The sequence below is a fragment of the Puma concolor genome, chromosome B3, assembly GCF_028749965.1.
Source record: "Puma concolor isolate L17-30 chromosome B3, mPumCon1.1.hap2, whole genome shotgun sequence".
NCBI lineage: Eukaryota > Metazoa > Chordata > Mammalia > Carnivora > Felidae > Puma > Puma concolor.
In genome coordinates, this window is record NC_141672.1 from 261,191 (window position 1) to 333,279 (window position 72,089).

Below are 72,089 nucleotides of genomic sequence, written 5' to 3' on the forward strand. Positions count from 1 at the left end.
TCTTGGAATAGCTTGAGAAGGATAGGTATTATCTCTGCTTTAAACGTCTGGTAGAACTCCCCTGGGAAGCCATCTGGTCCTGGACTCTTATTTGTTGGGAGATTTTTGATAACCTATTCAATTTCTTCGCTGGTTATGGGTCTGTTCAAACTTTCTATTTCCTCCTGATTGAGTTTTGGAAGAGTGTGGGTGTTCAGGAATTTGTCCATTTCTTCCAGGTTGTCCAATTTGTTGGCATATAATTTTTCATAGTATTCCCTGATATTTGTTTGTATCTCTGAGGGATTGGTTGTAATAATTCCATTTTCATTTATGATTTTATCTATTTGGGTCATCTCCCATTTCTTTTTGAGAAGCCAGGCTAGAGGTTTGTCAATTTTGTTTATTTTTTCAAAAAACGAGCTCTTGGTTTCGTTTATCTGCTCTACAGTTTTTTAGATTCTATATTGTTTATTTCTGCTCTGATCTTTATTATTTCTCTTCTTCTGCTGGGTTTAGGCTGCCTTTGCTGTTCTGCTTCTATTTCCTTTAGGTGTGCTGTTAGATTTTGTATTTGGGATTTTTCTTGTTTCTTGAGATAGGCCTGGATTGCAATGTATTTTCCTCTCAGGACTGCCTTCGCTGTGTCCCAAAGCGTTTGGATTGTTGTATTTTCATTTTTGTTTGTTTCCATATATTTTTTAATTTCTTCTCTAATTGCCTGGTTGACCCACTCATTCGTTAGTAGGGTGTTCTTTAACCTCCATGCTTTGGGAGGTTTTCCAGACTTTTTTCTGTGGTTGATTTCAAGCTTCATAGCATTGTGGTCTGAAAGTATGCATGGTATGATTTCAATTCTTGTAAACTTATGAAGGGCTGTTTTGTGACCCAGTATATGATCTATCTTGGAGAATGTTCCATGTGCACTCGAGAAGAAAGTATATTCTGTTGCTTTGGGATGCAGAGTTCTAAATATATCTGTCAAGTCCATCTGATCCAATGTCTCATTCAGGGCCCTTGTTTCTTTATTGACCGTGTGTCTAGATGATCTATCCATTTCTGTAAGTGGGGTGTTAAAGTCCCCTGCAATTACCACATTCTTATCAATAAGGTTGCTTATGTTTATGAGTAATTGTTTTATATATTTGGGCGCTCCGGTATTCGGCGCATAGACATTTATAATTGTTAGCTCTTCCTGATGGATAGACCCTGTCACTATTATATAATGTCCTTCTTCATCTCTTGTTACAGCCTTTAATTTAAAGTCTAGTTTGTCTGATAGAAGTATGGCTACTCCAGCTTTCTTTTGGCTTCCAGTAGCATGATAAAGAGTTCTCCATCCCCTCACTCTCAATCTGAAGGTGTCCTCAGGTCTAAAATGAGTCTCTTTTAGACAGCAAATAGATGGGTCTTGTTTTTTTATCCATTCTGATACCCTATGTCTTTTGGTTGGCGCATTTAATCCATTTACATTCAGTGTTATTATAGAAAGATACGGGTTTAGCGTCATTGTGATGTCTGTATGTTTTATGCTTGTAGTGATGTCTCTGGTACTATGTCTCACAGGGTCCCCCTTAGGATCTCTTGTAGGGCAGGTTTAGTGGTGACAAATTCCTTCAGTTTTTGTTTGGGAAGACCTTTATCTCTCCTTCTATTCTAAATGACAGACTTGCTGGATAGAGGATTCTCTGCTGCATATTTTTTCTGTCTAGCACACTGAAAATCTCGTGCCAATACTTTCTGGCCTGCCAAGTTTCAAAAGAGAGATCAGTCACGAGTCTTATAGGTCTCCCTTTATATGTGAGGGCACGTTTATCCCTTGCTGCTTTCAGAATTTTCTCTTTATCCTTGTATTTTGCCAGTTTCACTATGATATGTCATGCAGAAGATTGATTCAAGTTACTTCTGAAGGGAGTTCTCTGTGCCTCTTGGATTTCAATGCCTTTTTCCTTCCCCAGTTCAGGGAAGTTCTCAGCTATAATTTCTTCAAGTACCCCTTCAGCACCTTTCGCTCTCTCTTCCTCCTCTGGGATACCAATTATGCGTATATTATTTCTTTTTAGTGTATCACTTAGTTCTCTAATTTTCCCCTCATACTCCTGGATTTTTTTATCTCTCTTTTTCTCAGCTTCCTCTTTTTCCATAACTTTATCTTCTAGTTCACCTATTCTCTCCTCTGCCTCTTCAATCCGAGCCGTGGTGGTTTCCATTTTGTTATGCATTTCGTTTAAAGCGTTTTTCAGCTCCTCGTGACTGTTCCTTAGTCCCTTATCTCTGTAGCAAGAGATTCTCTGCTGTCAGCTATACTGTTTTCAAGCCCAGCGATTAATTTTATGACTATTATTCTAAATTCACTTTCTGTTATATTATTTAAATCCTTTTTGGTCAGCTCATTAGCTGTTGTTATTTCCTGGAGATTCTTCTGAGGGGAATTCTTCCGCTTGGTCATTTTGGATAGTCCCTGGCGTGTGTGAGGACCTGCAGGGCACTTCCCCTGTGCTGTGGTGTATAACTGGAGTTGGTGGGCGGAGCCACAGTAAGACCTGATGTCTGCCTCCAGCCCACCGCTGTGTCCACAGTCAAATTGGTGTGTGCCTTCTCTTCCCCTCTCCTAGGGGCGGGATTCACTGTGGGGTGGGGTGGCCTGTCTGGGCTACTTGCACACTGCCAGGCTTGTGATGCTGGGGATCTGGCATCTTAGCTGGGGTGGGTAGGCAAGGTGCACGGGGGCAGGAGTGCAGGCTTAGCTTGCTTCTCCTTAGGTGATCCACTTCAGGAGGGGCCCTGTGGCAGCAGGAGGGAGTCAGATCCGCTGCCAGAGGTTTGGCTCCGCAGAAGCGCAGAGTTGGGTGTTTGCGTGGAGCGAGCAAGTTCCCTGAGAGGAACTGGTTCCCTTTGGGATTTTGGCTGGGGGATGGGCGGGGGAGATGGCGCTGGCGAGCGCCTTTGTTCCCCACCAAACTGAGCTCTGTCGTCAGGGGGCTCAGCAGCTCTCCTTCCCTTTGTCCTCCAGCCTTCCCGCTTTCTGAGCAGAGCTGTTAACTTATGACCTCCCAGACGCTAAGTCGCGCTTGCTGTCGGAACAAAGTCTGTCAGGCCCCTCCGCTTTTTTGCAAGCCAGACTCGGGGGCTCTGCTTGGCCGGCGAGCCGCCCCTCCACTCCGGCTCCCTCCCGCCAGTCCGTGGAGCGCGCACTGCCTCGCTGCCCTTCCTACCCTCTTCCGTGGGCCTCTCGTCTGCGCTTGGCTCCGGCGACTCCGTTCTGCTAATCCTCTGGCGGTTTTCTGGGTTATTTAGGCAGGTGTAGGTGGAATCTAAGTGATCAGCAGGACGCGCGGTGAGCCCAGCGTCCTCCTATGCCGCCATCTTATCCGGTATCTGTATTCACTTTCTTGAATTTTCAAACGATTTCCTTTTTCTCCTTTTTTTAAATCTTTTTTCTCTTTTTCATTTCCTTTCTTTTTTCTTGAAGACAGAAAAAGAAAAAAATGACATTTATTTTTAATTTTTATTAAAATATTTTTCTTTCCTTTTTTCTACTATATTTTTTAATTTTGTGTAAATTTTTTCAAACTCTATTTTACTCCCATCATCTCATTTTAGTCTACTTCAGTGTATTCATTGTTTCAAATTATCAAATGATGTCCTTTTTTTTCTCCCCTCCCTTTTTCTCTCCTATCTGTGAAAACACTTTCAACACCAAAACCAAAAAACAAATAGGATCTAGCAATCTAGCATCATCTATTCGATTTGTGTGTGTGTATGTATATGTGTGTGTGTGTTTAATTTTTAATTTTAATATTTTTGTAATTTTATCTTTTTTTTCAATTTTGCGACCTCAATAATTCCTTTTCTCCCTTCAAAATGACAAAACGAAGGAATTCACCCCCCAAAAAAAGATCACGAACAAACGACGGACAGGGATTTAACCAACAGAGATACAAGCAAGATGTCAGAACCACAATTTAGCATCAAAATAATAAGAATACTAGTTGGAGTAAAAAAATAGATTAGAACCACTTTCTATAGAGATACAAGAAGTAAAAAATAGCGAGAATGAAATTTAAAATGCTATAACTGAGCTGCAATCACAGATGGATGCAGCGGTGGCACGGATGGATGAGGCAGAATAGGCAATCAGTGATATAGAGGACAAAGTTATAGAGAATAATGAAGCAGAAAAAAAGAGGGAGATTTAGGCAAAAGAGCACGATTTAAGAATTAGAGAAATCAGTGACTCCTTAAAAAGGAAAAACATGAGAATCATAGGGGTCCCAGAAGTGGAATAGAGAAATACGGGTGGAAGGGTTAGGTGAGTAAATCATAGAGGAAAAATTTCCTAACTTGGGCAAAGACACAGACATCAAAATCCATGAAGCACAGAGGACTCCATTAGATTCAACAAAAACTGACCATCAACAAGGTACATCATAATCAAATTGACAAAGTACTCAGGCAAAGAGAATCATAAAACCAACAGGGAAACAAAGTCCCTAACCGGCAAGGGAAGACAGATCAGGTTTGCGGCAGACCTATCCACAGAAAGTTGGCAGGCCAGAAAGGACTGGTGGGATATATCCAATGTGCTGAATCAGAAAAATATGCAGCCACGAATTCTGTATCTAGCAAGGCTGTCATTCAAAATAGAAGGAGAGATAAAAAGATCCCCATACAAACAAAAATTAAAGGAGATTGTGAGCACTAAACCAGCTCTTCAGGAAATTTTAAGGGTGACTCTCTGAGAGGAGATAAGATGAAAATATATCTATATAAATAAATAAATACCAAAAGTAACAAAGATTAGAAAGACCAGAGAACACCATCAGAAACTCCAACTCTACAAGCGTCATAATGGCAATAGACTCATATCTTTCAGTATTCACTCTAAGTGTCATTGGACTCAATTCTCCAATCAAAATACATAGGGTAATGGAATGGATAAGAAAACAAGATCCATCTATATGCTTTTCATAAGAGACACATTTTAGACCTAAGACACCTCCAGATTTAAATAAGGGGAATGAGAACCATCTATCATGCTAATGGTCAACAAAAGAAAACCGGAGTAGCCATCCTGATACCACACAATCTAGACTTTAACATACAGACTGTATCAAAAAATGCAGAAGGGCATTATATCGTTCATAATCAAGGGGTCTATCCACCAAGAAGACCTAACAACTGTAAACATTTATGAGCCAAATGTGAGAGCACCCAAATATATAAATCAATTAATCACAAACATAAAGAAACTCATTGATAAGAATACCATAATAGTAGGAGACTTCAACACCCCACTCACAGCAATGGACAGATGATCTAATCAAAAAATCAACAAGAAAACAATAGCATTGAATGACACACTCGACCAGATGGACTTAACAGATATATTCAGAACATTTCATCCTAAAGCAACAGAATATGCATTCTTCTCCAGTGCCCATGGAACGTTCTCCAGAATAGACCATATACTGGGGCACAAATCAGCCCTAAGTAAGCACAAAAAGATTGAGATCCTACCATACATAATTTCAGACCACAATTGCCATGAACTCGAAATCAACCACAAGAAAAAATTTGGAAAGGTAACAAAGACTTGGAGACTGAAGAACATCCTACTAAAGAATGAAAGGGCTAACCAAACAGTTAAAGAGGAAATTGAAAAGTATATGGAAGTCAATGAAAAACATAACACCACAACGCAAATCTCTAGGATGCAGCAAAGGCGGCCATTAGAAGAAAGTATATAGCAATCCGGGCCTTCCTAAAGAAAGAAGAAAGATCTCAGATACACAACCTAACCTTATGCCTTAAGAAGCTGGAAAAGAACAGCAAATAAAACCCAAAACCAGCAGAAGACAGGGAATAATAAAGATTAGAGCAGAAATTAATGTTATCGAAACCAAAGAAAAAAACAGTACAACAGATCAATGAAACTAAAAGCTGGTTCTTTGAAAGAATTAACAAAATTGATCAACCACTATCCAGATTGATCAAAAAGAGAAATAAAAGGACCCAAATAAATAAAATCAAGAATGACAGAGGAGACATCACAACAAACACAACAGAAATAAAAACAGTAATAAGAAAATATTATGAACAGTTATATGCCAATAGAATGGGCAATCTGGAAGAAAGGGACAAATTCCTAGAAACATATACACTACCAAAACTGAAACAGGAAGAAATAGAAAATTTGAACAGACCCATAACCAGTAAGGAAATCGAATTAGTAACCAAAAATCTGCCAAAAGACAACAGCCCAGGACCAGATAGCTTTCCAGGGGAATTCTACCAAACATTTAAGGAAGAGTTAACACCTATTCTCTTGAAACTGTTCCAAAAAATAGAAATGGAAAGAAAACTTCCAAACTTTTTCTATGAAGCCAGCATTACCTTGATTCCAAAACCAGACAGAGACCTCACTTAAAAGGAGAACTATAGACCAATTTCCCTGATGAACATGGATGCAAAAATCCTCAACAAGAATTATCCAACCAGAAACAATAATACATTTTAAAAAATTAATCACCACGACCAAGTGGGATTTATACCTGGGATGCAGGGCTGGCTCAATATCTGTAAAACAATAAACGTGATTCATCACAATGATAAAAGAAAGAACAGGAACCATATGATCCTCTCCACAGATGCAGAGAAAGCATTTGACAAAATACAACATCCTTTCTTGATAAAAACCCTCAAGAAAGTAGGGATAGAAGGACTATACCTCGAGATCCTAAAAGCCATCTATGAAAGACCCAATGCTAATATCATCCTCAATGGGGAAAAACTGAGAGCTGTCTCCCTAAGGTCAGGAACAAGACAGGGATGTCCACTCTTGCCACTGTTATTCAACAGATTATTGGAAGTCTTAGCCTCTGCAAGCAGACAACACAAAGAAACAAAAGGCATACAAATCAGCCAGGAAGGGGTCAAACTTTCACTCTTCACAGATGACATGATACTCTATATGGAAAACCCAAAAGACTCCACCAAAAAACTGCTAGGATTCATAACTTCAGCAAAGTGGCAGGATACAAAATCAACGCAGAGAAATCAGTTGAATTCCTATATACCCACAATGAAGTGACAGAAAAGAAAACAAGGAATCTATCCCATTTACAGTAGCACCAAAAACCATAAAAACCTAGGAATAAGTCTAACCAAAGAGACGAAACTCTATACACTAAAAATGATAGAAACCTTATGAAAGAAATTGAAGATGACAAAATATGGAAAAAGATTCCACGCTCCTGGATAGGAAGAACAAATATTGTTAAAACGCTGATAGTACCCAAAACAATCTACATAATCAATGCAAGCCTGATCGAAGTGACACCAGCATTCTTCACAGAGCTAGACAAATAATCCTAAAATTTATATGGAACAGAAAAGACCCAGAATAGTCAAAGTGATCTTGAAAAACAAAACCAAAGCAGGAGACATCATAATCCCAGAGTTCAAGCTATACTACAAAGCTGTAATGATCAAGACAGTATGGTACTGGCACAAGAACAGACACTCAGGGGCATCTGGGTGGATCAGTCAGTTAAGCGTCTGACTTTGTCTCAGGTCAAAATCTTGTGGCCCATGAGTTTGAGTCCCGCAACGGGCTACGTGCTGACAGCTCAGAGCCTGGAGCCTACTTGGAATTCTCTGCCTCCCTCTCTCTCTCCCCTCCCCCGCTCATGCTCTGTCTTTGTCTCTCAAAAGTCATAAATAAACGCCAAAAAATTTAAAAACAAAAACAAGAACAGACACTCAGATCAATGGAACAGATTAAAAAACCCAGAAGTGGACCCACAAACATATGGCCAAGTAATCTTTGACAAAGCAGGAAAGAATACCAATGGAATAAAGAAAGTTTCTTCAGCAACTGTTGTTGGAAAAACTGGACAGTGACATGCAGAAGAATGAACCTGAACCACTTTCCTACACCATTCACAAAAAATACAAAATGGATGAAAGACCTCAATTAAATCAGGAAACCATCAAAATCCTCGAGGAGAAAACAGGCAAAAACATCTTTGATCTTGGCCACAGCAACTTGCTACTCAACACGTCCCCAGAAGCAAGGGAAACAAAAGCAAAAATGAACGACTGGGACCTCATCAAAATAAAAAGCTTCTGCACAGTGAAGGCAAACAATCAGCAAAATTAAAATTCAACTGACAGAATGGGAGAAGATATTTTCAAATGACATCTCAGATAACGGGTTAGTATCCAAAATCTATAAAATCCAAAGGGCTGGTATCCAATACCCAAAACACAAATAATCCAGTGAAGAAACGGGCAAAATACATGAATAGACACATCTCCAAAGAAGACATCCAGATGGCCAACCAACACATGAAAAAATTCTCCACATCACTCATCATCACGGAAATGCAAATCAAAACCCTAATGAGATACCACCTGACACCTGTCAAAATGGCTAACATTAACAACTCAGGCAACAACAGATGTTGGCAAGGATGCAGAGAGAGGATCTCTTTTGCATTGTTGGTGGGAATGCAAGCTGGTGCAGCCACTCTGGAAAGCTGTATGGAGGTTTGTCAAAAAACTAAAATATAACTACCTTATGACCCAGCAATTGCACTACTAGGCATTTATACATGGGACACAGGTGATCTGTTTCGAAGGGACACATGCACCCCCATGTTTATAGCAGCACTATCAACAATAGTCAAAATATGAAAAGAGCCCAAATGTCCATCGATGGATGAATGGATAAAGAAGATATGGTATATATATACATACAATGGAGTCTTACTAGGCAATCAAAAAGAATGAAATCTTTCCATTTGCAACTATGTGGATGGAACTGGAGGGTATTATGCTAAGTGAAATTAGTCAGAGAAAGACAAAAATCATATGACATCACTCATATGAGGATTTTAAGAGACAAAACAGATAAACATAATGGATGGGAAACAAAAATAATATAAAAGCATGGAGGGGACAGAGCATAAGAGACTCATATATGGAGAACAAACAGAGGGTTGCTGGAAGGATTTTGGGAGGGGGATGGGCTAAACTGGTAAGGGGGAACTAATGAATCTAATCCTGAAATCATTGTTGCACTATATGCTAATTTAGATATAAATTTTAATTAATAAAACTAAATAAATAAATAATAAAAAATAATATATATAAAAAAAGAAAATACTGAATGATCATGACATTGAGGTAAAAATTTCTTAAACATTATGCCAAAAACTCCATTAATAAAGGTAAAACTCCAAAAGTGAAAAAAAGAAAAAGAATTCTTCATATTGTCACACCACCATTCACACAAACTAATGTAGAAGTGCGTCCTTAACCCTGTCGTTCACTTTTAAAGAATCAAGTCTAAATGTGGAGTTTGATATATATGTCAGAGGACATGCAAATAGGGCCCTCTCCGTGATGATAAAACCAGCCCAGCCCCGACCCTGCAGCTGGGAGAGGAGCCCCAGTCCCAGGAGTCCCCATTCTGTGATCAGGACAGAACACAGACACCTAACCATGGAGTTTGTTCTGGGCTGGGTTTTCCTGGTTGCTCTTTTAAAAGGTAATTTATGGTGACCGGGAGACACTGAGTATGTGAGTGGATATGAGTGAGAACCAGTGAATGTGTGACAGTTTCCTGACCAAGATGTCTTGTGTCTGTAGGTGTCCAGTGTGACGTGCAGCTGGTGGAGTCTGGGGGAGACCTTGTGAAGCCTGGAGGGTCCCTGAGACTCACCTGTGTAGCCTCTGGATTCACCTTCAATGGCTATTGGATGAGCTGGGTCCGCCAGGCTCCAGGGAAGGGGCTGCAGTGGGTCGCAGAAATTAGTGGTAGTGGAGGTAGCACAAACTATGCAGACTCCATGAAGGGCCAATTCACCATCTCCAGAGACAACTCCAAGAACACGCTGTATCTGCAGATGAACAACCTCAAGACCGAGGACACGGCCACATATTACTGTGCGAGAGACACCGTGAGGGGACCTCACTAGGAGCCCAGACACAAACCTCCCTGCAGGACGGGATCAGCACCACCAGGGGGATGCACACTATGCACAATTCTGCTTTGAGTGCCCAAGAGCAGGTGCAGATGGAGGTTACAGGCAGGTTTCCTGTCAGGGTCTGGGGCTTCCTCTCCACACAGCAGTTTCCCCAGGGAGCCTCCCTGGTTTTATGATTCTGTGTTTACCTATTAACGTCTGAATTAGCAACTGTGTTGTCATAGGAAAACTACACTAGCATGCACAAAGACACAGTTGTTTGCCCTTGCTTACTCTGGTCCAACAACATGAGTGAATTACACATTTCCTGAGGCACAACAGCTGAACCGTTACACGAGTCCCAGATGCACTCCCTGTGCGGCCAGGACCACAGGATCCCACAGCTCCTCCTTATCCTCACCCAGCCCTGGACCCAGTCAAACAACGTGACACTTCCCTCCTGGCACTTGAAACTCAGTTCTTTAAGTGAGCTGCAGCTTTATTCAATTCCTCTAAACGAGAGATAAATCATCTCCATGTATTAGTCAGGATTCCCTTGAGCAAAAGAACCCAAAGCACATTAGTTTCCATGACAAAAGAGGTTAAGAAGTCCCATGATCTACTGTCACAAGCTGAAGACCCAGGAAAACCAGTGATGTAATTCTTGTCTGATTCTGAACTAGTGTCTAATCTCAGAACGTGGAAAGCTGATGATGTAACTCTCAGAAAAAGGGCCAGAGGAGATCAATATTCCAGTTCAAACAAGCACATGGGAAGTAAAAATGAGGGAATTCTTCCTCCATCTGCATCCGATTCTATTCACAACCTTAATGGAATGGGTGGTGCCCAGGCAGACAGAAACCATGGAAGGAAATCCCATTCTCTTCTGGAACACATCACAGACATCCACAGAAACAGTGGTGAATCTGGGCACCCATGATGCAGTCAAGATAACCTATAAAGTTAATCATGAAAAGCCAACCCCCTGTAAACGTGGAGCTCAAAGACTGAAGATTTAAGTCGATTCCATCATTGGGGTGGAGCCTGGTGGGCATAGCAGTGCTCCTGTGAAAGAGGGGAGAGGCCCATAAGGGGAACTGTAGTCTGAGTATCCCCTGGGTCGCATCGGGAGAGACAATTCCCTTCTTGGAATGCGTTTGGGAGATGGCGCATTGCCTCTCATAGGACAGGAGAGCTGACAGGCACCATTAAAATTCCCTGATCATTAGCATAGGATCCTCTTCTGAGAGCAGCTAACTGGACACTGCCTTCTTGTTGTTCTTCACCATGAACTCCAAGCCCCTAGTGTTCATGCAACTGATCTTCTGGGGTAAACCAGCTCTGGGGTAAACCAGGCAGAGCACATCAATGTCCTCTCCCAGAGGATCAGTGGGGTCCCTGACATATTGAGTTCACATAATTTGGAGTTTTCAAACCCAGCTAGAGCTCTTGAGATAAAATGTGAGAGCCCTGTGCCACGAGGGCTGTGCCACCCTGTGCCACCAGATGGGCCAATTGCTTGGACACAGACAGCGTGAAAGTAATTCTGACAGAAGCCTGGGACCCACAAGTGTTCTCTCTGTGTGAGGGCTTCCTGAACAGAGGAGACTGGGAACTCCAATTCCAGGGACTAGAGAGGGAGCTGACGCCAATATTTCCTCCCACCAATCAACATTGACAGATTTCACTCAGCAGCACAGCATCCCTAGTGGAAGCTGAGCCACTAACACCAAGCTCCACCTACTCCTGCTCCCATCAAGTGCTTGCTTACCAGGAAAGAGTGCCTGGCAACCAGACCACCACTGCACCCCTCCCTCCAAAGACCACCGTATACACCCACAGGCACCAAGTCAACTGACCGTATAGGGAGGAATAGCTTCACCTCTAGGGGAGATAGGAATTAGCCTCTTTTAACAAGCAGACCAAACTCACCTAGTGAAAACTCACAACACTGGGGACAAGGTCCAACATTCCCCACTGGAGGCAAGGAGAAACTCTGCAGAGGACTGTCCTGAGGGACAGAGCAGCCAAAACACGACAGCACAGTGCCATGGAACATAAAACAAATGCTTCATGAAGTGTCAGGCCCTGGACAGTATGTGAACACTTCTCAATAAAGATACTACCCTAGAAGCAGAAAAAATAACAGGATTTTCTAAAACATTTAAGAAGGCAGAGACATAGACAACAACATGATTGAGGAATTCATCCTAGAAGAAAAAACGATAAAAGGTCATTGTGAGGGATATACTTAAAACACATATAAATAATATGTTTCAAACAGAATTTCTAAAAACTCTTATAATGAAACAGGATTTTAAAAAGTATCATAAGGATACCAGCTGTGCTTGAGGAAAATATATGAGACATGAGGGATACCCTTACTGCAAACATAAAAGACCTAAAACCTAGTCAGGATGAAATTTTAAATGTTGTAACCGAGATGTGAAACTGATTGGATATAATGACCTCAAGGCTGAAAAAAGCAGATGAATGAGGAAGGCACATAGAAGATAAAATTATGGGGGAAATGAAGCTGGAAGGAAGAGGAAAATTAAAATATTGCATCACAAACTTAGGGAAATCAGCAACCCCATAAACTGTAATAACATTCTTTTGAAAGGAGTCCCAAAAGAAGTGGAGAAAAAGAGGGATACGTTTTATCTGAGTGAATTATAGAGAAAATTTCCACAAGCTTGGGAAGGAAACAGACGTCCACATCTAGGACGCAGAGAGAACACCCATTAAAATAAAAAAAAAAAAATTAAAAAAAAAAGCAGGCCAACTCTGAGACATATCATAAGAAGAATGGCAAAACATTCAGATAAAGAAAAACCCTAAAAGCAGCAACACAAAAGAAGTCGCTAATTAACAAGGGAAGATTAAAAACACAATGGCAGTTGTCTCCACAGACACCTTCATGCAAGTAGGGAGTGGCATCATATCCTCAACATGTGCAATTGAAAATTACACAGCCAAGAATAGTTTCTCCAGTAAGGCAGTCATTCAGATACAAGGAGTGATAGAATTTCCCAGACCAACAAAAACCAAAGAAGTTCATGGCCTCTAAATCAGCACTGCGAGAAATTAAAGGGGAACCTTTGAGTGGGAAGGAAGACTAAAAGTAACAAAGACTAGAAATAAACAGAGAAAATCTCCGGAAACAATCACTTTAGAGGTAATACAATGGCACTAAGTTTATATGTATCAATAAACACTGTGAATGTAAAAGGGCAACATGCTCCAAACAAAAGACATAGGATATCAGAATGGATAAAAACAAATACAAGATCCTCCTATACGCTGCATGCAATTGATTCATTTTCAACTTAAAATACCTATAGATTGAAAATGAGGGGAGGTAGAACAATTTATCATGCTAATGGACGTCAAAAGAAAGTTCCAGTACCATACTCATATCACACTACCTAGATTTCAAACCAAAGTTCATTACAAGAGATCAGGAAGGCAGTATATCATCATAAAGAGATCTATCCAACAAGAAGATGCAAAGCTTTAAATATTTATACCCGAAAAATGTAAGCACTGAAATATATAAATCAGTTAATAAGAAACATAAACTCATTGATAATAGACAATATTAATAATAGAGAACGTTAACACTCCATTTACAGCAATGGAAAGACAATCTGAGCTGAAAATCAATAAGGAAACAATGGCTTTCAAAGACACACAGACTGAATGGACTTAACAGATATATTCAGAACATTCCATCCTAAAGCACCAGAATACACATTCTTTTTGAGTGTGCATGGAACATTCTCCAGAACAGATCACATAATCTGCCACAAATCAGCCCTCTGCAAGTACAAAAAGATTGAGATCATTCCATGCGCATTTTCAAACCACAACACTATGAAACTTGAAGTCAACCACAAAAAAATTTGGGCAACACCACCAATACATTAGGTTCCAGAACATTGTGTAAAAGCTGAATGAGATTTTCAGGAAATTACAGAAGCAACACAAAATACATAGAAGCAAGTGAAAATGAAAACATGCCAGTTCCAAACCATCTGGATGCAGCAAACTTGATGGAAGGGTGAAATGTGTAGCAGTACAGGCCAAGCTCAAGAAAGAAGAAAGGTCTCAAACACACAACCACTTTACAACTAAAGGAGCTAGAAAAAGGCCAGCTAATGAACCCTAAAGCCAGCAGGAGTAGGTAAACAAAAAGATTAGACCAGAAATAAATGGTATAGAAACAAAGAAAAACAGTAGAACAGATGAATGAAACTATAAGTTGGTTTTTGTAAGAATAAATAAAAATAATAAACCCAAGAGCAGACTTAGCAAAAACAAAAGAGAAAGGACAAAATAAATACAATTAGAATTTGAGAGGAGACATTGCGACTGACACCACAGAAATACAACTATGAGAAAATAGTTTGGAAATTTATATGCCAACAAATTGGGCAATCTGGAAGAAAGGGATAAATTCCCAGAATAATGTAAACTACCTAATCTGAAATAGGAAGAAATTGAAAACGTGAACAGGCTGATAATGAGCAAAGAAATTGAATCATTAATCAAAAATCTACTGACACACAAAATTCCAGGACCAGATAAGTTCACAGGTGAATTCTACCAGATATTTAAGAAGAGTGTCAAATATTCTATTTAAGTAGAATAGAATATTCCCGTCTTCCCAAACTGTTCCAAATAATAGAAATGGAAAGAAGACTTCCAAATTCATTCTATAAGATCAGTATGACCATGGTTCCAAACCAGATTAAACCCCACTAAAAATGAGACTTAAGGCCACTAGCCCTACTGAGCATGGATGCAACAATTGTCAAGAAAATACTTGCAAATGAATCCAACAATACATTAAAAGGATCCTTTAACATGACCAGGTGGGATTTATTCCTTGGCTGGAAGGGTGGTTCAATAGTCACAAATAAATCAATGTAATACATACCATCAATCAGAGAAAGAATATGAACGATACGACCCTCTCAATAGATGCAAAAAAAAAAAAAATTTGACAAAGTACAGCATCCTTTCTTGATAAAACCCTCAACAAGGGATACAGAAAACATACCTCAACATCATAAAGTCCATACATGAAAACCCCACAGCTAATATCCTCAGTGGGTAGAAAAAAAAGAAAAAAAAAACTTTTCCACTACTGTCAGGAACATAAGAGGGATATCCACTCCCATAAGTCTACTTAACATAGCACTGGAAGTCTTATCCTTAAAAACAGACAACAAAAAAATAAAGGTATTCAAGTTGGAAAGGAAGAAGTCAAACTTGCCCTCTTCACAGGTGACATAACACTCTATATAGAAAACTCAAGACTCCACCAAAATATTGCAAGAACTCATACACAAATTCAGCAAAGTCACAAGATACAATATCAACATACTGAAATCTAGTGCATTTATACACAGCAATAATGAAGAAACAGAAAGATAAATCAAAAAACAATCCATCCCGTTTACAATTGCACCAAAAATAATAGGATATCTAAAGAGTTAAAATATATATACTCTGAAAACTATAAACACAGTGAAAGAAACTGAGGATGACACAAAGAGATGTAAACACCTTCAATGTTCATGGATTTAAGGAGCAAGGAGTGTTGAAATGTCTTTGCTACACAAAGAAATGGGAGACTTCATGATTGTGGGTTTCATGCTATATTACAAAGCTGTACCTATCAATACAGTAAGCTACAAGCACAAAAGAGACACATAGATCAAAAGAACAGAATAGTAAACCCAGATATGGACTCACAAATGCATGGCCACCTCATCTTGGATGAAGTAGGAAAGACTATGTAATGGGAAAAAAAGACAGTCTTGTCAACAAAGGGTGTCGGGAAAACTGGACCAGAACATGCAGAAGAATGAAACTGAACCACTTTCTTACTCTATACACAAAAATAAATCTAAATGGGTTAAAGACCTAAATGTGAGACAGGAGACCATCAAATCCTAGAGAAGAACATAGGCAGCAACCTCCTGGACATCGGACATAGCTACTTCTTACTAGACGTGTCTCGAGAGGCAAGGGAAATAAAAGCAAACTTGAACTACTGGGACCTCATCAAAATAAAAAGCTTCTGGACAGCTAAAGAAACAATTAATCTAAAAGGCATTCTACAGAATTTAAAATGGTAATTGCAAACCACATATCTGATAAATGCTTACTATCCAAACTCTATAAAAAAACTTCTCATACTCAACACCCAAAATAAAAAAAAATCCAGGGAAGAAATGGTCAGAAGACATGAGGAGACACATTTCCAAACAAAGCATTCGGATGGCTAACCAACACATGAACATATGCTCAACATCACTCATCATCAGGGAATTACAAATCAAAACTAGAATGAGAGACAATCGCACACCTGTCAGAATGGCCACAATTAACAACTCAGGAAACAACAGGTATTGATGAGGAAGAGGACAAACGGGAACCCTTTTATACTCTTGGTGGGAATGCAAAGTGCCAGATCATTCCAGAAACAGTTTAAAATCTAAACATGAAACTACCTTCCACTCCAGCAATTGCTCTACTAGGAATTCACCCAAAGGATACAAAAATTCTGATTTGAGGACACACGTGCACCGCAATGTTTACAGCAGCATTAACTATGACAGCCAAACTCAGGAAAGAGACCAAAAGTCCCCCAAGTGATGAATCTGCTATATGTGTAGAATGGAATATTACACAGTCAGAAAAAAATGAAATCTTGCCATTTGCAATGATGTTGATGCAGCTGGAGGGTATCATGCTAAGTGAAGTAAGTCAGTCAAAGAAATACAAACACCATATGATTTCCTCATATGGGGAATTTAAGAAACACAACAGATGATCATAGGGGAAGGGAAAAAAGCGCAAGAAATCATAAAAAACTCTAAGGTTAGAGAACAAACAGGGTTGCTGAAGGGCAGGTGTGTGGGGGATGGAATAATGGGTGATGGGGATTAACTAAGCCATACGTTGTGATGAGTACTGGGTGTCAATGTAAGTGATGAATCAATAAATTCTACTACTGAAATTAATATCACACAATATTTTAACTAACAAAAATTTAAACACAAACTTAAAAATTAAAAATGTGGGAAAAAAAGAAGGGAGAATTATTGTCACAAATTCTCATGAACATGGAATTTAAGATAGTGAGTCTAACGTCTTGCATTTACCCATTTTATCCCTAAGGTAGTGGACATTAATTAATGTATGCATGAAGTTTCACAGCGGTGCCAGGTGGGCTGGAATTCAAACCACAGCTGACCTTCTCAACTCCACTGTGCCCACACATCAGGGGAAGCTTGTCCAGACACCTGCACAAGAACCCAGTTTGGGCCTCAGCAGGGACCCACATCTGCAGAACTAGAAAGAGTGGAGACTTAACACTTCCTGAGAAGCTCTGGGTTTCCTACCCTGACTTGCTATCTCAGCTCCCTTGTCTTCTTTCCTGTATCTTTTCAAAGAACCATGTACCCTGTTAGTGGTGCATGAAAGTGAGGGGCTACATGTTCTATAAACATTCAATATGATAGATCACATACAAGGGGACAAAATAAAGCCCATATGGTGCAGCCTGTCTTGCAGCTCCTATCACCCAATGTGGCAGAGTACAAGTAAACCTAAGTATTCGTTTGGTAACAAACAGCACAGCACGTTGGAAAAGCATTAAGAGATGAGAAGCAAGCCTGGAAGAATTCCACAAATGCAGATATGAGCTCCCCTTGGAAGGAAGAAGAAAAATTATAGTCCCAAACATGCAAGAGTAAAATAATTTTAGGAAATGATACAAGAGTTTCAATGTGTTCTATTCATGAAGTGTCTGCAAAGTGTCTGAAAGTGACAATGCAAAAAATGGATTTTCAGGGTTTCACATAGAATTTCAAAGGAAAAATCCTGTGTCAAGGACTTGGTTGTTTGCACAGAGCTCAATGGCTCCTGAGACATATAGAAAGCCCACCACCTGAAAAGGTAAACGTGTTTTTTGACCCAGGAGCACATCTATCAAATCTGATGAGCAGTCTGGCCAAAGAGACATAGCATAGCAACTCTTGTGAAATTTGAACTTCAATTTCAGCATGAGAACATAATTTCCATATATTATGAAAAAAACATGCCATGAAAATGAGTTGCTAGAGTGTATAAATTGAAAAACAAACAACAAAACACTAAGTCACCAGAGACCAATTAGGGAACAAGTCAACGTTGAGAGAAACCAGAAAAAAACAAGACTTTTAGTTACATTCTAAGTTAAGAAATAAGTGGGGTGCCTGGGTGGTTCAGTCGGTTAAGTGTCTCACTTCAGCTCAGGTCTTGATGTCACGGTTTGTGGGTTTGAGCCCTGTTGTCAGGGTCTATGCTGACAGCTCAGAACCTGGAGCCTGCTTCAGATTCTGTGTCTCCTCTCTCTCTCTCTCTGCTTTTCTCCGCTCACATTCTGTCTCTCTCTCTCAATCAAGAATAAACATTTATAAAAATATGTTAGTCACAAGCAATCAATCATCAAAAAATGAAAATTATAGCTAAGAACACAAGACCCATAAAAAGAAATGGTATAAATAGACTTTGTGAAAATCAAATGTTTATCTGCCCAGGTGACAATCAATAGTAAGATAGGTTACAGAGTAAGAGACAATATTCACAAATTGCATAACCACCAAGGGACCTGCATCTTGAATATACTAAGAACCATCAACAGTCAATAGGAAGAAAGGAAACAAACCTCGATAAAACAAGCACAGCCTTGTGTAGTAGACCTCCTATCCTTGAGGTTATAGTCACGTTAGGTACGGACTGGAGAAGACTCTTCACACCATCGACTGTCAGGGAAATTCAAATCAAGAATGCAATAGATGCCCTATACACACATCCTGATGGCTCAGGTATGAACAACTCTAACAACAACATCCAGGTGAGCATCCAGCATACGTGGGCCCTCAAACAATGCAGGTAGGGTTGAAAAATAAACACCAGCTCTGGAAAACCCGTTGGCTGTTGCTTATGAAATTATACATGGATGACATAAAAAGGATCCTGGAAATACCACTCCCGAGTATTTGTCCCTGAAGAATGAAATCCCATGCTCAGAAAATAAATGGTGTGTAAATATTTATAGCATCTTTATTAGTGTTAGAAGCTAATAATATGGCAAAAGTCTTTCTAAATATAAAGGAATAAACCAACTACGAAACTTCCATCAATGGGATGCTTTGCCAGAGAACTGTGACACTACTGATGCACACCTGAAACCAGGTGCAACTCAAAGACATGATGTGGAGGGAAGGGCGGTAGTCTCTTAATTACAGAGGTGGTGTGACCTGGGACATTCACACAGCCAGACCATGGTGACAGTGGTTTGGTTGGGCATTCCTTATCTCTTTCTTTCCCAAACCACATGATGAGATACTCTGCTTAATTTGAGTGCACTCCTATGTTCAACCATCCTCTGATGTATGGAGTCTCCACAGACTGAACTCTACAACCTCGGACTCTTCTGAATTGAGACTTGTTGAGGCCATAATCTGATATGTGTTGTGACAGGAGCTGTTACCTTCACTGTCCATGTCTCTGGCTCTCTCCTGAAGGTAAGCAGGAGTAGGTTAGGAATCCTCCACTGAAACCATCTGTCTCCTGCACCTGACTCTCCCACAACATGAGGCCCAGACCTTCCTCACACTCAGCTGCAAATGAAGTCAGTTGCACAGGAACAGATTTGCACCTTGCTTTAGTGGATTACTCCAGCTCCCCCTTTACCTGGGCAAAACTCTTGGCAAAGATCTGCAGTGTCTGGGACAAACAGGATTCCAAACAGTTTGGAAACTGAGGGCTCAGCTTATGGGTGGGTGACAACTTCAATTCTTTGAGGCTTGCTTGTCCTTGTGGCATGAGACCTCTGCCATACAAGTCAGGTCTGGGGTAACCAGGCTCCCAGCATCCCTAGTGGACTGTTCCCAGGGAAGAGTTTCCATTTTGGCAGTGGGGCTGCAAACAATGAGTGAGGTGCAGCATTCAAAGTCAACATAAAGAAATTTGTTACATTTTGATACAACAATAATGTAGCAGGAGAAATAGAAATCAAGGAATTGTTCCCATGTACAATTACACCAAAAACCACAAGATACCTTGAAATAAACCTAACCAAAGAGTTAAAAGATTTTCACTCTGAAAAATCTGGGACATTTATGGAAGAAATTGAAGAAGACACAAAGAAATGGAAAAATATTCCAAGCACATGGATTAAAAGAAAAAACATTGTTAAAAAGTTGATACTACCCAAAGCAATCTAGACATTCAACGCAAGTAATTCAATGCAAATATCCGTGTCTAATAATGCCAGCATTATTCACAGAGCTAGAACCAGTAATTCTAAAATTATCATGGTATGGGAGCCTGGGTGGTTCAGTTGGTTAAGCGTCTGACTTCAGCTCAGGTCATGATCTCACAGTCCGTGAGTTCGAGCCCCACATTGGACTCTGTGCTGACAGCTCAGAGCCTGAAGCCTGCTTCAGATTCTGTGTCTCCCTCTCTCTCTCTCTGCCCCTCCCCTGCTCATGCTCTCTCTCTCTGTCTCAAAAATAAATAAAAAACATTTCAATAATAAAATTATCATGAAACCACAAAAGACCCTGAATCCACAAAGCAATCCTGAAAAAGAAAAACACCTGGAGGCATCACAATTTAGATTTCAGGCTATATTACAATGCTATAGTCATCAAGACAGTATAGTACCTGCATAAAAATACACACATAGATTAACATAGCAGATTGGAAAACCCAGAAATCGACCCATAACTATATGGTTAACTAATCTTCGACAAAGCAGGAAACAGTATCAAATGGAAAAATGAGAGTCCTTTCAACAAATGGTGTTGAGAAAACTGGACAGCAACATGGAACTGTAATGAAACTGCACCACTTTCTTACAATATGCACAAAAATAAATTCAAAATGGATGAAAGACCTGAATGTGAAAAGGGAAACCATCAAAATCCTAGAGGAGAAGAAAGGCACAAACTTCTTTGACCTTGGCAGAGCAATTTCTTACTAGACTTGTCCCCAGAGGCACGGGAAACAATAGTGAAAATGAACTCTTGGGATATCATCAAGATAAACAGGTTCTACACAGCAATGAATCCATCAACAAAACTAAAAGGCAACTGACAAATGGGAGCAGATATTTGAAAATGACATATCAGATAAAGAGTATTCAAAATCTATGAAGAACTTATCAAACTCAACACTCAAAAAAACAAATAATCCATCATGGATAAAGAAAATGTGGTATATGGGGCGCCTGGGTGGCGCAGTCGGTTGAGCGTCCGACTTCAGCCAGGTCACGATCTCGCGGTCCGTGAGTTCGAGCCCCGCATCAGGCTCTGGGCTGATGGCTCAGAGCCTGGAGCCTGTTTCCGATTCTGTGTCTCCCTCTCTCTCTGCTCCCCCCCCCCCCCGTTCATGCTCTGTCTCTCTCTGTCCCAAAAATAAAAAAAAAAAATAAATAAAAACGTTGAAAGAAAATGTGGTATATATACACAATGGAGTATGACTCGGCAAACAAAAAGAATGAAATCTTGCCATTTGCAACTCTGTGGATGGAACGGGAGGGTATTATGCTAAGTGAAATGAGTCAGTCAGAGAAAGACAAAAATCATATGACTTTACTCATTTAAGGTCTTTAAGAGACAAAACAGATGAACATAAGGGAAGGAAAACAAAAATAATATAAAAACAGGGAGGGGGACAAAACAGAAGAGACTCATAAATATGGAGAAAAAATTGAGGGTTACTGGAGGGGTTGTGGGAGGGAATGGGCTAAATGGGAAAGGGGCACTAAGGAATCTACTCCTGAAATCCTTGTTGCACTATATTCTAACTAATTTGGATATAAATTTTTAAAAATAAAAAACAAACATGTTAATGACAAAAAAGGAGAAGAAAATTACCTCCACATGAATAGGGCCCCTATGAAAGCCCACCTCTGACAGCATATTGAACAGTAAAATACGAAAACCATTCCTGCCACATCAGGAGCCAGGCAATGATGATCACCCCCAACATATGTATTCCACATGATAATGTGAAGAATAAACATGCTGCCTCAAACCATATAATCGTGTCACATTGCTGATTTGGATGAAAGCCACGTGAGAAACAGCCAGTCCAAGGACACTCAAGACCGTCCTTTGTCCCTTGACATCAGGAAATAAATCTCCCTTGGGAAAACTCCCTTCCCTGTGCCAGGAGGGGAGAAACATCCTTAGCACCAGAATAAGGAACACAAGGACAAGAAGGATGTGCAAACAAACCTAGTTACTTGTTGACAAATTAAATAGCCCAAACCCACACCTTTGCCTTAACTCTTGCCAAATCCAAAGTTTTGTTGTCTGAAAGTCACAAGTGCCACCTGCTTTGTTCATTCTCTGGGTATCATATCATTAGGAAGGCCATGCACTTGCAAAATGAAATTTAACATCCCCTTTAGATCAGTCTTATTTCAATTGAATCCTTACATGGGAGTCTAGGATAGACTTATCCTACAACTGGAAGAAGTACCCACAAACTTTGGCAATAAAAAGAAATAAAGACATTTAAATCAGTAAGGAGGAAGGAAAATTACTTGTTTGCAGATGACATGATCTTAAACATAACAAAAGCCTAGAGATACCACAAAAAATGTTAGAACTAATTTTTAAAAATGAGGAAAAGGGCAGGATACAAAAAGAAAAAAAATAAATGAATAAAAAATAAACCACCTGTGATTCCACACACCAGCATTGAAATATATGCAAAACAAATAACAAAATAATACAATTGAAAATGGCACAGAATAAAGTATTTTGTATTAAACTTCAAAAAGTATGTAAAACACTTGTAGAGTGAAAATGATCTATGTTGATGAAAGGCCTGTAAAAATGCACAAGGGCCTGCAAATATACCTGTGCTCACTGATTAGAATTCTTCATACTGTCACAGCACCATCTACACAACCTAAACTACAAGTGCATCCCTAACCCTGTCGTTCACTTTTAAAGATTCAAGTTTAAGTCTGGAGTGTGATATATATGTCAGAGCACATGCAAATGGGGCCCTCTCTGTGCTGATAAAACCAGCCCAGCCCTGACACTGCAGCTGGGAGAGAAGCCCCAACCCCGGGTGTCCCAGGTGTTCTCATTCTGTGATCAGCACAGAACACAGACACCTAACCATGGAGTTTGTGCTTGGCTGGGTTTTCCTTGTTGCTCTTTTAAAAGGTAATTCATGGTGAACGAGAGACACAGAGTATGTGAGTGGGTATGAGTGAGAACCAGTGGATGTGTGACAGTTTGCTGACCACGATGTCTTGTGTCTTCAGGTGTCCAGTGTGATGTGCAGCTGGTGGAATCTGGGGGAGACCTGGTGAAGCCTGGGGGGTCCCTGAGACTCACCTGTGTAGCCTCTGGATTCACCTTCAGTAGCAACAGCATGAACTGGGTCCGCCAGGCTCCAGGGAAGGGGCTGCAGTGGGTTGCATATATTAGATATGATGGAAGTAGCACAAGCTACGCAGACTCCGTGAAGGGCCGATTCACCATCTCCAGAGACAACGCCAAGAACACGCTGTATCTGCAGATGAACAGCCTGAAGACCGAGGACACGGCCACATATTACTGTGCAAGAGACACAGTGAGGGGACTTCACTGGGAGCCCAGACACAAACCTTCCTGCAGGAGGGGAACAGCACCACCAGGGGGCGCACACTATGCACAATTCTACTTTGTGTTCCCAGGAGCAGGTGCAGTTGGAGGACACAGACAGGTTTCCTGTCAGGGTCTTGGGGCTTCCTCTACACACAGCAGTTTCCCCAGGGAGCCTCTCTTGACACAGGATTCTGTGATTACCTATTAACTCTGAATTAGCAACTGTGTTGTCATAGGAAAACTACCCTAACATGCACAAAAGACGCAGTTCTTTGCATTGCTTACTCCTGTCTCTCTCTATGAGTGAATTGCAGATTTCCTGACGCACAACAGCTGAACCTTTACAGGAGTCTAAGATGCACTCACTGTGCAGCCAGGACCACAGGATCCCACAGCTCCCCATCATCTTCACCCAGTGCTTTCCCCAATCAAACAACGTGACACTTCCCTCCTGGCACTTGCTACTCAGGACTTTAAATGAGCTACAGCTTTATTCAATTCCTCTAAAGAAGAGATAATTCATCTCCGTGTATTAGTCAGGATTCTCCCGAGGCACAGAAACCAAAGCACATCAGTTTATATGACTAAATACATTGATAAGACCCACGTTCCACTCTCACATGCTGGAGACCCAGGAAAACCAGTGGTGTAATTCTCATCTGATTCTGAACTAGTGTCTAGTCTCAGAACGTGAAGAGCTGATGATGTAACTCTCAGAACAAGGGCCAGAGGAGACCAATGTTCCAATTCAAACAGGCACATGGGAAGTAAAACTGAGGGAATTCCTCCACCCTCTGCATCAGTTTCTACTCAGAACCTTAATGGAATGGGTGATGCCCAGGCAGACAGAAACCATGGATAGAAATTCCAGTCTCTTCTGTAACACATCACAGACATCCACAGAAACAGTGGGGAATCTGGGTACCCATGATGCAGTCAAAATGACACATAAAAGTAATCATGAGAAGTCAACCTCCTGTAAACGCGGAGTTCAAGGACTGAAGATTTAGAAGTCCATGCCATGACTGGCATGGAGCCTGGTGGGCATAGCTGTGCTTCTGTGGAGAAGGAGGGCTGGGTCCCATAGGGGGCATTGTGGTCTGAGAATCCCCTGGGCGACTTGGGAAGAGACAGTTCCCTTCTCAGGGTGCATTTCGTAAAGGGTGCATTTCCTCTCATGGGGCAGGAGAGCTGACAGGCACCATTGCACTGCTCTGGTCATTAGCATAGGAGCCTCTGCTGAGAGCAGCTAACTGGAATCTGCCTTCTTGTTGTTCTTCACCATGAACTCCAAGCCCCTAGTGTTCATGCAACTGCCCTTCTGGGGTAACTAGCTCCAGGCACAGCACAGAGAGACCCTCTCCCAGAGGATCAGTGATGTCCCTGTCATATTGAGTTCATATAATCTAGAGTTTTCAAACCCAGCTAGAGCTCCTGAGAAAAAAACATAAGAGCCCTGTGCCGCCAGGTGGGCCAATGGCTTGGACATGACAGGGTGAATGCAGGGTTCTGATGGAAGCCTGGGACCCATGAGTACAGATTGTTCTCCCTGTGTGAAGGCTTCCTGAACAGGGGTAGCTGGGAACTCCAACTCCAGGGAATAGATAGGGAGCTGATGGCAATATTTCCTCCCACCATTCAGGATGGACAGAATTCAGTGAGCAGCACAGCACCTCCTAGTAGAAGCTGAGCCACTGACACCAAGCTATACCCCCCGTTGCCTTCCTCAGATGCTTCCTTACTAGGGAAAGAGTGCCTGGAACCCAGACCAGCAGTGCTCCCCTCCCTCAAAAGACGACATATACCCCCACAGGCACCAAGTCTACTGACCATATAGTGAGGCATAACTTCACCTCTAGGGGAAATAGGAATTAGTCTCTTTTAACAGTCAGAACAAACTCACCTAGTTAAAATTCACAACATTGTGGACAATGTCTAAACACTCATCACTGGAGACAAGGAGAAACTCTGCAGAGGACTTAGCTGAAGGACAGAGCAGCCAATACACGACAGCACAGTGCACACAGAACACACAACAAATGCTTCCTAATGTGTCAAGCCCTCAACAGTAATTGAACACTTCTCAATAAAGACACTACTCTAGAAGCAGAAAACAAAACGGGATTTTCTAAAACACTTAAGAAAGCGGAGACATAGAAATACACCATGATGGAGGAATTCATCCCAAAATAAAAAATGATAAAAGGACATTGCCAGGGATATTATTAAAACACATACGTCTAATATGCCTCAAACAGAATTTCTAAAAACTCTCACAAGGAAATAGAATTTTTAAAAACTATCATAAGGATACTTGGTGTGCTTGAGGAAAGCATAGGAGACATTTGATAAACCATTACTGGATATAGAAAAGACCTAAAACCTAGTCATGCTGAAGTTTTAAATGTTGTAACTGAGATGTGAAACTGATTGTATATAATGACCTCAAGGTGGAAAGAAGCAGATGAATAAGAGACATAGAAGATAAAATTATGGAGGAAATGAAGCAGAAAGGAAGAGGCAAATTAAAATATTGCATCACAAACATAAGTTTATGGATCTCAGCAACTCCATAATGTGTAATAAAATGCTTCTCAAAGGAGTCTCAGAAGAAGGAGAGGGATAAAACAAGGGAAGAAGAGTTATCTGAGTGAATTACCATGGGAAATTCCCAAACTGGGGAAGGAAACAGACATGCACATCTTAGAGGCACGTAGAACGCCATTAATTCAAAAATGCAGGCCAACCCTGAGACATATCATAGTAAAATTGGCAAAACACACAGAAAAAGGAAAACCCTAAAAGCACCAAGACAAAAGAGGTCGCGAACTAAACAGGGAAGACAAAAGAAAAGATTATGGCAGATGTATCCACAGAAACCTTCAGGCAAGAAGGGAGTGACATGATATCCACAACATGCTCAGTTGAAAACTATTCAGCCAAGAATACTTTATCAGAAAGGCTGTCATTCGGATACAAGAAGAGATAGAATTTCCCAGAAATGCAAAAATTAAAGGAGTTCATGGCCTCTAAACCGGCCCTGCAAGAAATATTAAAGGTGATTCTTTGAGTGGCAAAGGAAGACTAAAAGAAACAAAGACTAGAAATAAGCAGAGAAAATCTCCAGAAACAGTGACTTCAGAGGTAACACAATGCCACTAAGTTTATATCTATCAATAATCACTGTGAATGTAAAAGGGAAAAATGGTCCAATCAAAAGGCATAGGATATCAGAATGGATTAAAAATACAAGACCTTCTATACACGACATACAATAGACTCATTTTCAACCTAAAGCAACTGTAGATGGAAAGTGAGGGGAGGGAGAACAATTTATCAGGCTAATGGATGTCAAAAGAAAGGTTTAGTACAATATTCATATCACACTAACTAGATTTTACCTAAGTGTGTTACAAGAGATGAGGAAGTCAGTACATTATCATGAAGGGGTCTACTCAGCAAGAAGATATAAAGCTTTAAATATTTATACACCAAAATTGTAAACACTGATATATATAAATCAGTTAATAAGAAACATAAAAAACTTATTGATAATAATACAAGAATAATAGAGAACTTTAACACACCACTTACCGAAATGGACACATCACCTAAGCCAACATTAATAAGGAAACAGTGGCTTAGAAAGACACACCTGACCAAATGGACTTAACAGATATATTCAGAACATTCCATCCTAAAGCAACAGAATGCTCATTCTTTTTGACTGCACATGGAATATTCTCCACAACAGATCACATACTATGTCATAAATCAGCTCACTACAAGTTCAAAAAAACTCAGATCATACAGGCATATTTTCATACCAAACACTATGAAACATGAAGTCAACCACAAGAAAAACTTTGGCAACACCACTAATACATAAGGTTAAAGAACACTGTGGTAAAGAATGAATGAGATTTTCAGGAAATTAAAGAAGCAATAAAAAATACATAGATGCAAATTAAAATGAAAACATGCCAGTGCCCCATCTGGATGCAGCAAAAGTGGTTGGAAGAGGGAAATATATAGCAATACAAGCCAAACTCAAGAAAGAGGAAAAATCCCAAACACACAACCACTTCACAACTAAAGAAGCTAGAAAATGAACAGCAAATGAACCCTAAAGCCAGCAGGAGAAGGTAAATTAAAAACATTAGAGCACACAAATGATAAAGAAACAAACAAAACATTAGACACATCAATGAAAATATAAGTTGGTTTTTGGAGGCATAAATAAAAATGATAAACCCAAGGCCAGATTTACCAAAAACAAAAGAGAAAGGACTAAGTTAATATAACCACAAATTTAAGAGGAAAGATCACAACTAATGGCACAGAAATACAATAGGAAGAAAGTATTTTGGAAATTTATATGCCAACAAACTGGTCAATTTGGAAGAACTGGATAAATTCCTACAGTAATGGAAACTACATTAACTGAAATAGGAAGAAATAGAAAACCTGAACTGACTGATAATGAACAAAGCAATTTATCCATAATAAAAACTCTACTGAAACACAAAAGACCAGGACCTGATGGCTTCACAGGTGAATTCTACCTGATATTTAAAGAAGAGTGTAAATAATCTATTTAAGTAGGATGGAAGATCCTAGTCTTCTCAAACTGTTCCAAATAATAGAAATGGAAAGAAAACTTACAAACTCATTCTATAAGAACAATATGATCATGGTTCCAAATCAAATCAAACCCCACTAAAAAGGAGACTTAAAAGCCACTAGCCCTAATGAGCATGGATGCAACAATTATCAAGAAAATAATTGCTACTTGAATTCAAAAATACACTAAAATTATTTTTTACCACGATCAAGTGGGATTCATTCCTTGGCTGTAAGTGTGGTTCAATATTCACAAATAACTCAATGTCATACAACACATCTATAAGATAAAGGATAAAAACTATATGATCCTCTCAATAGATGTAAAAAAAGCATTTCACAAAGTACAGCAACCTTTCTTAATAAAAACCCTCAACAAGGCATAGAGGAAGCATACCTCAACATCATAAAGACCATATATGAAAACCTCACAGCTAATATCCCCCAGTGGGGACAAAAATCTGTTCCTCTACTGTCAGGAACACAAGAGGGATGCCCATTCCCATCATTCTACTTAACATATCACTGGAAGTCTTATCCTCACAGACAACAAAAAGAAATAAAGGCATTCAAATTGGCAAGAAAGAAGTCAAACTTGCACTCTTCAGAGATGACATGACACTCTATATAGAAAACCCAAGAATCCTCCAAAATATTGCAAGCACTGATACACAAATTCAGCAAAGTAACAAGATACAAAATCAACATGCAAAAATCTATTGCATTTGTATATAGTAATAATGAAGAAACAGAAAGACAAATCCAAAAAAATCCATCCCCTTTAAAATTGCACCAAAAATAATAGGATAAATAAAGGGTTAAAAGATCTATACTCTGAAAAATATAAATACGATGAAAGAACTGAGGATGACACAAAGAAATGAAAACACAGTCAATGTTCAGGATTGAAGGAGCAAGTATTGTTGACATGTCTATGCTACACAAAGAAGCAGGAGACTTTATGATTGCAGACTTCACGCTATATTACAAAGCAGTAGTCATCAAGACAGTACGCTACAAGCACAGAAGAGACACACAGATCAATCGAACAGAAGAGTAAGCCCAGATATGGACTCACACATGTGTGGTCACCTTATGTTGGATGAAGTGGGAAAGACTATGTAATGGAAAAAAAAAGACAGTCTTCTCAACGAAGGGTGTTGGGAAAACTGGACCAGAACATGCAGAAGAATGAAACTGAGCCACTTTCTTACACCATACAAAAAATAAATTCAAAATGGGTGAAAGACCTAAATGTGAGACAGGAGACCATCAAAATCCTAGAGGAGAACTCAGGCAGCAACTTCTTTGATATCGGACATAGCAACTTCTTACTAGACGTGTCTCAGAACGCAAAGGAAATAATAGCAAACATTAATAACTGGGGCCTCATCAAAATAAAAAGCTTCTGCACAACTAAAGAAATAATCAACTACACTAAAAGGCAACCTACAGGATTGAAAAAGGTATTTGCAAATTACATATCTCATAAAGCCTTACTACCCAAAATCTACAGACAACATATCAAACTCAGCACCGAAAATACAAATAATCCAGTGAAGAAATGGGCAGAAGACGTGACTAGACACTTTTCCAAAGAAAGCATCCAGATGGCTAATGAAAAATACTCATCATCACTCAACATCAGGGAAATACAAATCAAAACTATAATGAGATAAGACCTCACAACTCTCAGAATGGCTAAAATTAACAACTCAGGAAACAAGAAATATTGATGAGGATGAGGAGAAAAGGGAATCCTTTTATACTCTTGTTGGGAATGCAAAGGGGTGTGGCCATTCCAGAAAAGTTTAAATACTTAAAACTGAAACTACCTTGCACTCCAGTAATTCCTCTACTAGATATTCACCCAAAGGATACAAAAATTCTAATTTGAGGGGGCCCATGCACTCCAATGTTTATAGCAGCATTAACAACGAGAGCCAAAGTGAGGAAAGAGACCAAAAGTCCACCGAGTGATGAATGAGCTATATGTATACAATGGAATATTACTCAGTCAGAAAAAAAGAAGGAAATCTTGCCATTTGCAAAGATGTTGATGCAGCTAGAGGGAATCATGCTAATCAAAGTAAGTCAGTCAAAGAAAGACAAACACCATATGTTTTCCTCATATGGGCAATTTAAGAAACACAACAGATGGGGAAGGGGAAGGGGAAGGGGAAAAAAGCAAGAAATCATAAAAAAAACCTCTAAGGTTAGAGACCAAACTGAGGGTTGCTGGAGGGCAGGTGGGGGATGGGATAATGGGTGATGTGAATTAAATAGGCCACGTGTTCTGATGCATACTGGATGTGAAACTAGGTGATGAATCAATATATTTTACTACTGAAATTAATATTACACAGTATGTAATCTAATAAAAATTTAAACACAAACTTAAAAAGTTAGAAGAGTGGAAAAAAAAAAAGGAAGGGAGAAACATTGTCACAAATTGTCATGAACATGGAATCTAAGGTAGTGAGTCTAACTTCTTGCATTTACTCATTTTATCCCTAACTGCTAGTGGACATTAACATAATTGACTTTTCCAGTGGTGCCAGGGGGGCTGTAATTCAAACCACAGCTGCCCTTCTCGACTCCACTGCAGACACCCCATGGGCAGCTTGTCCAGACACCTGCACAAGAACCCAGGTTGGGCCTCAGCAGGAACCCTCATCTGCAGAACTGGAAAATGTGGAGAGTTGACCATTCCTGCCAGGCTCCTGGTTTCCTCCCGCGACCTTTCTGGCTCCACTCCCTTATATTCTTTTCCCTTCTCTTTGAAAAGAAGCATGTCCCCTGTTTGTGGTGCATGAAAGTGAGGGGCTATGTGTTCTATAAATGTTCAATATGACAGATCACTTACATGGGGACAAATAAAAACCCATATGGTGCAGCCTGTCTCATGGGCTCCTATCACCCAAAGTGGCAGAGTACAAATAAACCTAAATATGCATTTAGTAAAACACTGTACAGCACGTTGCAAAAGCATTAGGAGATGAGAAGCCTGGAATAATTCCACAAATGCAGTATGAGCTCCCCTTGGAAGGAAGAAAAAATCTTATACTCCCAAACATGCAAAACAAAAAATAATTTCAGGAAATGATAAAACAGTTTCAGTGTGTTCTATTCATGAAGTATCTGACAGTGACAATGCACAGAATGAATTGTCAGCGTTTCACATAGAATTGTGAAGGAAACATCTTGAGTCACGAACTTGCTTGTGTGCACAGTGGTCAATGGCTTCTGACACATATAGAAACCCCAAAACCTGGAAAGGTTAACGTGTTTTTTGGCCCCAGAGCACATCTATCAAATCTGATGAACAATCTGGCCAAAGAGACACACACAGCATATCTTGTGAAACTTGAGTTCAATTTCAGCATGAGAACAGAATTTCCATATATTATGAAAAAAACCATGCCATGAAAACGAGTTACTTGGGGTGCCTGGGTGGCTCAGCCGGTTAAGCATCCGACTTCGGCTCAGGTCATGATCTCACGGTCCATGAGTTCAAGCCCCGTGTCAGGCTCTGTGCTGACAGCTCAGAGCCTGGAGCCTGCTTCAGATTCTGTGTCTCCCTCTCTCTCTGACCCTCCCCCATTCATACTCTTTCTCTCTCTGTCTCAAGAATAAAAAAACATTAAAAAAAATTTAAAAAAAAAGAAAATGAGTTACTACACACTATAAACTTAAAAACAAACAACAGAGACCAGAGACCAGTTAGGGAACAAGTCAACACTGAGAGAAACCAGAAAAAAAAAAAGATTTTACTTACCTTGTAAATCAAGAAATTAGTGGGGTACCTGGGCAGCTCAGTCGGTTAAGCATCTGACTTCAGCTCAGATCATGATCTTACAGTTCGTGGGTGTGAGCCCTGTGTCAGTTTCTGTGCTTACAGCTTGGAGCCTGGAGCCTGCTTCAGAATCTGTGTCTCCCTCTCTCTGCCTCTCACCCACTGGAACTCTGTCTCTGTCTCTCTCTCTCTCTCTCTCTCTCTCTCTGAAGAATAAAAATTTTAAAAAAGATATCAGTCACAAGCAATCAATCATTATGAAAACCAAAATTATACCTAAGAAACGAAGGCCCATAAAAAGAAATAGTATAAATGGGCTTTGTGAAAATCAAATAATTTTTTTCTGAACACGTGACAATCAATAGCAGTAAGACAAGGTACAGACAAAGAGACAATATTCAAAAATTGCATAACCACCAAGGGACCTGCATCCTGAATATGCTAAGAACCCTCGACAGTCAATAGGAAGAAAGGATACAACCCTCTATAAAACAAGCACAGCCTTGCGTAGTAAACATCCCATCCTAGAGGTTGTAGACACATTAAGTAAGGACAGGAAAAGACTCTTCACACCATCGACTGTCAAGGAAATTCAAATCAAGAATGCAATAGATGCCCTATGCACACATCCTGAGGGCTCAGGTATGGAGGGAACACTGGCAACACCATCCAGGAGAGCATCCAGCACACATGGGGCCTCAAACACTGTAGGTAGGAATGAAAAACGAACACCACCTCTGGAAAATCATTGGCTGTTGCTTATGACATTGTACATGGACAACTTAACATGTAACCCGGAAATACCACTCCCAAGTGTTTGCTCCAGAAAGAAATCCCATGCTCAGAAAATAAATGGTGTGTAAATATTTACAACTTCTTTCTTAGTGTTAGAAGCTAAGAATAAGGCAAAACGCTTTCACAATATAAAGGAATAAACCAAGTATGAAACTTCCATCAATGGGATGCTTTTCAGATAAATGTGACACTACTGATGCACATCTGAAACCAGGTGAAACTAAAAGACACGATGGTGGAGGGAAGGGCGGTAGTCTCATAATTACAGAGGTGGTGTGGCCTGGGACATTCACACAGCCAGACCATGGTGACAGTGATTTGGTTGGGCATTCTTTATGTCTTTCTGTTCCTCGCCACATGGTAAGATCCTCTGCTTCATTTGAGTGCTCCCCTATGTTCAACCATGCTCTGATGTATCAAGTCTCCACAGACTAGACCCCAGAACCTAGGACTCCTCTGAATGGAGAGTTGTTGAGGCCATAATCTGATATGTGTTCTGACAGGAGCTGTTCCCTCCACTGTCCCTGGCTCTGGCTCTCTCCTGCAGGTGAGGAGGAGTAGGTTCGGAATACTCCACTGAAACCATCTGTCTCCTGCACCTGATTCTCCCGCAACATGAGGCCCAGACCTTCCTCACCCTCAGCTGGAAATGAAGTCAGTTGCACCGGAACAGATTTCCACCTTGGTTTAGTGGATTGTTCCCACTCCCCCAATCCCTGGGAAAAATTCTGCAGCTGCAGGTGAGGACAAACAAGATTCCCTCCTCACTCAGTTTGGAAACTGAGGGCTCAGTTTAGGGGTGGGTGGCACCTTCATTTCCTTGTGGCTTGCTTGTCCTGGTGGCATGAGACTCCTGCCATACAAGTCAGGTCTGTGGCGACCAGGCTCCCAGCATCCCTAGTGGACTGTACCCACGGCAGAGTTTCCACCCTGGGAGTGTGGATGCAAACAATGTGTGTGTCCAAATCTCAGTGGCACTTTCTGGGGCTTGGCCTCAACAACAAACAGCTTAGGGTCATGACATCCTGTCTCTCTGGGAAAGAGTCCTCTGAACAGTAGCTGGTCACCGTGAACCCTGTGTATTGGCTACAACAGTCTGGAGGGGAGTTTGCAGTCAGGCTCAGTGGCACACACCTATAGTCCCAGATACTTGCACTGGAGTTTGCATTTGCTGAGCTGGGGTGGGGAAGGAAAGGCACAAACCTTAGCTCAAAATTCTAGCTTTTCCTTCTGTCAGTATATTTTCTGGAATAAATGTTTCTTCATGGGCTGTATGCCAACAAGGCCATTTACAGACACTGTAAATACATCATTTGAGATTTTATTCAAATTCCACTTAGTAAACATGCAATGTAATATTACTTTCAGGTGTAAAATGTAGTCATTCAGCATTTCCATACAACACCCAGTGCTCATTATTAGTGCGCCCCTGCAACCCCATCACCTACTTCCCGAACCCTCCTCCCACCTTCCATCTGGTAACCATAAGTTTTTGTATAGGTAAGAGTCTGTTTTGTTGTGTTTACATGTTCCATGGGTTAACCCTAAGACTCTTGATTTGGGCTCATGTCTTGATTTCATGGTTCCTGAGATCAAGCCCATCTTTGGTTTCTGCACTGACAGCAAAGAGACTGCTTGGGATTCTCCTTCCCTCTTCCCCTGCCCCTCCCCCATTCTATCTCAAAATAAATTTGAAAACATTGAAAAAATTGTATTTCTTGGTGTGGCTCTTCTCTCTTATTTGTCCCATTTCCCATTTGAGGTTTCTTAAATTTTACATATGAATGAAATCATATATTTGTCTTTCTCTGACTTATTTCAGTTAGCATAATACTCCCTAGCTCCATCCATATCATTACAAAGAGCAAATGTCGTTCATTTCAGGGTTGAGAAACATTCCAGTGTATGAGTATGAGTGTGTGTGTGTGTGTGTGTGTGTCTGTGTGTGTGTGTGTGTGTCTGTGTGTGTGTGTAGATATACCACATATACTTTATCCATTTACCAGTCAATGCTTACTTGGACTGCTTCCATAGCTGGGCTGTTTTTGATGGGGCTGGTATAAAAATAGAGGTACAATCCCCTTTAAATTAGTATTTTTGTATCCTTTCGGTAAATACCTAGTAGTTCAATTGATCAGTCATAAGGTAGTTATATTTTTAGCATTTTGAGGAATGCCCATACTGTTTTCCAGACAAGCTGCACCAGTTTCCATTCCCACAAGCAGTGAAAGTGTTCCTCTTTCTCTGTATCCTCACCAACACCTGTTGTTTCTTGTGTAGTTGAGTTTAGTCATTCTGACAGGAGTGAGTTGCTATTTCGTTGTAGTTTTGATTTATATTTCCCAGATGATGAGTGATGTTGAACATTTTTTCATGTGTTTATTGACCATCTGTATGTTGCATGTTGGAAAGTCTATTCATGCCTTCTGCTCATTTTTTAATAGGATTATTCAGTTTTGGAGTTGAATTTTATACTATACATAGAAATCCTGAAAAACTCCACCAACAAAAACTGGCTAGTCCTGATACAATAAACCATTAAAGCTGCAGCATACAAAATCAACATACAGAAATTTGTGCATTTCGATACACCAGTAATGAAGCAGGAGAAAGAGAAATCAAGGAATGATCCCATTTACAATTACACCAAAAACCATAAGATACCTAGAAATAACCTTCATTAAAGAGTTAAAAGAGCCTTACTCTGAAACCTGGGACATTTATGTAAGAAATTGAAGAAGACACAAAGAAATGGAAAAATATTCCATGCACATGGATTAAAACAAAAAACATTGTTAAAATGTTGATACTACCCAAAGCAATCTAGACATTCAATGCAAATATCCCTGTCAAATAATACAAGCATTCTTCACAGAGCTAAAACAAATAATTCTAAAATTATCATGGAACCACAAAAGACCCTGAACACCCAAAGCGATCCTGAAAAAGAAAAAAAATGGAGGCATCACAATTCTGGATTTCAAGCTATATTACAATGCTGTAGTCATAAAGGCAGTATGGGCCTGGAACAAAAATAGACACATAGATTAATGGAACAGAGTAGAAAGCCCATAAATGGACACATAACAATATGATCAACTAATCTTCGACAAAGCAGGAAACAGTATCAAATGGAAAAATGACAGTCCCTTCAACAAATGGTGTTGGGAAAACTGGACAGCAACATGAAATTCTAATGGAACTGGACCACTTTCTTACAATAAACACAAAAACAAATTCAAAATGGATGAAAGACCTAAATGTGAGACAGGAAACCATCAAAATCCTAGAGGAAAACACAGGCACCAACCTTTTTGACCACGGTTGGAGCAACTTCTTACTAGACATCTCTCAGACGCAAGGAAAACAAAAGCAAAAATTAACTATTGGGACATCATCAAGATAAAAAGCTTCTGCACAACAAAGAAACAATCAACAAAACTAAAAGGGAATGGACAAAACAGGAGAAGATATTTGCAAATGGCATATAAGATAAAGGCTTAGTATGCTAAATCTATAAAGAACTTATCAAACTCGACACTCAAAAATACAAATAATCTGGTGAAGAAATGGTCAGAAGACATGAATAGACATTTTTCAAAGACTTCCAGATGGTGATAAGACACGTGTAATGAGGCTCATTGTCACTTCTCATCAAGGAAACATAAATCAAAAGCACAATGAGATAACACCTCACACCTGTCAGGATGGCTAAAATTAACATGTTGGGAATGCAAACTGGTGCAGCCATTCTGGAAAATAGTGTGGCGATTTCTCAAAAAAATTAAAAATAGAACTATCCTGAGATTAAGCAATTGCTTTACTAGGAATTTATCCAAAGGATACCAAAATGCTGATTCGAAGGGGCACAGGAACCCCAATGTATATAGCAGCCCTATCAACAATAAGCAAATTGTGGAAGAGCCCAAATATCCATCAAGGGACGAACGCATAAAGAAGATGTGGTAAATATATACAATGGAATATTACTCAAGCATCAAAAAGAATGAAATCTTGCCATTTACAACAATGTGGGTGGAACAACAAAGTATTAACCTAAGTGAAATAAGTCAGTAAGAAAAAGTCAAATATCATATGATTTCACTCATATATGGAATATAAGAAACACAACATAGGGGAAGGAAAAATAAAATAAGATAAAAGCAGAGAGGGAGGAAACCAGAAGATATACTTAAATACAGAGAACAAACCGAGGGGAAGTGGGGAAGGTGGGCTGAAAGGGAGATGGGCATTAAGGAGGGCACTTGTTGAGATGAGAACTGGGTGTTATATGTATGTGATGAATCACTAAATTGTACACCTGAAATCAATACTACACTGTATGTTTAAGACACTTGAATTTAAATTAAAAATATTACAAGAAAATCACATTTCTTGTATTCTTGGGAATACCTGAAAATAGCAATCTTCTGCACAGTGAAGGAAACAATAAACAAAACTAAAAGGCAACCTACGGAATGGAAGAATATATTTGTAAATGGCATATCCTCAGGGTTAGGATCCAAATATGTAAATTTTTAAAAATTATTTTCACTTATCTGTACAGAGTGTGTGTCCATGCATACTTTGAGTGAGGAGCAAAACTCGTGTATTGTGGTAAGATCTCACTGAAACTGAGATCCACCCTCTTCCCTAAATGTTAACCGTACAGTAGAGTATTGTTAACTACAGGTGTAACGTTGTGGAGAAAACCTCTAGAACTTAGTCGTCTTGCATAACAGAAAATCACACCCCTTGATGTCTAACCCTCATTTTCCCTCGCTGCCAGCCCCTGGCAAATGCCACTCCACTCTGTTTTATTGTTATCAAAACCCAAATTCAGCTTCCTGTTGCTGGAAAGGTCAACGTTCAAAGTTTTACTTTTGGTGGGAAACTAATTTGAGCTTTATTCAGAAGGCCAGCCAGTGGTGAGAATGCATACTCACATCCAAAAGCCATCTCTGAGGGTTTCTCCCTGACGCAAGGGGTTTTAAAGGAGCAGAGCATACTTAATCAAACAAGGGAGTGCCATGGTTGATAACATCTTTTGATCATGTGCAGACTCCATGGTGCATGCTACCAAAGTTACCTCCACTCCCTGGCATCTCCAGCTGAGGAGGGAACCACACATGCATGGGAGGAGACTGCCAGAGGCCAGGAAAGAACCCCAATAAGGGATTAGAGTGGAAAACCCCTGGGGCTCACACATGGTCAGCAGTACTTTCTGTTCTCCCCAGCTGGCATAAAAAAATACTGAAATACAACCTTGTACTTCACCAAGCATCACATGGAATACTGGGAAATGTTTTCCTCAGTAAACTCAGAGGAAGCTTCAAAGCAAAAACCAAAAGAAACAAATTGCTTAAAAACTAATATCTAACCAGAATGAGACATGAAAAACGACAAAGCTATTTTTTTCATCACCAATAAAGGTAAAATTGACAATGCCCACCTCCACATACCAAGAAAGTAGGAAGCATCAGTCTCCATAATGAGGAAAGGCAGTCATCGATAGAAAGTGACCCAGCAGTACCACAGGACATTGAATTGGTAGAGAAGCTCAGGGTGTTAAATTTGCATATCCCATATTCACTAGCTTGAGGAAAGATGGAATGTGTTGAATAGAGCCATGTCTCTGGGTCCAAGTCCCCACCATGTCCATGTGAGCACTCTTGAACTGGCCCATCTGCCGCTTCCACATCCACCCCAGGTGAACTGTTGTGCAGGGTCACCCAATGCCACACCCTGGGACTGTTACCTAACCCCACAAGTGGCTTCCAGGTGCAGGGTGCTGGCCACCTGGCTCAGCAGTCTGTTCTGTCAGATGGCCTAGACCTCACTTTGCTGAGGATCCTCCATTTATCCACTCTCACTGGCAGACGTCCCTGAGCAGGGGCATGAGGCTGGCAGAGGGCCAGATCACGCTGAGGGCGTCCCTCTTGAAGTTTGCACTCTGGGCAGTGCTATCTCCTGTCCAGGGTTCTCAAGGACGTCCCTCATGGCGCTACATCTCCTTGAGGTGTTAATTACCAAGAAGGAGCTGCACAACGACAAGGGCATTCATATGCCTGGCTGGCTGTCCTTTAGCCTGTGTTTTGGGGAAAAGAGACACGTTATCCACATGCGGCGCAAGAAACCCTTTTGGTCCATACATCTGATGGTCCATACATCATCATTTTGGTTCATAAATACATCATTTTGGTCCATACATCATCTGCTGATGATGACTCAGGATGATCAGGGAGCCATGCAGATATACTACCCCTCCATGCCTCCAGACTGTTACTACCGCAGCTATCTGGAGGAGATTCCTCTTTCCATGGTTACCATGGACATGTGCTATCAGGGGCTTGAAGGTATCATGAAGTTGGATGGCATTGCCTATGAAATCAGACACCTCAGTGATTCGCAACATTTGAACACATTTTTTTCTCAGAGAGTGGCAGACACCAATGCAATGGGACCTACTTATAACCTGGGGTATAAGGGGCATAGGGAACACACTGTTCCTCAAGCAAATGCCAGTGTAGTGCTCAGGATCTCTAGTAAGTTGTAGTCATCCCATCACGGAATTTTGCTCTCAGACCCTAAACAATATATAGTGTGTTCAACCACGTGTCAAAATGTGCCCAATTCCTAATAAGGCTAGTTAGCTTAATTGACTCATTGTTTCATGGCATTCATGTAAGTTACTATATTGGTTTCATGATAATTTATAATGAGAGACATCCAGCTAACATGGGCAAATATGTGTTGCACCAGAGTCCTTTTTTTCGATTCTATGAGTCCAAGTGTTTTCGAATTCTTAAACCACATTCATCCTTAGTTGCAATTTGAGATGGATCCCATGAAGTTAATTTCAGTCCAGTTGTAAGCAGTATATGCCATCCACAAAGCCCCATCATGATAGGTTATTTAGGCAGACATTATTTACTCATGTCTGTCATAGCAAAACATCAGATTGCAAAAAAATATTGCTTTGTGGGTTGACACTGATGAATATGCTTGCCAGAAAAGGTCCAACTGCATTAGGACCCAATTCCCTTGTATACCTGAAGCTTTCAGTGAGTGTTCCTTCATTCATATGCAGCACAAAATGAGTGGCAGATTAGGCAAGTGCCTCTTCAACATCTAAATGGTGCATTGAAATAAAAGCCTGACCCACAATCATTTTGGAAACTACTTAGCTGACCCAGGCAAGAATTGTGACTGCAGATCCTTAGAGCAGTGCTACAGCAATCTGTGCTGTATGAGTGATTGTATTTTAACCCATGGCAACAAATGGAATACAGGCAGATGCTATACAGACTGCACCAACTCCGATGCTTGGACACTCTGCAGAACAATCGAAGATATACGTGATCTTCCAGAGTACTGCCATGGAGTGTCCTTCTCGGGCCCTGATGACTATCATATGCAAGATGGAACTGCGTGCACTGAAGAGGGCTGCTGCTATCATGGAAACTGCACTGATTGCACTATGCACTGCCAAGAAACTTTAGAAGAAATTCTTGGAAAGGTGAAGATGTCTGCTATACCATAAATCACAAAGGCAGCCTACATGGACACTACAGAAGACCCCGGGGAATTCAATGCTGAACCCTGTTCCCACACACACGTGCCTTGTGGAAGGCTGCAGTGTAGGAATGTCACACATCTCCCTCAGCTGCAAGAGCATGTTGGATTCCATCTGTCTGAGATCCAGGGTTCTGATGTTTGGGGCTGGATTCACATCGTAGCACAGGAACAACCCAGATTGGTCATGTGAGAATGGGTACTTCCTGTGCTTCTGGAAAGTTCTGTGAGGATACCTACTGCAATGGCAGTGGGGCTCAGCTGAATTATGACTGTATCCCAGAGAAATGCAGTCACAGAGGGATGTGCAACCATAACAGGTATTGCCACTGCCACATAGGCTGGGATCCTCCATGGTGCACGAACAAGGCACTGGTGGGAGCACAGACAGTGGACCCCTCCAAGAATTCAGTCAGTCAGGCAAAGTCATGAATCCATGGTATATCTCAGAGTGGTTTTTGGTCACATTTATGCCATAATAGCTGCATTCCTCTTTGTTGTTTCTGGAAATGTCAGAACTATAAACACAGAGAAATTTAAGGAAGAGATTTTTGGAGAAGACAATCCATAATTTAGCCTCCATGCCCTGAACAGCTATAGACAATGCATCTGGTGCATCTGTAAAAATACAGTATTTAGGCGGCACTGCTGACATCCACGTTTCCAAGGGACTGCGGGATACACTGGGGTCCTCAGGCACATCACGGCTCTGACACCAGGTCTCTCATGGGTCACCGACCAGCACTCTGAAATAAAACTTGAAAACTGCATGCTTGTGGCCTTTATGTAGTTTTTAAGCCTGTAAGAGCCCAAACTGAGCCTTAGTTTCTGGGAAGAGGACCTGAGTCAGAGCTGTGCCTTGAGCGGAAGTGTCTGGTTCCAGAATTAAGAGAAGTTGACACAAGCTCCTTTATTGGCAACTTCATGAGTTTTCTCCAAAACTGCGCTGTTGTGGACTGAAAAGTTTCTCATTCTCCAGGTAATCTGTCTTCCTTCAGTCCCATGTGGGTTCAGCATAATGGAGGGCTACCACCCACCCATACTGCCTGTCCCACACGGGGGTGTCTGTGGGCTGTGAGGGAAGGGGACTGGCATTAGGTTCCACCTAGCACAAGCTGTGCCTCCCTGGAGACAAAATTTCCAAATGTGGGAGACTGAGACCATGAGGCTGAAAGGAGCACCCCATAAATCAATCAGAAAGGTAGGCACAAGTGCCTATGGATGACTCTGGCATCCAGAGGGAGACCGGTAAATGTGAATCCCTGCTCTCTTTCTCTTGCCTACTTTTCAGTGAGTTTAACCTTAGATAAGAATCTGCCTAGGGTTCCCACTTTGGTTTTCCAAGCACCTTCTAGAATAACACAGAGGTGAGCCTCTGAAAGTTAGCGAATTCAGCCCCATCCGCTCCCAAGAAATCCTGTACTTGCTACCCTGTTTTCTCTGTCCTGATCATTGCGAATGTGGGATGGAGGCCTGCCCTTCCCTGGGTCCTTGTGCCCTCTTGTTCTGGGCTCTGTAAGTCATAAATCCTGTGCTTCCATTTCCTTTGTTGGGGGTGTACTGAAACCCCACCTTCAGTCACAAGGGGCCCACACATCTCATGTACCCCAAGCGAGAGCTCAGATGCCTAGGGAGCTGCCTGTCACCCACGGTGACTTGCTGTTGCCACTTCCTTCAGCAGGTCACAGTCTACATGTTCTTAATTCAGTACAGAAGCTGAGGTCCCACAATACATTTATCCCCAAGGATGGGATTGGGAGCCTAGCTGATGCCCCCCTACAATGCCTTAGACCTAAGAATGGCTCACTCATTCCTCACCCTCACGTCTCAGCTGCTATGGGAAGGAGCTGGTGCTTGCTGGTGGTCTGTAGCTTTGATTTGGGCTTATGCCAGGTGTTGCCAGAAACCCTCACCCTAAATTATCAGTGCCATAAAAGTTCAGACACCCTGCAGAGACCAACAAGCAGGCACCAGTCTGGGGGTACAGGGGTGTGTATTTCCTATTCACCTCGAAAGGAGGTGGACAGCGAGGACAGTGTTCCTAGATTAGTGTCGAAGAAGACACCAGCTTCTTGGTCCACTGTGTTGCAGCCAGCACCGTGGTGTTGTGCTTGATTAGCCAGCCCTAGCTAGTGATGGAGGCAAATCTACAAGAAGCATCATGGCACCCAGGGCGGAGGACTTGGCCAAGGCAAGCTCCCCCTAGTGGCTGCAATCCTCGCTGCTGTCGCCAATGGCTCCCCACTTGTCAGGTATTGAGTGGGACACCTCAGTGTGGGAGGCCACGGAACACGACTCCAGGAAGAGCTAACTTCTACCCCAGATTCTCCCTGTCACGATCCACTACACCTACATGTCCAAGGACCAGCGTGAGAGACAGAAATGGTGCCAGGCACTATACCATCATGGAAATGCAAGGCTTCCTGGAATCATTTGTCCAAAGGGAGGGAGACAAGGACATTGATTGGCTTTGTGGGTCTTCATCATTGGCTCCAAGATGTTGCTTACAGCACTTGACATGCTGCAGCTGACTGAATTGGTCCAAGACTGCCAAAGTCATCATTCACTGAAAAACTCAAAGTATCCACAGCCTGTTTACAGACACACCCTAGAGGAACCTCCAGACTTTTCACTCTATCAAAAGACCACGACAAGCACGCCAAAGCACAGGGCAGGAGACAAAGACAAAAAAAAAGGGGGAAGGCTCTGAGGAAGACATCCCCAAGCCCCCAGAGCTCACAGAGGTAGGAAGAAAGAAGCTCTGATTCCTGGGACTTGGATTTTTATGGCATGGCAGCACAGGCCCACTGGGAGAGGTCAAGCCCAGGTGACGCCATTCAACTCTAAGATAGAATGGGGACAATTCAAAGAGTGTGGGGTTTTTGTTTTTTGTTTTTGCCTTGTGTCATGCGCCCAAGATCCTTGACCATCTCCAACCTGGAGTAGAGACCCTTGACAACACAATCTAAGGAGCTCTTCATGAAGGACCACTCTGACCTTAAGGCTGTGCCATTACATTCACAGTGGGGGAACAGGACGACATAGGTTCCTGTCCACGTGACAAGAACCTGATCTCAGGGCCCATTGTGGAGACTTCCGGCGAAGGAGGGCCCGCGTCCATGCCGACCAGAACTGGTTTCGTCAGGACCCGCTGTGAAGGATTCACGAGGACTAGGGCCCACATCCAAACCCAGAAGAACCTGGTCTCCACAGGACCCCCTGCGGAGTATTCGGGAGGACTAGGGCCTGTATCCATGCTGACAAGAACCGGCTTCATCAGGACCCGCTGTGGGGGATTCGGGAGGACGAAGTCCCAGGTCCAAACCGACAAGAACCCAGTCTCTACAGGACCCGCTGTGGAGTCTTGGGGTGGACTAGGGCCCACGTCCGGACCGACAAGAACCCGGTCTCCTCAGGATCCGTTGTGGAGACTTTGGGTGGATGAGTGCCCACGTCCACACTGACAAGAACCCGACCTCCTCAGCACCCACTGTGGAGGATTCAGGGGGACGTGGCCCCACGTCCACACTGACAAGAACCCGGTCTCCTCAGGACCCACTGTGGAGGATTCAGGGGGACGTGGCCCCACGTCCAAACCGACAAGAACCCGGTCTCCTCAGGATCCGTTGTGGAGACTTCGGGCGGACAAGGTCCTGTGTCCACACCAAGAATCTGGCTTTTCAGGACACGCTGTGGAGGATTCGGGAGGACCTGGACCTGCGTCCACACGGACAAGAACCCGGTCTCCTCAGGACCCGCTGTGGAGACTTCGGGGAGATTAGGGCCCGTGTCCACACCGACAAGAACCCGGTTTCGTCTGACCCACTGTGGAGGATTCAGGGGACGTGGCCCCGCGTCCACACGGACAAGAACCCGGTCCTCTCAGGACCCGCTGTAGAGGATTCAGGGGCACGTGTCCCTGCGTCCACACTGGGGGACGTGGCCCTGCGTCCACACGGACAAGAACCCGGTCTCCTCAGGACCCGCTGTGGAGGATTCAGGGGACGTGGCCCCGCGTCCACACGGACAAGAACCCGGTCCTCTCAGGACCCGCTGTGGAGGATTCAGGGGGACGTGGCCCCGCGTCCACACGGACAAGAACCCTGTCTCCTCAGGTCCCGCCATGGGAGGAGCAGGTGAGGAGAAAGCCAGGCCCCGGGAAGAGGAGCTTCCGGAACCTGGAGGCTGAGGGGGGCGGTGTTCCCCAGACCCGGGGGGAAAGGACCCTGCGCGGCGTCGTGCGCGGTGACACCGTGTCCCCCGCGGGGCTTACCTCACCGGCGCCGGGCGGCGGGGCCGCGCGGCCGTGTTCCTGCTCCGCGCCCACTCGGTTCCCGCCGCTTCCTCATGCGGTTCGCGGTCCAGGAGCGGGGTCGGTCCCCTGGCGGAGCTTGCACTCCCGCCGCTCTGGCCTCGCGGGTCCCTTCAGCCTCCGCGCGGGGCGGGGTGTCCCTCCCGAGTCTGCGACGGCGCCGTGGGGAGTTCGGTGCGACACCCCGGAGCTGCAGGTCGCTCCGGGCAGGACAGACGTGCTCACGGGGTCGGTTCCTCCGCGGCCAGGAGCACAGAGCCGCTCTCCGCCCCCGTGCGTCTTCCTCCATTTCTGTCCCCAGTGCCCTGTCCTGGGACAGCAGGCCTGCCACCTCCTTGCTCAGATTTCCTCTGGGGCACGTCGTTCCTTCTGCGGCGGTTGTAAATGGCACCGTCTCTCCCTTTCTCTTTCCGACGGGTCGGCAGGAGCGTGCAGACGTGCACGTGGTGTGTGTGTGCTGATCTCCTATCCTGCGAGTGTCCTCGTTTATCCTTCCGTTGCCCTTGGAAATAACGCCGCCAGTTATGTTACCAGCAAAAGCGGGTTTATTCAGGAGTAGCGGAGAACTGCCATCCGGGCCCAGCAAGCTGTGGCAAAACCTCGGCCAGGTGGGGAGCACACGGAGAGGAACGCTGTTTCGCGGAGAAGTGAAGTTGGGTGGCTGGTTTTCAAGCGAGGTCCGCAGGAGGAAAGCAGGGCTGCAGGGCGAGCAGGCGCCTCCCGGGCGCGGCTGCAGGCGCGGTGGGTTTCCTGTAGGAGCCATAGGGCACAGCTTCCCCTGGTGGGGCCTGAGCCTGGGGCTTCTCTCTGCGGAGGGTTCTAATCTTGGGTCTGTAGCGGTGGGTTGTTCCGGAGCCTGACCCTGGGTGCTGGGCTCCGCCTTCCAGCCTCCCCTCCCCGCCTCCCGAGTACACTTCGGTGAGATGTCCCTTCATTGGTTTTCGCAGTTCTAACAGCTTATTAGTGGCGTCTTGTGGACAACCGGAATTCCAAATCCCACTGCTTCCGCTGCACCCAATCACGTGGCCACCAATTGAACCCTCCCACGTGCCTCTGGCTCACGTGCTGCCTCCTGCAGCGCCCGTGGCCTCTCTGCCTGGGTGAGCTGGGTCTGGGCGTGGGCGTACGTCACAGCGTTTGACCCCTCTCTTGCTTCTGTCATGTGGGGCTGACACGCTTGTTTGCAGCAGTACCTTACTCTGTGATTTCAGACGTGCAGTGAACGTGTCACAGCAGCGCAAATACACTTTACCTGGACGCTCCTTTCTTTACCGCGTTTGCCACTTCACACAAGATACTTTGGTGCGTTTTACCCCAAACAGGGACGCCCTGCCGAGAAACCACCACAGAACCCCAAATGACGAAATCCGTGCGTTTCCACATTAGAACCCAGACCACAGGCCCACTTCAAGTGTCCCCACCTGCCCCACTGTGAAATGTCTTTTCCCATTCTGATCTGGTTTCTTTTGGGGAAGTGCTCCTGAGACTTTCCCCTATCTGTGTAACCTGGAGGGATTTAAAGAGCAAGGTGGTTCCTGGGGCATCTGGGGTCTCAGTCTGCTAAAGGCCGAGTTCACTTCAGGTCATGATCTCCAAGTTGATGGGTTCCAGCGCCTGCTTCTGGCTGTGTGCTAACAGCTGAGAGCCTACAGATTGCTTGAGATTCTGTGTCTCCCTCTTGCTAACCCCTCCCCCTATCATGACCTGTCTCTGTCTCTCTTTTTCAACAATAAATAACAAATGTTAAGAACAAAAAAGAGCAAGGGGCGCCTGGGTGGCTCAGTCGGTTGGGCGGCCGACTTTGGCTCAGGTCATGATCTCGTGGTCCGTGAGTTCAAGCCCCGCGTTGGGCTCTGTGCTTACAGCTCAGAGCCTGGAGCCTGTTTCGGATTCTGTGTCTCCCTCTCTCTGACCCTCCCCTGTTCATGCTCTGTCTCTCTCTGTCTCAAAAATAAACAAAAGTTAAAAAAAATTTTAAAAAAAAAAGAAAAAAAAAAAGAGCAAGATGGTTCCTGAGTGGCCTTTTCTGGATGGCTTCTGTCACTGAGGATGTTTTCTGCATTGACCCATGTGTGACGTGTATCAGTCCTTCATTTTTAAATTCTGATTAAATGTACGTAACATAACATTTACCACATAAGTCACTTTAAGCATACAGTTGTCTGGCATTAACTGCATTCACACTGTTGTATATCCATCTCCAGAATGTTGTCATGTTCCCCGAGGGAAATTCTGTATCTATTAAACCCTAAATCCCAATTCCACTTTCCCCTCGGCCCCTACAGCCACATTCTACTTGGTGTCTCTGAGTATGACTTTTCTGGACACCTCACTTAAGTGGAACCCTAGTGTATTTTCCTTCTGTCACTGGCTCATTTCACTCTGCATAATGACTGCCAAGTTCAGTCGGTGTGCAGTTGTGTGTCAGAACTCTCTTCCTTTTAAGGCTGAATCATATTCCATTGTGTATATACTACATTTTGTTTATTTACTCACCTGTGAATAGTTACTTGGGTTGCTTCCATCTTTTGGCTGTTGAGAAGAAGAGGCTATGAATACGGGAACATAAATACCTGCTCAAGGCTTTGCTTTAAATTTCCAGATGTAAGTGTAGATGTGGAGTTCTGTGATAGCTTTCTGAGAAACCAGTATTCTCTACAGCCACAACATTTTACTTTATTTCTTTGTATGACAGAATAATATTCCTGTTTAAGGGTCTGCTCCAGGTTGTTTACCCATTTACACACTGATAGGCATTTGCATAGTTTCTACAATTTGGCTATTGTGAACAGTGCTGCTATGTATGTGCACATGCACTTTGTTTAAACAACTGTTTTCAATTCTTCGAGACATACATCTAGGAGTAGTATTGTTGGGCCATATGGTAATTCTATGTTTTTATCTTTTCGGGGAGGGGGGGGGGAAATTGCCAAACTATTTTACACATAGTCTCCACCATTTTACATTTCCACAAGCAAAGTTGAAGGGTTCCAATTTCTCAACATCTTTACCAACATTTGTTATTTTGTAGTTGTATTGATTACAGCATTTTTAGTGCGTGTAAAAGGGTATCTCACTGTGGTTTAAATCTTCATTTCCATAAGGATTATTGATGTTTAATATCTTTTCAAGTGGTATTCACCATTTGTATGATTGCACTGGGGAAAGATATATCCAAATCCTTTGTCCATATTAAAAATTGGGTTGTATTTTTGTTGATGAGTTGTAAAAACTCTTTATACATTCTGCATAACAGGCTCTTACTAGACAAATACTGTGCAAATATTGTCTTCCATTAGGCTTTGTCTTTTCACTTTGGGGATAGCATCTTCTGGTGTACAAAGGTTTCTAATGTTGAGAAAACTAAATTTATCTACTTTTTCTTTCCTTGCTTGTGCTTTGGTGTCATCTCTAACAGCATTGCTAAACCCAATGGTCATGAAGATTTATCTCGATATATTGCTTCCAGAGGTCATAATTTTACATTTAAACTGTTGATCCATTTTGATTTGAGTTTGTATATGGTGTGAGGTATGGACGCAGTTTCATTCCTCTGCACATGGATAGCCAGCTGTCTAGCACCCTTTGTTAAAAAGACCATTGTTTCCCCAATGTCATGTTGTCTGCTTTTGTCAAAATTCAGTTGACCAAAGATGAAGGGGATTATTTCTGGGTTCTCCATTAAATCTCACTGACCTGTACGTATCTTTATTTTTGTAATGTTTATTTATTTTTGATACAGAAAACACGTGAGGCCCAGAGAGAAAGGGAGAGATAGGAAACTGATTGGTGTGCAAAGGAAAGGGTTTGGATAGACCTGAGAATGATACATTTCTTTGACCTGTGGTTACTCGGTTGTCCTGTAACTTGATTATGTTCATCTAAACTCATAGAATCTTATAATAAACATGGTCATTTACCATATTTAAGTTACTTCTGTAAATATCTCATTACTTTGAATATTAGATAAAATTTTATAAAATTATTTCTATAAATACTTATGTCTTCACACTGTGTATTGTGTTCCTCCTTAGCTTGGTGGTTGTCTGATGACCATATAGAGTAGACAGATAGGATGGACCAGTTTTGTAGGGGGGACAGATTTAGTTCAGTTCATGAAAGTGACAGTTTCTAATGCAAGACTGTGGGGTCAAGAGGCTGAGATGGGGTGCAAAATAATAACATCATGGGAATGAACTCACGGCTATTGTGGAGAGAGTCTGTCATGTTTTACCTATACAGTTATTTCCCAAATGCGAATTATTATTAGGAGACCTGCCAACCTAACAAACTGTTGTTAAATCCACAGGAAATGAATGGAAGAGTCCAGAAGGAGGCTGGCAGGTGGTGGATGCAGGGAGGGAGCCTGGTGGGCAGAAGCCTGGTGGTTGAGCAAGGGCCTGGAAGGAGCTGTAAATGTTAGGCCAGAGGGACGATGATCCAGATCCAGGACAGAGGTCTTGTCCCTGCACATCCCAGAGCTCAGGACATCCTGGGAAGGGAGACCCTGGGAACAAATGGGAATGGAAGCCAAAGCCCCAGAGGGAGGAGGAATCTACAAGGAGGCATGTCCTACCCTATGTGGAAGCTGTATTCAGAAAATATTGAAGTCATAATTATTTATTTTGTATATCTAAAGTTGGTGTCAAATATTCTTTTCCGTATGAAATTATGGTCTTTTAAAAAATATTTCCAATAGTGGATAATTTCATTATAATACATTCATAATGATGTGAATCCTCTATAATGACTTTAATATAACATAAAAGTATCTATTATCTATCTATCATTTATCTACCCTCTATCATCCATCACCTATCCACTTGTCATCTATCTAGTATCTAGCATTCTGATCTCTATTTGAAGCCTATTCAGCTAACTCAGAATTTATCCTCTTGGCACATGCCTTCAGGACTATGAACACATTTTCTACAATTTCTTTAGGCTCCGGACTTTTAGATTCCAATGATGTCCAGGTCAGCCAATCCATTTTCATTAATGTGGTTGTTTTAGTGCCATTAACTTCTTACCTCAGATACTGATGGTCTCTGTCCATATCAGTGAAGAGTCCCCCACTTTTCTGTGACATCTGTGCCTCCTCCCTGAGTTAACAGCCCCTTGTGTTGTATGGGGATTTCTTAGGAGATGGAGACACCAGCCATGCATGGGAATCATATCTGCAGGTGACAGAAAGGTGTCCATGTCTTGGTGTCTGTGCACGTAAAGATGTCGGCACTGCTTCCAAGCTTTGCAGATGACTGAGGAAGCAAACCCCATCAGCAGAGAACCATCAAGATCAGAAGTCTCCAGGTGTGCTCAAGCTCTGCAGGTAGTTGTCAGGTGAGGTTAATACATCAGTGTGGAAACTGAAAGAAATATGATCCTGGGAACAAGTGTCCTTTGCTTGTTATATTTACACCAGACTGGACATCAATATAGATTTTTCCTATGCAGTTACGTGTGTAATGACTTAAAACTGAATGTATTTAAAGACTTGATTTGGAAAGTTTTCTGGAGAAAATATGGATCCCTTGAATTATCTTTTGGACAGATAGAGTATAGTGAATTGTGATCCACTCATTTGTTCACTATCTGATCAGAAAAGTGAGGCCATCACTTGACCTGCCTCCAACACAATTCATAGACCAAGTGTTGCCTTGACCGAGGACCAACAAGCCTGTGGATCCACAAAGAGATGCCCACAGGTGGACCTGGAAGGACCAGGGGAGCCTGACTCAATTTTTGTCCACTTATAAGGACATGCTCCCTCCCACACAGGCAAACTTCTCTAGATCTAGAGTAAACTCCAATCTCAGGGTGTGGGAGCCCACAGCTCTCTCCTCAGACAAAGCTGAAGTCCCTAAGGAAGGCAGAACTGTATTCGAGAAACAGAAGAGACTGTAGGGCCTTCCTTGTGCCTGGTGAGAGGTCCCAAAGGTGAGGGTTTCAGATGTCAGATGTGGGATGATGGGAATGGTTGTGACTGCTGGTGACTGGCCCAGGCTGAGTCTCCTTGTCCCCAGGGGTCCTGTCCCAGGTGCAGCTGCAAGGGTTGTGCCCAACTGGTGAGTGCCTTGCACACTCTGCACCTCACTGGCAGCATCTTGGGGTTCTCCATCTCAACCAGTAATTTCTGGTGGAATTGGATCCACCGACCCCAGCAGAGTGGATGCAGTGGATGGTTCACATACCATCATATATTCTATATCACATACTAGGGTCCAGACCACAAGAGCCACATGTCCATCAGTTAGGCAGTTTGTTAGGCAAGAGGAAGAGGGATAAAGCAGGTGCTGGCCACACCCTTGGAGGTTCCCCCAGGGTTAACAGCCACACAATCAGAACCGTCTCTAAGGATGAACAGGACAGGATAGGCCTAGCCACAGAGCTGGGCCTAACAACACAAAGGAATTCTGAGAGCTGAGCATCCGCCCAAAAATTGCGATTTGCCCTTAGGTTACCTAAAAGTCACAAGGGGGCATTCAGGACAGCAGGGGTAACTGAGATCTCCTGGGGTGCTCAGGTTACCAGGGGGAGCTAAGGACACCAGGGTCACTCAGTTCTGCATGGAGCACTCAGACCTCCAGGGGGATGCTCAGGTCTCCATGGGGCATTGAGGTCACTAGTTGCCACTCAGTTCACCTGGGGGCACTCAGGTCATTAGGAACACACAGGACACCAGGAGCCACGTAGGTAACCTGGGGGTTCACACGTCTCCAGGGGCACCCAAGATCTCAGAATTCATATCCAGAACCAGTGTTTCAGGGTCAGGTTTCCTGTGAAGCATCTTTCTCATCATGCCCTGCAAGGTTCATCCTGACCAGTAAACAGTACACACTGTTTACTAAACCATTTACAAACACAGATGTCTTCTAACATTTAGAGTGAACAGTCATATAGTAGTGCCGACCTTGACAGAGACCAAGCTTGGGGATAAATCAACTCATATACAGACCTGTGCCTCACAAGTACACGGGCCACCATTTAAACCACATGTAAGTGATTTTCAAACAGAGGAGACTGACTCATTCAAGTGATCTAAATTTAATATATTTGAGCAGCTCCTCTCTCCTTTTATTTTCCTTAAGGTTTTCCTTTGATGCCCATGAAGAGAGACCATGAGGAAAGACCCTTGTTGTCGAAACCCCACAGCATCTTCATCAACTCCACGACTTTCTCTCAAGGATTCTCAGTATATACACGTTCCTGTGAGAGAAAAGAGTAGTTTCTACCCTTCATTCCTTTTGTTCTCCATCCAGTTCAGGAAGCCAGAGACAACCAGTGGGGAGGCACACTGAGTCAAGTCTTACAAAACGGTCAGCCAGGGGTCCATTCTACTGAAGGAGTTAAGGAATCATCCATGGATCTACCTGTCTCTGCACCTCCTCTCCACAGAACATGAGGCCCAGACCTTCCTCACACTCAGCTGGACATGAAGTCAACTGTATGGGAGCAGATTAGGAACTCAGTTTAGTGGGTTATTTCACCGCAGTTTTCCATAGTAGCTACACGATGTTGCACTCCCATCAAGTGAATTCTAGGATTGCCTGTTCTCCACATCCTCAGCAACACTTGAGATGTTGTTGTTGTGTTTGCCTTATTTTATAATAGCCTTGCTATTAGTTGTGAGGTGATAGCGGATTGGGGATGGAATTCTCTGATGATTAGTGATCATGAACACCAAGTCATATGCTGGATGGACATTTTTTCAACCTTAATAGCAATATGGATATTTACATGCCTGACCCAAATTTTAATCAGGTGATGTGTTTATTGTTATGATTATAATTGTGATTTTTGCTATTGATGTTAAGGAGTCCCTCCTGTATTTTGGATATTAACTCCTTTTCAATATTTTTAATGTAATGTCTCCCATTTCATAGAATGCCTTATCACCCTGCTACTGTTTGATTTGCCCCCTTTCTAGTTTGATGCAGTCCCCCTTGTCTGCCATGGTTCTCTGTGATTTTACTTTTGTATCAAATAAATCATTGTCAAGAGAATGTCATGATGTTTATCCTGTGTGTTTTCTTCGAAGGCATTTTGGGTCAGCTGTTCTGCTTAATCTTTAATCCATTTTGAGATTTTTTTGTGTTGACGTACATGTATGATACAAGATTACGACCAAATGTCAGTATTTTGCATGTGTATATCAACACCATTTTTTAATGTTTCTTTTATTTTTGAGGGAGAGAGACAGATCATGATCAGGGGAGGCACAGGGATAGAGGCAGACACAGAATCCAGGCTCTGAGCTGTCAGCACAGAGCCTGATGTGGGGCTCAAACCCACAAATCATGACAACAATACATGACTGGAAGTTGGATGCTTAGCTGACTGAGCCACCCAGGCGCCCCTAGTCAACACCATGTTTAAGAGACACAATCCTTTCCCCGCTGTGCATTGTTGGAAATCTCATGGAGGATTTGCTGACTGCATCTGTACAATTCTACTTCTGTGCTCCGTAATGAGCTCCACTGGTCTATATGACTCATTCCATGCCAGCAGTACACTGTTGGAGTTAATGTACCTCTGCAATATATTTAGAAGGAAGAAGTGTTCTCCTTCTTCCAGGTTCTCTCCTCTTCAGGATTTTGTTTTTTACTTCCATGTGTTTTGTGGTTACATATGAATTAGTATATTTTTCAGATTCCTTTAAAAAAAAGGCATTGGTATTTTCATTGAGATAAAAAGATAAATATAAAATTAACATAAAAAGATACAACAGAGAAAAAAAGACTATCCCAAATACAGAAAACAAATCAACTTCATTAAAATTTGAATTTGGAAAGATAAGTGAATTTTAAAAAAACATAGGTACCCTAGGGAAATAGGTAAGATTCAAACAAATGCGATTGGAACTCAAAAAGGAGACATAACTGAAATAAACACATGAAAAGGATCATGAAGGAAAAACTTAGATATTTATAAGTCAACAATTAGATCACCAAGAACAAATTACACATTTTCTAGCATTATGTAATCCACCAAGACTCTTCCATGCAAAATACAAAAGGAACAAAACAAAACTTAGTAAGAAGATATCCTTAATGTAAAACCTTCACCCTCCAAAAAGAAACAAGGCGTTACTAAAATTCTACAATATTTAAAGAATAATTAATGCCAATACTTCTCAAACTATTACAAATTGCTGATGAAAAAGAACACTCCCAGATGCACTTTATGAGGACACCTTTATTCTCACACCAAAGCCAGAGAAACACACCACAAGAAGGGAAACTACAGGCCAGTGTCTCACATACACATACATGCAAAATTCCTTGATTAAGTCCGAGCCTACTGAATTCAACAGCACACTGAAAGGATCATACATGATAATCCAGTGTGATGCATCCCTGAAATGCAAGTATCCTTCAACATACACAAATGCAAAAATCTTATGTCCTCCATTAACAGAGGGAATGATTGAATCAAAGCCATCCTTAATTTGTTCATAAAATCATTAGACAAAGTTTTCTCGTAAACAAAAAACACATGTTCATCATTTAAAAATAACTCAATTAAAAAGGAGAAGGAAATTACCTCCACATGATCATGGCCACTATGAAAGCCCACACCTGACAGCATATTGAACATAAAATACTAAAACCATTCCTGCCACATCAGGAGCCAGGCAATGATGGTCATCCCCAATAGAAGTATTCCACATGATAACGTGAAGAATAACTGTGCCACCTCAAACCATATCATCATGTCACAGTCCTTATTTGGATGAAAGTCACGGGAGAAACAGCCAGTCCAAGGACACTCAGACCCTCCTGTGTCCCTTGACAGCAGGATATAAATCTCCCTCGGGAAACTCCCCTTCCCTGTACCAGGAGGGGAGAACCATCCTTAGCACCAGAATAAGGAACTCAGGGACAAGAAGGTTGTGCAAACAAACCTAGTTACTTGACTAATTAAATACCCGAAAACCACATCTTTGCCTTGACTCTTGCCGAATCCAATATTTTGTTGTCTGAAAGTCACAAGTGCCACCTGCTTTGTTCATTCTCTGGGTGCCATATTATTAGGAAGCCCAGGCACTTGCAAAATGAAATTTATTCTCCCCTTTAGATCAGTGTTATGTCAATTGAATCCTTACACCGGGTGAAAACCCAGAAGAAAAGAAGGGAAAGGCATTCTTCTCCTACAACTGGAAGAAGTACCCACAAACTTTGGCAATAAAAAGAAATAAAAGACATTTAAATCAGTAAGGAAGAAGGTAAATTATTTGTTTGCAGATGACATTATCTTAAACATAACAAAACCCTAGAGATACCACAAAAAATATTAGAACCAGTTTTTTAAAATGAGGAAAAGAGCAGGATGCACAATGAGCACAATGAACAAAGAAAATAAATAAAAATAAACCACCTATGATTCTACACACCAGCATGGAAATACATGCAAAACAAATAACAAAATTATACAATTGAAAATGGCACAGAATAAAGTACTTGGGATTAAATTTCATAAAGTATGTAAATTAATTGTAGAGCGAAAATGACCTTTGTTGATGAAACAAATGTAAAAATGCACAAGTTCCGCAAATATACCTGTGCTCACTGATTAGAATTATTCATATTGTCACAGCACCATCCACACAAACTAATGTAGAAATGCATCCCAAACCTGCCATTCACTTTTAAAGAATCAAATCTAAGTCTGCAGTGTGATATATATGTAAGAGGACATGCAAATTGGGCCCTCTCTGTGCTGATAAAACCAGCCCACCCGACCATACAGCTGGGAGAGGAGCCCCAGCTCCAGGGGTCCCAGGTGTTCCCATTCTGTGATCAGGACAGAACACAGACACCTCACCATGGAGTATGTGCTTGGTTTGGTTTTCCTTGTTGCTTTTTTAAAAGGTAATTCATGGTGAAGGAGAGACACTGAGTATGTGAGTGGATATGAGTGAGAACCAGTGGATGTGTGACAGTTTCCTAACCAAGATGTCTTGCGTCTGCAGGTGTCCAGTGTGACGTGCAGCTGGTGGAGTCTGGGGGAGACCTGGTGAAGCCTGGGGGTCCCTGAGACTCACCGGTGTAGCCTCTGGATTCACCTTCAGTAGTTCCAGCATGAACTGGGTCCGCCAGGCTCCAGGAAAGGGGCTGCAGTGGGTCGCGTATATTAGTAGTAGTGGAGGTAGCACAAGCTACGCAGACTCCGTGAAGGGCCGATTCACCATCTCCAGAGACAACGCCAAGAACACGCTGTATCTGCAGATGAACAGCCTGAAGACCGAGGACACGGCCACATATTACTGTGCAAGGAACAGGGTGAGGGGACCTAGCTGGGAGCCCACACGCAAACCTCCCTGCAGGGGGCGATCAGCACCACCAGGGGGCGCACACTATGCACAATTCTGCTTTGTTGCCAGGAGCAGGTGCAGATGGAGGTTACAGGCAGGTTTCCTGTCAGGGTCTGGGGCTTCCTGTCCACACAGCAGTTTCCCCAGGGAGCCTCTCTGGACACAGGATTCTGTGCTTACCTATTAACTCTCTGAATTAGATACCTGTTGTCATATGAAAACTGCACTAACATGCACAAAAGACACAGTTGTTTGCATTGCTTCCTCCTGTCCCTCAACATGAGTGAATTACAGATTTTCTGAGGCACAACATCTGAGCCATTAGAGGAGTCCCAGATGCACTCCCTGTGCAGCCAGGACCACAGGATCCCACAGCTCCCCATTATCTTACCCAGCACTTGTCCCAATCAAACAACGTGACACTCCCCCCTGGCACTTGCTACTCAGGACTTTAAATGAGCTACAGCTTTATTCAATTCCTCTTAAGAAGAGATAATTCATCTCCATGTATTAGTCTGGATTCTCCTGAGGAACAGAACCCAAAGGACATTGGTTTGCATGTCGATAGAGGTTGGGAATTCCCATGATCTACTGTTACAAGCTGGAGACCCAGGAAAACCAGTGGTGTAATATGTCTGATTCTGAACTAGGGTCTAGTCTCAGAACGTAGAGATCTGATGATATAACTCTCATAACAAGGGCTACAGGAGACCACTGTTCCAATTCAAACAAGCACATGGGAAGTTAAAATGAGGGAATTCTTCCTCCCTCTGCATCAGATTCTATTCAGAACCTTAATGGAATGGGTGATGCCCAGACAGAAACCATGGAAGGAAATGCCAATCTCTTCTGGAAACACATCACAGACACCAACAGAAACAGTAGTGAATCTGGGCACCCATGACTCAGTCAAGATAACCCATAAAGTTAATCATGACAAGTCAACTTCCTGTAAACGTGGAGCTCAATGACTGAAGACTTGAATTTAAATTAAAAATAAAACAAAAATATTAAATACATACATATATGAACTATTGGGAATACCTCCAAATAGCAGCTTCTGCACAGTGAGGGAAACAATCAACAAAACTAAAAGGAAACCTGTGGAATGGAAGAAGATATTTGTAAATGACATATCCTCAGTGTTAGTATTCAAACTATGTAAATGTTTTTAAATTATGTTCACATTATCAGTAGAGTGTGTCCATGCAGTTCAGCATACTGTCATGTGAGAAGCAAAATTCGTGTCTTCCACTTTGGTTTTGTGTTAGGATCTCACTGAACATGACACCAACATTCTTCACAAAATTTGAACGATACAGTACAGTACTGTTAATTACAGGGGTAATGTTGTGGAGACCCCTCTAGAACTTAATCATCTTGCATAACAGAAAATCACAGCCCATGAGATCTACTCCACATCGCCCCTCCCTGCCAGCCCTTGACAACTGCCATTCCACTCTCCATTTTATTGTTATCAAATCCCAAATTCAGCTGAGTATTTCTGGAAAGGTCAATGTTCAAAGTTTTAGTTTTGGTGGGAAACGAAGTTGAGCTTTATTTAGGAGGCCAGCCACCCGGAGAAAAGGCAGACTCATCTCCAAAAGCCAACTCTGAGGGTTTCTGCCCAACCCAGGGGATTTTAAAGGAATAGATGGTACATAAACAAGGGAGTTCCATGGTGGATACCATTTTCGATCATGTGCAGACTCCATGGTGCAAGCTGCCAATGTAACCTCAACTCCCTTGCAACTATCTCCACCTGAGGAGAGAAACTCACAGGCATGGGAGAAGACTGCCAGAGGCCAGGAAAGAACCACAATAAGGGATTAGAGGGGAAATACCCTGGGGCTCACACATGGTCAGCAGTACTTTCTGTTCTCACCAGATGGCATAAGAAAAAACTAAAATACAACCTTGTACTTCACCAATCATGACACAGAATACTGGGAAATGTTTCCTCAGTAAACTCAGAGGAAGCTTCAAAGCAACAACCAAAAGGATCAAATGGCTTGCAAACTAATAGCCAACCAGAATAAGACATGTAAAATTACAAAGCGATGTTTTTCAATACATACAAAGGTAAAATTGACAGTCTACCTCCATAACTCATGGAAGTAGGAAGCATTGCTCTCCATAATGAGGAAAAGCAGTCATCCAGAGAAAGTGACCCAGCAGTACCACAGGACATGGAATTGGTAGAGAAGTTCAGTGTGTTATAATTGCATATCCCGTATCCACGTAGAAGGAGAAAAGATGGAATGTGTTGAATAGAGCCGTGTTTCTGGGTCCAAGTCCCTACCCATGTCCATGTGAGCACTGTTGACCATGGCCCACCTGACTCTCCCACATCCACCCCAGGTGAACTGATGAGCAGGGTCACCCAATGTCACACCCTGTGACTGTTACCTAACCCCACAGGTGGCCCCGAGGTGTAGGGTGCTGGCCACCCGGTACAACCCTCTATTCTGTCTGATGGTCTAGACCTGGCTTTGCTGAGGATCCCCCATTTATCCATTCTCACTGGCAGATGTCCCTGAGCAGGGGCATGAGGCTGGCAGAGGACCAGGTCACCCTGAGGGCACCCCTCTTGCTGTTTCTGATCTGGGCATTGCTGGCTCCTGTCCAAGGTTCTCAAGGTCGTCCCTCATGGCGCTACATCTCTTCTGAGGTGGTAATTCCCAAGAAGGAGTTGCACCACGGCAAGGGCGTTCAGATGCCTGGCTATCTGTCCTATAGCCTGCATTTTGGGGGCAAGAGCCATGCTACCTACATGAGGCACAAGAAACTCTTTTGGTCCAGACATTTCCTGATGATGACTCAGGATGCTCAGGGAGCCTTGCAGATGGACTACCCCTTCATCCCTCCAGACTGTTACTACCTCGGCTACCTGGAGGAGATTCCTCTTTCCATGGTCACCATGGACACGTGCTATGGGGGCCTTGAAGGTATCATGAAGTTGGATGACCTTGCCTATGAAATCAGACCCCTCAGCGATTCCCAACGGTTTGAACACGTTGTTTCTCAGATAGTGGCAGACACCAATGCAACGGGACCTACTTATAACCTGGGATATAAGGAGGATAGGAACCCCCTGTTCTCTCAAGCAAATATCAGTGCAGCCCCCAGGATCTCTAGTAAGTTGTATTCATCCCATCATGGGATTTTGAAAGGACTTGTTCTCGGTTCCAAAACAATGTATAGTGTGTTCAACAACGTGTCAAAATGTGCCCGATTCCTCATAAGGCTTGTTAGTTTGACTGACTCAATGCTTCAAGATATTGATGTAAGGCACTATATTTCCTCCATGGTCATTTATAATCTGGAAGATCCAGTTGTCTTAAACAATTTTCAGGTGCCAGGGAGTCCGATTCATATCTACTTTGAAAGACACTTGTTTGGTGCTTTTAAAACAAACATACAGCTTTACTTATGAACAAAGATGCACCACATGAACTTCAGTTTCAGGCAGCCACATATGCGGTATGCGGATCAAAATCCATCATCTCGCTTGCTTCTCTAGGCAGACATTTTTTATTCTTGTCTGTGTTAGCACAAAAAATTGCATTATCTATTGGTATTATTTATGACAATTAGTTTTGTGCATGCCAGAGGAGGTCTACCTGCATTATGAATCAATACCCTATTATGACAGATTCTTTCGGTAACTGTTCCTTCATTCACATGCAGCATGTAGTGGTGACTGATTTTTGTGAGTGCATATTTGACTCAGGACTTTCCTATTTCAATAAAAGCGTGACTCACGATCGTTGTGGAAACTATGTAGTGGAGCCAGGTGAGCAGTGTGACTGTGCCTCCTTCAAGCAGTGCTACAACAATCCCTGCTGTACGAGTGATTGTATTCTAACCCCTGGCAGCAAATGTAATACAGGCAGATGCTGTACAAACTGCACCTATTCCGATGCTGGGACACTCTGCAGGCCAATCCAAAATATATGTGATCTTCCAGAATACTGCCGTGGGGTGTCCGTGGAGTGCCCTGATGACTTCCATATGCAAGATGGAACCGCGTGCACTGAAGAGGGCTGCTGCTATCATGGAAACTGCACTGACCGCACTATGCACTGCCAAGAAATCTTTGGCAGAAATGCTGTGAAGGGTGAAAATGTCTGCTATACCATAAATCAAAAAGGCAGCCGATATGGACACTGCAGAAGAGACCCAGGGGTATTCAAATCTAAACCCTGTTCCCCCACAGACATGCAGTGTGGAAGGCTGCAGTGTAGTAACGTCACCCATCTCCCTCAGCTGCAAGACCATGTTGGATTTCATCAGTCTGAGATCTCAGGGTTCTGGTGTTCTGGGCTGGATTCGCATTGTAGCACAGGAACAACCGATATTGGTCATGTGAGAACTGGTACCCCCTGTGCTCCTGGAAAGTTCTGTCAGGATACCTACTGCAATGGCAGTGTGGCTCAGCTGAACTATGACTGTATCCCGGAGAAATGCAGTCACAGAGGGATATGCAACAATAACAGGAACTGCCATTGCCACGTAGGCTGGGATCCTCCATGGTGCACTGAACGAGGCACTGGTGGGAGCACAGACAGTGGACCCCCTCCAAGAAGAATGAGGTCAGTCAGGCAAAGTCGTGAATCCGTGGTATATCTCAGAGTGATCTTTGCTAGAATCTATGCCTTAATTGCTGCATTCCTCTTTGGTGTTGCCGGAAATGTCAGAACTATCAACAGACAGAAAGTTACGGAAGAGACTGTTGATCAAGACAATGCATAATTCATCCTCCAGACCCCTAAACAACTATAGACAATCCACGTGGCTCATCTGTGAAAATACAGTAATAAGGCGGCACAGCCAACTTCCACGTTTCCAGGGGTCTGCGGGAGACACAGGGGTCCACAGGCACATCATGGACCTGACACCAGGTCTCTGATGCGTCACTGAGCAGAACTCTGAAATAAAACTTGAAAACTGCATGCTTGTGGCCTCTACGTATTTTTGCAAGCCTGTAAGAGCCCAAACGGTGCCTAAGACTCTCTGCAGAAGACCTGAGTCAGCAGCTGTGTCTTGGGCTGAGGTTTCTGGTTCCAGAAATAAGAGAAGTTGCCACAAGCTCCTTTAGGGACAAATTCATGAATTTTCTCCAAAACTGTGCTCTTGCACACTGAGCTTTGTCTCATTCTTCAGGTAATCTTTCATTTCCTGGTCCCAATATAGGTTCATGGTGATGGAGGGCTACCACCCACCCATACTGCCTGTCCCACACTGGGGTGTCTGTGGGCTGTCAGGGAAAGGGACATGGATTGGATCCCAGCCAATGCAAGCTGTGCCTTCCTGGAGAGCAAATTCCGAATGTGGGAGACTGAGACTATGAGGCTGAAAGTAGCCCCCAATGAAATCAATCAGAAAGATAGGCACAAGTGCCTATGGATATCTCTGGCATTCCAAGGGAGCCCAACGAATATGAACCCCTTTTCTACTTCTTTTCTCTATTTTTCATTGAGTTCATCCTTAGATGAAGGTCTGCCTAGGATTTCCACTTTGGTTCTCCCAAGAACCTTCTAGAAATCCTGCAGAGTTGAGCCTTTGGAAGTTAGGGACCCTTTTCCTAATATTTTTTACTATTTTTACAGTTCTCTAGAATATATTTTAAATCATAATAGTGATATTAAAGTCTGTTTATTTTCTTCTGAATTGAAAATATACAACTTTTTAATAGTAATTGTTTAGGAAATTTTCAGAATTAAATAGTAACTGTTTCAGAAATTACTTTGGAATAAGAATTTATCCCATAATTCACCAATAGATGTAAAACACATGAAGCACATAACAGGATTTTCACTTCAGTTAATACCTAGAATCCTTTTGTTGGTGCACATAGTCTTGTAAGTTGTACCAATGTGTCCCCATGCATGCACTTTGTCTCAAAGACACATGGTTACACAAAGTATTAGACTGCCATGTGTACACATATTCTCCACGTTCCAGGGCAAACAGGTAATCATACTTTCCCAGCACCTCCTGAAATTCCCGTGCAGCCACACTGCATGTTCCCAACAAGAATGCGTGCAGGAATGTTTGGAAAGGAGGGCCAAACAGGTGCCCCGGCCACCTGCTCAGTAAACTACAGAAGGATGCTAAGTGAACTGTGGAGTAACATCAGCCCTTCTGTCTGTTTGGATACACGTGTTACAGATGCAGACCTATTCAGTTAACACCATACATGTGCTGGAAACGTGAGTTTACCTTCAGGATCAAGTAAGAATGGGTCCTGTGGAGGATCTAGCACCCACAGGCCACACCCACTAATTGATGGGAGTCTACACACCAGCACACAGCGATGTGGGCTTCAAGTATAGTGCTGGGTCTGAGCTGACAAGCAGAATGTGGCTGAACCTAGAGCCTAGAAAGGTGAAGGGGAGGAAGAAATTCTCCACCAAGTGTTCTTGTGGACCAAGAACTAAGTTCACAGGACCTGGATGAACAGGGGAAAGAAACCAAAGTTCATTGTGTGTGCAAAGAGGTCCCCCTAGGTACACATTAACTAGATCAGAGAAGTGAGGGCCCCCTAAACTTACATTAATGAGCTAAGCAAAGTGAGTGCCCCCTAGATAATATTAACTAGATAAGTGAACTGTAGTGTGCCCCCTAGACACTAACTAGATAAAGTGAGTGCCCCCTCAGATATACACAAATCAGATAAGCTAAGCAGGTGCCCATTAGATTTATATTGACTAAATAAGTAAAGTGTAGTATGCCCCCTAGATTTACATTAACTAGATAAGCTAAGTGAGTGTCCCCTAAATTTACATTAACTGGATAAGCAAGGTGAGTGCCCCTTAGATTTATATTACTTAGGTAAGTGAAGTGTAGCTTGCCCCCTACATATACATTAACTCCATAAACTGAGTGCCCCCTAGATATATATTAACCAAATAAGCAAAGTGGAGTACCCCCTAGATACCCATTAACTAGACTGGCAAAGTGACTGCCCTCTAGATTTATGTTAACAAGAGAAGCAAAGTGAGTGCCCCCTAGATGAATAACTAGATAAGTGAAGTTAGTGACCCCTAGATTTACATAACTAGATAAGCAAAGTTTAAACTGCCCCCTAGATTTATATTAACTACAAAAGTGAAGTGAGTGCCATCTACATATACATTAACTCCATAAGGGAAGTGAGTGCCCCCTATATATACATGAAGGAGGTAAGTGAGGTGAGTGCCCCTAGAATTATATTAACTAGATAAGGAAGAGAGTCCCCATAGATGTACATATACTGGATAAGCAAAGTGAGGTTTCCCTACATTTACATTAACTATCTAGGCGAAATGTAGCTTGCCCCCTAGATTTACATTCACTACATAAGCAACGTGAGTGTGTCCCCTAGATTTACATTCACTACATAAGCAAAGTGAGTGTGTCCCCTAGATTGACATTAACTAGATATGGGAAGTGTAGCTTGCCCACAAGATTTGCATTTACTAGATAAGCAAAGTGAGTGCCCCCTAAACATACATTAACCGGATAATTAAAGTGAGTTCCCCCTATGCTGACATTAACTAGATAAGCAAATTGAATGTGCCCTAGATATACATTAATTAGATAAGCAAAGTGTGCTTACCTAATGTGTCCCATAGATTTTCATTAACAAGAGAAGGAAATGAGTGCCCCCTAGATTTACATTAACTAGATAAGTGAAACGAGTGCCCCAGAAATTCACATTAACTAGGTGAGTTAAATGAGTGCCCACTACATAAAAATTTACTGGATAAGTGAATGATGCGTAGATTTACATTAACTACATAAGGGAACTGAGTGCCCCCTAGATTTACATTAACTAGATAATCACAGTGAGTTCCCCTAAATGTATTTCAACTAAATCAGCGCAGTGCCCCCTAGATTTATATTAACTAGTTGCACTAGGTCAATATTAACTAAATAAGTGAACTTTAGTGTTCCCACTAGACTTACGTTAACTACATAAGGGAACTGAGTGTCCCCTAGATTTACATTAAATTGATAAGCAAAGTGAGTGCCCCCTAGGTCTATATTAACTAGATAAGGGTGATGAGTGCTCCCTAGATATACGTTAACGAGATAAGGGAAGTTAGTGACTCCTAGATACACATTAACCACACAAGCAAAGCATTGTCTGCTGTTTTCAGCAAAGCCAGAAAGCAGTGTTCTGCTTTGCAATATGTTCCCTGTAATGTCCTACACCAGGACATACCTATTTGATTTCCCACATGTCTGACTTACTTCACTTATCCTGATGCCCTCAGGATCCACCCATGTTGTCGCAAAGGGCAAGTTTTCATTCTTTCTTACGGACGAATCATAGAATTCCACTGTACATACAGGCCACACTTCTTTTTACCCATTCTTCTGTCTGTGGACACATAGGGTGTTTTGGTTCTTGTAAATAATGCTACAATGCACAAGGATGGGGGGAATGAAGATATCATTTAAAGTTAGAGTTTTCACTTTCTTCGGAAAGTTGCACTTCCACAAAGACTCCAGTCCATGTGTGATCATCTAAGACTATTTCTCAGAACCTTGGAGACCACAGACAAGAAAGGTGGAGCAGGTTCAGGGGTCACTGTAGAGTCCATAGCCACACTCAGGTATGTTCACCTATGCATGTGTAGGGAAGACTCTTCAGGGGTCCATTGGCATATGGAGCTGGATCCCACAGGGCCCAAAAATGCACATTTGTTTGTGGATGGATGCCAAGTTTTGGAGGGGTGTGAGAGATAACACAGGGACATCTTAGGCTGTTAGGAGGCTGACATTACCCCTCTACTACACTTCCAATTCTTTTGTGAGATTCAAAAGACAAAAGCATCAAGTGTGACTATAAATCAATGCTCATGGGTACACAATACATACAGATGTGACCTGTGACATCAGTAGAGCGGGGAGTGGTGTGGAGCCGTTAAAGTGTACTTGTCCATGGGATTGAATTTAAGTAGTTATCAGTTGACAATAGACTGTTACGGCTTTAGAGTGTTTTGTGTAAGGGCATGGTAAACCCAAAGGATCTATCTAAAGAATGTGCACAAAAGGAACAAAGAAGCAAATGAAAATGTGTCACTGCAAAATATCAACTAAGCACAAAGGAAGCCATTCATATGGGAAATGGAGTACAAAAGCTGTGAGATGTAGAAAGAAAACACAGATCTTATGTTATGTTCCAATCACAGTAAGGAAAAGTGTTCACCGCTCTTGTTTTGTTTTGTTTTGTTTTGTTTTGTTTTGTTTTGTTTTGTTTTACATCCCAAATTGCTCATGATCTATCCCCTGGCCATAATATCTTTAATTTTTTTTCAAAAATGCCACCGTCTCTACTTAGCACCAGTGTCCTAACACCTGTTGTCATGGCTGTTGTTTCTATGAGTGTACAGAATCACATGAAGTTATTCCCACCAACACAGACACATGCACACTTGTATGAAATCTTCTCTGTGCATAAAACATCTTCAGGGATAATATCACATATTGTATTATTTGCAGTCATGTCCATGCATAGTTAAATTATTACTAGCCAAATGTGTATAGGAATGTCTTCTAGAAATACCTTTTTTTTGACCCCAGATTTATTGAGATATAATCGACATATAACATTATGTAACTGTATGGTGTACAATGTGATGACTTGATACATGTATATAATGCGAAATGTTTACCAAGATAAAGTTAGTCAATACATCTTCAGCTAATTATGGTAAGAACATAAAGCAACTTTCAATATACAATATGTATATTAATTAGTGCCATCTTACTGTACATTAGACCCAAGGAATTTTTTTGTCTGTCTTCTAACTGGAAGTTTGGACACACTGAGCAATGCCTCCCCCCCATTTTCCCTGCCCCTCAGTCCCTGGAACCCACCATTGCACACTCTGTTTCTGTGAATTTGATGTTTCTAGACTTCACATGTAAGTGTGATCATACAGAAAGTGTCTTTCTCTGTCTGACTAATTTAACTTAGCATAATGCCTTCAAGCTTCATCCATGTAGTCACAAATGGCACGATTAACTTTTATATGGATGAAACCTATCATCTATCTATCTATCTATCTATCTATCTATCTATCTATCTATCTCTGTATCCATCTATCTATCTAATCTCACATCTTCTTTATTAATCCCTTAATGAGCAGTTAGGTCTTTTCAGTGTCTCAGCTATGGAGAAGAATACTGCAATGAACATGGGGTGCACATATCTCTGATGTAGTGACTTCATCCCCTGTATATATCACTCAGAAATGGGATCGCTGGGCACAACATACTTTTGTTTCTAATTTTTTTGAGAATTCTCCATACTGCTTTCAGTGGTAACCTCACCAGTTTACATTCCTAGGGACTGTGTACCAGGTTTGCTTATTTCCACATGCTCACAAGCATTTGTTATCTCTTGTCTGATGGTAACAGCCATAATAACAGGTGTGAAGTGTTATGGGATTGTGGCTTTGATTTGCATGTCTCTGGTGATGAGTGATGTTGAGCACCTTTTAATGAACTTGCTGGACATTTGTACATGGACTTTGGAAACATGCCCTTTCAAGTCCTCTACTCCCCATTTTTTTTAAAATTGGGTTGCCTGTTATAATATTCAGCAAATAAGCTTTTTTTTTTTTTAATTTTGGATATGAACCTCATATCACACGTTTTACAATTTTTTTCCATCCCTGTAAAATGTCTTTTCCTTTGGTGAATGTTTCTTTTCCTAAGCAGAAGATTTTTAGTTTGATGTGTTCTCACTCTCTGATTTTTGTCTTCATTGACTGTGCATTTGGAGTCATATCCGAAACATCATTTCCAAGGCCAACGTCAAGGAGATTTTTGCCCATGTAGTTTTTAGGTGTGTTATGGTATCCCTATCTGGTTTTTGTGTAAAAGGAAGGCGGGCATTTTAAAACTAGTGGGGACATTCACTCTTCCTCTCAAGTTGGGCACCAGCAGACAGCCCCTGTGTGTCTCCAGCTGAGGAGGGAACCCCACATGTATAGGAGGAGACTGCCAGAAGCCAGGAAAGAATCACAATAGAGGATTAGAGGGAAAAAATCCTGTGGCTCACAAATAGTCAGCAGTACTTTCTGTTCTCACCAGCTGGCATAAGAAAATACTAAAATACAACCTTGTACTTCACCAATCATGACACAGAATACTGGGAAATGTTTCCTCAGTAAACTCAGAGGAAGCTTCAAAGTAACAAACCAAAAGGATCAAATGGCTTGCAAATTAATAGCCAACCAGAATAAGACATGTAAAATTACAAAGCAATGTTTTTCAACATGTACAAAGGTAAAATTGACATCTACCTCCACATCCCAAGGAAGTAGGAAGCAGTGGTCTCCATAATGAGGAAAAGTAGTCCTCCATAGAAAGTGAACCGGCAGTACCACAGGACATGGAAGTGGTAGAGAAGTTCAGGGTGTTAAAATCGTATATTCTGTATTCAAGCAGCTAAAGGAAAGATGGAATGTGTTCAATAGAGCCATGTCTCTGGGTCCAAGTCCCTACTATGTCCATGTGAGCATGCTTGGACAGGGCCCGCCTGCCTCTGCCACATGTGCCCCAGCTAAACTGATGTGCAGGGTCACCCAATGCCACACACTGTGACTGTTACCTAACCCCACAGGTGGCCCCCAGGTGTAAGGTGCTGCCTCCCCAGCACAGCCCTCTGTTCTGTCAGATGGTCTAGATCTGGCTTTGCTGAGGATCCTCCATTTATCCATTCTCACTGGCAGATATCCCTGAGCAGAGGCATGAGGCTGGCAGAGGGCCAGGTCACCCTAAATGCATCCCTCTTGCTGTTTGCATTCTGGGCAGTGCTGGCTCCTGTCCAAGGTTCTCAAGGTCGTCCCTCATGGTGCTACATCTCCTCTGAGGTGATATTTCCCAAGAAGTATCTGAACCACAGCAAGGGCGTTCAGATGCCTCACTGGCAGTCTGATAGCCTGCGTTTGGGGGGCAAAGGACAAAACTTCATTTTTACTTTCAATTTCTATTAAAAATATTCCTATTTGGGGAGAGAGGGGAAGATGGCAGCTTAGGACAACACCTTATCATGCTGATCGCTTAGATTCCACCCATATCTGCCTAAATAACCCAGAAAACTTCCAGAAGACTAGCAGAACGGACTCTCCAGAGCCAAGAACACACAAGAAGCCTATGGAAGAGGGTAGGAAGGGCAGAGAGGCGGTGCATGCTATACGGACAGTCGGGAGGGAGCCAGGGTGGTGGAGGGGGAGACCGCCCGGGAAGGCACAGCCCCCAAAGTCTGGCTTGCAAAAGCGGAGGGGCCGGACTCTGTGAGTTCTGACAGCCAGAAGGGTTTAACACCTGGGATGCTAAAAGTCTACAGCTCTGCTCTCAGAGAGCGGGGAGAGTAAGAGGACACCTGGAGGCAGAGTTGATGAGTCCCAGAAGACAGAGCTCAGCTCGGCAGGAACAAAGGCAGTGGCCAGCGCCATCTCCCTCTCCCATCCCCCAGCTGAAATCCCAAAGGGAACCAGTTCCTGTCACCAAACTTGCTTGCATCACGCAAACACCCAACACTGTGCTTCTGTGGATCCATCCCTCCGATGGGTCTGCCTCCCTCCTGGTGCTTCAGGGCCCCTACCACAGGGGACCACTGATGGCAAAGCAAGCTAAGCCTACCCATCCCGCCACTGTGCACCTTGCGGATTCACCCTGGTTAATATGCCAGATCCTATTGAAGCAGCACCCCAAGCCTGGAAGTGTGCAAGCATCACAGACAGGGGCCACACCACTCCACATGAATCTTGCCCCTGGGAGAGCTAAGATAAGGTACACACCAGTGTGACTGTGGCTCCAGCGGTGGGCTGGGGGCAGACATTGGGTCTGACTGCAGCCCGGCCTACCTACACAAGTTACACCAGACAGCACAGGGGAAGTGCCCTGCAGTTTGGAGCCACCACAGGGAGTACCAAAAATGGTGAAATGGAAGAATTCGCCTCAAAAGAATCTCCAGGAAGTAGCGACACCTAATGAATTGATCAAAAACGATTTAAGCACTATAACACAACAAGAATTTAGAATAATAGTCATAAAAGTAATCACTGTGCTTGACAAAAGCACAGAAGAAAGCAGAGAATCTATTATACAGAGATCAAGGGACTAAGAAACAGTCATGAGGAGCTAAAAAATACTATAAATGAGGCGCAAAATAAAATGGAGGTGGCCATAGTATGGACTGAAGAGGCAGGGGAGAGAATAGGTGAATTAGAGGATAAAATTATGGAAAAAGAGGAAGCTGAGAAAAAGAGAGATAAAAAAATCCAGGAGTATGAGGGGAGAATTAGAGAACTAAGTGATGCAATCAAATGGAACAATATCTGTATCATAGGAATTCCAGAAGAGGAAGAGAGAGAGAAAGGGGCTGAAGGTGTACTTGAACAAATCATAGCTGAGAACTTCCCTGATCTGGGGAAGGAAAAAGGCATTGAAATCCAAGAGGCACAGAGAACTCCCTTCAGATGTAACTTGAATCGATCTTCTGCACGATATATCATAATGACACTGGCAAAATACAAGGATAAAGAGAAAAGTCTGAAAGCAGCTAGAGATAAACATGCTCTAACTTACAAAGTGAGATCCATAAGAGTAGTGGCAGACCTATCTACTGAACCTTGGCAGGCCAGAGAGGAATGGCAGGAAATCTTCAATGTGATGAACAGAAAAATGCAGCCAAGAATTCTTTGTCCAGCAAGTCCGTCATTCAGAATAGGAAAGATAAAGGTCTTCCCAAACAAACAAAAATGGAAGGAATTCATCACCACTAAACCAGCCCTACAAGAGATCCTAAGGGGGATTCTGGAGGTGAAATGTTGCAAGGACCACAAAGTACCAGAGACATCACTACAAGCATGAAACCTACAGATATCCCATGACTCTAAACCCATAACTTTCGATAAGACTGAATGTAAATGGACTAAATGCTCCAACCAAAAGTTATAGGGTATCAGAATGGATAAAAAAACAAGACCCATCTATTTGCTGTCTACAAGAGACTCATTTTAGACCTGAGGACACCTTCAGATTGAAAGTGAGGGGATGGATAGGTATCATGCTACTGGAAGTCAAAAGAAAGCTGGAGTAGCCATACGTATATCAGACAAACTAGACTTTCAATTAAAGGCTGTAACAAGAGGTGAAGAAGGGAATTATATAATAATTACAGGGTCTATCCATCAGGAAGATCTAACAAGTATAAATGTCTATGTACCGGATATAGTACCACCCAAATATATAAAATAATTACAAACATAAGCAAACTTATTGATAAGAATGTGATCATTGCAGGGGACTTTAACACCCCACATACAACAATGGATAGATCATCTAGACACAGGATCAATAAAGAAACAAGGGCCCTGAATGATACATTGGATCAGATGGACTTAACAGATATATTTAGAACTCTGCATCCCAAAGCAACAGAATATACTTTCTTCTTGAGTGCACATGGAACATTCTCCAAGATAGATCACATACTGGGTCAGAAAACAACCCTTCATAAGTACAAAAGAACTCAGATCATACCATGCACAGTTTCAAACCAAAATGCTATGAAACTTGAAATCAACCACAGGAAAAAGTCTGGAACACTTCCAAAAGCATGGAGGTTAAAGAACACCCTACTACAGAATGAATGGGTCACCCAGGCAATTAGAGGAGAAATTAAAAAACATATGGAAACAAATTAAATTGAAAATACAACACTCCAGGGGGGCCTAGGTGGCTCAGTTGGTTGAGATTCCAAATCGGCTCAGGTAACAATTTACCAGCTTGTGAGTCTGAGCCCCACATCCGGGTCTGTGCTGACAGCTCAGAGTCTGGAGCCTGCTTTAGATTCTGTACCTCACTCTCTCTCTGTCCCTAACCCACTCGCATTCTGCCTCTGTCTCTCTCAAAAATAAATAAACATTAACAAAAAAGAAAATACAACAATCCAAATGCTTTGGGATGCAGCAAAGGCAGTCCTGACAGGAAAATACATTGTAATCCAAGCCTATCTCAAGAAACAAGAAAAATCCCAAATACAAAATCTAACAGCACACATAAAGGAAATAGAAGCAGAACATCAAAGACACCCTAAACCCAGCAGAAGAAGAGAAAAAATAAAGATCAGAGTGGAAATAAACAATATAGAATCTAAAAAACTGAAGAGCAGATCAATGAAACCAAGAGTTGTTTTTTTGAAAAAATAAACAAAATTGATAAACCTCTAGCCAGCCTTCTCAAAAAGAAAAGGGAGATGACCCAAATAGATAAAATCATGAATGAAAATGGAATTATTACAACCAAACCCTTAGAAATACAAGCAATTATCAGGGAATACTATGAAAAATTATATGCCAACAAACTGGACAACCTGGAAGAAATGGACAAATTCCTAAGCACCCATTCACTTCCAAAACTCAAACAGGAAGAAATAGAAAATTTGAACAGACCCATAACCAGTGAAGAAATTGAATCAGTCATTAAAAATCTCCCAACAAACAAGAGTCCAGGAACAGATGGCTTCCCCGGGGAATTCTACCAGACATTTAAAGCAGAGATAATACCTCTAGTTCTCAAGCTGTTCCAAAAAAATAGAAAGGGAAGGAAAACTTCCAGACTCATTCTATGAAGCCAGCATTACTTTGATTCCTAAACCAGACAGAGACCCAGCAACAAACACAAGTACAGCCCAATATCCCTGATGAATATGGATGCAAATATTCTATATAAGATACTAGCAAATCGAATTCAACAGCATATAAAAATAATTATTCACCATGATCAACGGGATTCATTCCTGGGCAGCAGGCCTGGTTCAACATTCGCAAATCAATCAGTGTGATACATCACATTAATAAAATAAAAGATAAGAAACATATGATCTTGTCAATCGATGCAGAGAAAGCATTTGACAAAATTCAGCTTCCTTTCTCAATAAAAACCATCAAGACACTCAGGATAGAAGGAACACACTTGAACATCATAAAAGCCATTTATGGAAACCCCACAGCTAATATCATCCTCAATT

At 42.2% G+C, this 72,089-nt stretch overlaps 1 protein-coding gene and 2 pseudogenes across 2 annotated transcripts; all 3 read left to right on the forward strand.

Annotated features, from left to right (window-relative positions):
* The first annotated feature begins 9,444 nt into the window (after positions 1 to 9,444).
* On the forward strand, positions 9,445 to 30,961 carry LOC112856812 (immunoglobulin heavy variable 3-74 pseudogene; annotated as a pseudogene). Its single transcript, XR_015251816.1, has 3 exons — positions 9,445 to 9,535; positions 23,308 to 23,727; positions 30,780 to 30,961. The product of XR_015251816.1 is annotated as an immunoglobulin heavy variable 3-74 pseudogene (transcript).
* A 7,782-nt stretch (positions 30,962 to 38,743) lies between these two features.
* LOC147579583 (disintegrin and metalloproteinase domain-containing protein 26A-like) lies at positions 38,744 to 39,683 on the forward strand (annotated as a pseudogene).
* An 18,912-nt stretch (positions 39,684 to 58,595) lies between these two features.
* LOC147579584 (disintegrin and metalloproteinase domain-containing protein 21-like) lies at positions 58,596 to 60,912 on the forward strand. Its single transcript, XM_086708439.1, is given in 2 exon segments — positions 58,596 to 59,465; positions 59,468 to 60,912. Coding segments are annotated over 2 exon segments (2,205 nt in total). The 3' UTR covers positions 60,803 to 60,912.
* The last annotated feature ends 11,177 nt before the right edge of the window (positions 60,913 to 72,089 follow it).